Source organism: Lactuca serriola, chromosome 8 (genome assembly GCF_051521515.1).
Source record: "Lactuca serriola cultivar US96UC23 chromosome 8, Lser_US96UC23_V15, whole genome shotgun sequence".
In the NCBI taxonomy this organism is placed as follows: Eukaryota; Viridiplantae; Streptophyta; class Magnoliopsida; order Asterales; family Asteraceae; genus Lactuca; species Lactuca serriola.
Genome location: NC_136415.1, coordinates 123989381 through 124061469, shown reverse-complemented (window position 1 = coordinate 124061469; position 72089 = coordinate 123989381). Strand labels below are relative to the sequence as shown.

At 35.2% G+C, this 72089-nt stretch overlaps 1 protein-coding gene across 1 annotated transcript; it reads left to right on the top strand.

Annotated features, from left to right (window-relative positions):
- Positions 1-46564: 46564 nt before the first annotated feature.
- LOC145068393 (zeatin O-xylosyltransferase-like) lies at positions 46565-48296 on the top strand. Its single transcript, XM_079015354.1, has one exon. The coding sequence runs from the start codon at positions 46656-46658 to the stop codon at positions 48063-48065; it is 1410 nt and encodes a 469-aa protein (XP_078871480.1). The 5' UTR covers positions 46565-46655; the 3' UTR covers positions 48066-48296.
- Positions 48297-72089: the final 23793 nt, after the last annotated feature.

The window sequence follows — 72089 nt, the reverse complement described above, 5'->3', positions numbered from 1 at the left end:
AATTAGTAAGAAAAGCAGAAGAATATTTAATTTCTCTTAAATTCCACATAATATTTAAATCTAATAATAAATGTATATCAATTATATCAATGCAACTTTTTTTCTACTTCAAAATTTTCTAAATTAAACCCAAATTATTTCATTTGTGTATTTATTTAAATTAATTTAAATTTAAAAAAGAAATGAGCATTTTAATTTCAATAATTCAATATTTTTTTTATTTTTTTTATAAATTCAAACTCTTAAATGTTTAAACCTTTACATTTAACTTTATTTTATTTAATAAAACAGTATATTATACTAGTCTTACAACTAATTAGATTATATGAAAATTTAAGCGTAGGATCTAATATTTTAAAAGTGATTTTAAACATAAATTTGGTAGCTGGTTGTGACTTGTGAGTGGAAGTGTGTTTGGAAAGAAAAATGTGGGATGGAATATGTTGGCTTGATTTGCGCAAAGAGGTTCCAGCAAGCAAGCAAAAAGCAGGAACATTAATATTGAAACAATAAGATGTTCCCAGCCCTCAACCTAAGAAAAATATTCATAATATATACTTACAATTTGAAAGGAACATTACTATTGAAATGCCAATTAATATTGAATTAAAAAAAATGATATTTCAAATTTAAGAACGGTAAAATTAAATTCTTTGTTTCGTAATTCCGTAGAACGATCTTCGTTTGTAAACTATCCATTAAACAAAGAAGATCACAACTTCAAGTGCACAGAGTAGTACTTATTAACTATTATAGATTTATATTTTTTCAATTGTAATGTTTTAGAATGCTCATAGGATATGTGTCTATAACTCTATATTCTAACTAATATTTTTATTACTACGAGTTTAATAGTTTAATGGACGATTATGAATCAATGCTTATGTTTATTTGGAAACGTTTGAAGATTAATTCCTACAAAGATTAATATAGCTTCTATTTAGATAATTTTTCTTTAACATTATTTTTCAAATTACAAACTCTATTTTGTTATTTAGATATGACAAAATTGCAAAAATATATCTGTGGTATGCATTTTTTTAGGGTTTTAGTTCAAATTCTGATTTTTTTGGATTTGTGGTCCTTTTGAGCTAGTTTGCTTGCAGTTTTGGTCTCTGTCCAAACTAAAAAAACTATTATACCTTTAATAAATTTATTTTTCATTTTTCTTTCACTTATTATTATTATTATTATTATTATTATTATTATTATTAAAAATAAAAGTGGGCCTACTTATCCACCCCATCTCTCTCTCTCTCTCTCTCTCTCTCTCTCTCTCTCTCTCTCTCTCTCTCTCTCTCTCTCTCTCTCTCTCTCCCGTATACCATATACCCCCATCATTTTTCTTTTTACCAGGACCAATTCATTTTCTTTGTATCTTCCTTCTTAATTAAAATTCCACACCCACCCACTGAGTTATCACCACGACCACCACCAGATCATGTCCACAGATCTATAGTGACGCCAAGATCTCCCTGCAATCGGACTAAGATCTTTGAAAATCAAGCTTCCAACATCTCCACCATTGTTGGATTGAACACTGAGGAAGCATGTTGTTAGGCGTGTCAGACCCAACAAATAATGGGGTACGATATACTCCAAAAGAATCCCACTATATTGCATTAAAAGGTAGTACAGGGCAAGTAGGGTTGATCCACAAAGACACGAGATAATTAGTATATACCTCTTTGCACAAGGTACTATGGTCACCAACAGTAAAGAGCGGGGTTTAGGATAAAATAATTAAAACAAACACTTAAAAACACAAGTAATCAACTAAAAGAGTGAATTAAGTCCAGAAAAGGTAAGGACTCCAACCTCATGTATAACGACTTAGCAATGTGATTCCAAGATAACATGATATTTATTTAATTCTATCTAAGTTGGTACTCGAAAGTGTTAACAAGCTCTAACACTTCCCATTCACCACATTAATTAACCAAAACAAGCTCTTTGATTAACCCTAACCTTACTAACCTAATCTAAACAAGCTCTTAGAATTAGATTATAAGATTGCATGAAGCTTTATGTGAATGTTCCCAACAACACCCAATACTCCTCATAAGCTCAGGATTGTAAAAGTGTATGAATAAGATTTACACTAAATTCATTCAATAGAGATCAATTTAATGCTTGTTACTTGTTCAATTTCACAAAACAATTACAGATTTTGTAAAAGAGATAAATTGAATGACCTAACCCTAATTCAAATGGCCAATAAGAATCACAATTAGAATCAAACATTCGATTAAAGCAAAATCAAATTCATTAGATAGAAATTAAGAACAAACATCATGTCATATGATTGAAGTCACTACCAAGAAGTCAAAACATGAAATTGGAGAAACTAGGGTTCTAGCCACACATGGCTAGAACAAGATCACAAGTCTAAAAGATGAAATTAAGTGTAATTACAACTTACAAAAACAAGAATTAATGTTTCCAAATGATTGACAGACAAACCCTTGCAAAAACCTTCGAATTCTCCTCTCCAATGCTGCTCTGATATGTTGTGTGTGTGTAAAAATGACCCTCAACCCGTAATATGAAAAATAGGAAAAACTGCCAAAAGTTGGTTTTTGGGTCGAACACGACCCGTGTTAAAATAGGCTAAACTGACACGGGTCGTGTTCAACAAAACGCCCCGTGTTGATTTGCACTAAACTGACAAGGGTCGTGTTCAACAACACGCCCCGTGTCGATTTGCACTAAACTGACACGCCCCACGTTCCTCTCTGACTCCAATTCCAAACTTGATTTTTCCAACTTTTTCGTCTTCGCCCGATCATCCCGAAATCTTCACCAATGCTTCCCGGCACTTCCCAAAGCGCGTTCCAAGCTTCGGTTTACCTGAAAAAGACATAAAAGTGTGCAAATAAGGTTGTTCTAAAGACTAACATGAATATGATGAAATGCAAGAAAAAGGAAGAACAATTGTGCTAAATAGATGCATGAAATGGGACTAAAAGGTGCGCAAAAAGTTGCACAAATTGCACATAACACATGTGCAATTCAGTTAGAGGATGAAGAAGTGGAGGAGTGTCATATGTAGACAACAATTGGGGCTCTCCATTTTTCTTTTCCTCGTCACAAACCCATACACTCGATCGAACCTCCTTCCATCTTTCTTCTTCTCTTATCAAAGCTAAGCCACCCCATTATCCCTCCCTAGCTCTTTCTTCCAATCCCAACGGTATTTCCACTTCTATCGATGACCTCTGCCGCCTTTCCACCGACGACCTCCGCCTTCCTTTCACTGAATGCTTCTGATCAACATGTGTTTCTTTTTGTACTTATTTCGATTGTAAGCCTTTTTATCTTCTGTTGTTTCAAGATCTGGTGTGGTAATTGATAAGCAGATCCTAATGATCCTCTTTTTCTTATTTGATTTTGAACGAGAAGATGGGACAAAGATGGAGATTCGATGTCTCTTTCTTCTTTGTTTGTAAAATTGATAAGCAGGTCTCAAGTTGTAAGTATGAGATGATGATAGAGGTTGATTTCCTTAGGATTCGAGTTGCAATGGGTATTGATTGTGGCGTTAGGGTTTTGAGGAAAGCGGTTACCAGACCTGTTTTTTTTCTCTTTGTGTACACTTTGACGGAAAGAATAAGAAGAACCAATGTTGTTAATCGATTGAGAGCTACACTCGGTTCTTGATTTTATGGGTTTAGAAGCATAGAAGATTTGTTGATTGGATTTCTACAAAGTTGTACTTTGTGTATTAAAGATGTAGAGGTGAAGAAGACAAACATTAATCTGGGGGATACGGGGTGGGAGAGAGAGAGAGAGAGAGATAGAGAGAGAGAGAGGCCAAATTAATTATTTTTTTCATTTAAATTAAATAGAAAAAAATTAAAAAAATATATCATAAGGGTATTATAGTCATTTTAATTTTACGAGGGACCAAATTTACGTACAAACATAGCCAAAAGAACCATCAGTCCAAAAAAGTAGGGGTTTTGACTAAAACCCCAAAAAATTGCATACCATAGGAACCATTTATGCAATTTTGTCTTTAGATATAAAATTTATTTTAATGCTATTAACAATTTAAGTCCCCTTATTTTAAAATCATGGCCCCGTCCATGACTGAATTGTTTTCGATATTCACATATCGGTGATAATTTATATAAAATTCTAGATTATATGATCAAAACTTATAAACTAAAATAATAGTGTTTTTTTTTAATATCGTTTGATAGTACACAAAATAACGTCGCATCTGGACTACTAAAGCTAAAATATAAATCGATTTGTGACGACATTTTTTAACAGTCGATTTGATGCACACATCATTAACTTAATTGTGCAAGCCATACTATATTGCATTGAGGGTGAAAAAGAAACTTTCAACCAAATGTTTCATGATATTTTTAGTTCTAGTAACGCTCAATATCATAAAGCTTTTAAACAAATGGTTCGTGATAATTTTTAGTTTTAGTAACGCTCGATATCATAAATATATGAAGTTTTGTGCCAATACAAATGTTCTGTTTTTAAGTCTGGTCTGGAATCTACCTACTCGATTGAAATCCACTTGTAACACATTTGATTATGTTTTACGTCAAGTTGTTTGGTTTGAAATCAAATATTTTTAATGTGTTAAAATTAAATGAGTTTGAAATGAGGGGTGACATGTTTGAACAAATGGTGAAACAGTGAAATCGATGAAAACAAAGTATATAAAAATATGCCCATCGTTATAACTTGTGTCGCCACTTTGAACTCAGCTTTAAATGGTGGCGCGGTCGATGCTTTTCTTCATAACACTTAGTATGATTTTGGTTTATCAGAAGAAGATGATGTTTTTTCTTCTCAGAAATATCAAAATTTAAAAAAGTTTTTCAAAGTCCGTTTGAAGTTTATTTAACAAATTATGGTTTGACAAACATTCATAACATTATGTGAAGTTTGTGGCATCCTAATCGACTTCTCACGATAATAGCGAATCAATCCGACCCTACAAAATTTTAAGAAATGAAAATAGCAAACGAGCTCGGTCTACCACCCTTAGCAGCAAGCTCTGATAGAGATGACAACGATGATGAAAATACAACGGACCCCAATCCCCATCCCCATCCTTGATTTTTAATTCCAATCCACATCTACATCACAGTCCCTGTCAGAAAATATAAATGAATCCCCATTCCCACCCACAACGGGAATCGGGGATCCCCAACAAGGAATTGAAAATTTATTTTTCTCTTTTAATATGAAAAATTTTACGTAAAGAAAAATTCTAAATTTCAATTTTTCCAGCATAAGTTTAAATATTTTAATAAACATAAAAATATTCACAAATTACATAAAAACTATAAACAAATTTTCTACCAAATTTAAATACATACATGAAAAAACAAGTAAAAAAAATTTATCATAGTGATATTTGAGGTAAAATAAATAACACAAGGATAAAAAGGTTATATACAAAGTTAAATTAGATAAAAAATTACAATTTCAACCAAGTAATTACTAATAAGTTTGTTATTTGGATAAATTTTTAGGTATTGTAAATTATATATATATATATATATATATATATATATATATATATATATATATATATATATATATATATACCGGGGCCGAGGACTAAGGATATCCCCATCCCCATCCTCGCTTTTTTATTTGGGGTCCATCCCTGTCCCCATCCCCGATCAACTATGGGATTCCCTGGTCAAAACCGGGTCGAGTTTCAGGTTCCCCATTAGGTATGATGTATTTTGCCATCCCTAAACTCGAAAGGTACATTGGATCCGAGTTTTTTCTTAGCACATATAAGTATACATGAGTTTGAGAATTTGGATGTCTTGGCTAATGGAAAGAAAAAGAATTCTGAATTTTGATTTTACCCGTTATGTCCGTGATGTACTAATCGTCCAAATTTCTACAATAGCTTCATAATTTATTTATTATTATTTTTTTATTTTAATGTTAGTGGCAGTGCTAGTTATATCATATAGAAGGACAAAACTCAGTCCCTTTGATGGTGGAAGTGTAAATATGCTTCAAATACTATTTACATGAGTGGAATGAATACAAAATGTTTCACCACTTGAAATAAAATTGTTTAGTTTTGAACAAGAAATCCATGATGAAGAAATAACGATGAGAAAGCTGGTAACACTTACCATACAAGAGCTTGCTTATGAAGATGATTTAAACAACATGACAAAGAATGACTAAATCCCAACAAAGAGTTTATAAGCGACAGCTATAAATGATCTACGACAAAACCTATTTTCGATCATGTTTTTATGTTTCTATATGTATTTTTATGATGAATCATGTATATTTATGAAAAACAACTAATAAGAGAAAAAACAAGAATTGCTTCAAAAATTCAAATCATAGTGAGCATCTTAATTCTTTTAATTTCTCCTTTTTTTTTTTTTTTTTTTTTTTAAACTGGTTACGATCACCTACGATCCGGTTTCTATGGGTTCAAATATTTATAGCACATACAATAAAGCTAAAAAGGTCTTTACTCATTTATTTGTACTAAAGACCTATAAATCGGGAAGGTGTGGGTGGAGCGGTGTCTTGGAAGCCAATTTTGTAGTCCAATATCTCATTAGTCTAGAATTGGGCTAGATCCATATTTCCTAATTAGGGGCTTCCGAGAGTCTACTCCAAGTTAATGAATTTATTCTTGTATTATAGTTATGGATGTGTCTACCGACAAAATTATTCATATTTACTCTTAAGTCAGTTCTATAAGTGGATATTCATTGGTATTAATACAGTGTTTTTGACTTTTTGAAAGATCATAGAGATCTCGGAAATGGATTTTCAAGAAAAGAAACTTAAAAATATATCACCTAATAACATATAATTGGAAGAATGAAAAATCACATTCATTTTGGAATGGATACACTATGGGGTTAATCCGTTAATGTCATACATGGGTCAAAAGATTTAATCAGTTTCGTTTTCTTTTATTATTGTTTGAAATTAATATGGGTCAAAAGTTTTTCTAATACTTGGATCATATATACAAAAGAAAATGGGAACAGAGAGAACATGGGGGCTTGGGGGGGGGGGGGGGGGGGGGGGGGGAGCTCAATTTTTTTCATTATATATTTTTATTTAAAAATATAAAATTAATAAAGATAAGGACCATTTTTTCCTTGTTCGTCCTGAACCTTTAAAAATATTTCATTTTTCAGGACCGACCCTGAGAGAGAACCCCAAAAAGTCTAACATAAGAACATAACTACGCATGCAATGTACTTTTTAACCCAAAATAAACGAATCATTTTCAAAAAGGAAAAAAAAACATGTAATTGATTCTGTAACTTGAGTCCCAATTAAAGAGCCATGATTCATCTATAGATTCATGGTTTGAAAAGAAAAAAAAAAGTTACTATGGAGGCAAACTCAATACTAAAAGAATCTCCATATATTCTAATACCAGGTGTAAAACCCATGTACTATACTAGTTTATTAAAAATAAAAATTTAATATCAATGTATAAATATTAAATATTAAAAAAAATATTTTTACATAAATACGAACGATATAATGAATAACTAAATAATTCAGTCTATACTAATAAAAAACTGTTGACATATTTTAAATAATGATGTTGAAAATTAAGGTGTGTAAACATTAAATATTTTTTAAATTAACTTTCGAAATAAATACAAACGAAATGATGAATAAGCAGTTATTATACTAATTAAAAAGTTATTGACATATTGTAAAAAGTTGTTATGAATCAAAATTTTCAAATACTTCTTTGAAGATTGTGTTCTTTTTCATTTATTAGGGTAGAGATAGAGATGTATTGTACACACATATTTATTTATAAAATTTGAATAAATAATAAATTTGTTAGAATTAATTTTAAAAGTCCAAAAAATTAAAGGTATGTTTTGAATTCAAATATATCATCAAATACACGATATTAATTGTATCATTAGAGCATCCATTTGAATTCAAATATATTTGTAAATTAATAAACATTTAAATAGAATGAATACTTTATGTATGTAACATCCCAAAAATCAGGTATACCTTGTGAACCTTCATCTTGGAGCAATGTGCACTTTTGGCCCTTGTTAAGGGAATGCATGTTTGGCGAGTACGCATGGCGTACTGGGATGTACTCTCAACGTACTTGTCCGCGTCTTGAGCGGGAAGGGTCGCCAGGTACGCGGGGCGTACCCGACCCAGAAGAGAAACCCTAATATGTTGAGCCTCCCTATTTAAGCAACCTTAAGGCTCTTTTGTTGGCCACCTTATCCATAGATTTAACATTTAAAAACCCTAAATCTTGTTCTTATAGCAAGGAAGTGTCTAGGGGGGGTCTTGTATTGTGTTCTTGGCCATTTAGAGCAAACTGATAGCCTTGGAAAAGGAAGGGTTGGAGCTCAAGCTTTTGGATCCGAGTTTAGCAATGAAAGAAGCTTCATTTTGAGGTAAAAAGCTTCAAGCTTTGCATCTTTTCTGTTCATGCTTTGTAGAGAGAAGTTTTAGGGTTTTTGGTCCTCAAGTTCATAGTTTTTTGAGTAGTTGAGCTCATAGAAGCCGAGATCTGTCCCATACTAGCTCATTTGGTGTTGTTATGTGATAAAAATCCAGTCTTGGTTGTTGAAGGTTGTTCATGCATGAGATATGGACCTTTTAAGGTTAGAAATGGAGTGTTTTGGGTGTTGGTGACTTCCACAGCCATCCAAAGGCTTAAAGTCATCAATTTTATGGATTAAGTCATATTAGAGAAGTCAGATCTGGATTTTGGGCGCAAGCCTTAACCGATTTGTCACACCCCAAAATCAAGAACGGCGGAAACGTTCCGGGGTGGAGGACGTCATGTGAAGTATCATAACAGTGTAAAGTAGTAAACAAGCAACAACATCATCCATTGCATTAAAAGTAAGGTTTTAATACATGTGTGTTCTTTCATAATGTACGACAATAAAATGAATAATCAAAATAAGGCGAGTCTTGTCTGTGCTCCATCTTCTCAAAAACATGGCCATCGCACCTGTCTAACTGATGACCTGAGAATACAAGTTATTTTGAAAGCGAGTATCAACTTTAAAGCTGGTGAATTCATAAGTATTTAAGTGTTATTGTCCTGTTTTGGAATGTTGTTAAGAATGTCGTATAAATCTTTAAATAGAACAGTTGATATAAGTATGAAATGTGGTCTTCTACCAAGACCCGAATGTTTTGTTATGACAAAGTAAAATGATAGGTTTTCCTTTCTATTGACTAGTACTAAAAGTACTTAGTCTAACTCATCGTTTATGTGAATATATCACAAAATAAAGTAAATTAGGAAAATGATATGATAGTCTTCTACCAAGACCTAAATGTTTTGTAAGTAAAATGATAGTTTTTCCTTTCTATTGACTAGTACTAAAAGTACTTAGTCTAACTCATCGTTTATGTGAATATATCACAAAATAAAGTAAATTAGGAAAAATATAACCATGTAAGTGTTATCCCTGGTTACCAGGACTAACACGCCATCGCAATAAGCGACATGTATAACCTAATAAACATCCGAAGATTGTCCAATTGTCCTCTGTAGCAGCAGCAGGTTGGAGGAAGGGTTAGTCCCGTGGCCGACTCCTAATACAAGCGTTAACCTAATAATCATCCGAAGATTTTCATCTCATCCTCTGTTGCAACAGCCGGATGGAGGGATGGTTAGTCCCGTAACTGACTACCAATATAAGTAACAACCTTAGACATCCGTAGATGTTCATCACCCAGTGTTGCTAACAGTTGGGTTCCGGAATGGTTAGTCCCATCTAGACATCCCGTCAAACAGGGATAGGAAGGAAAATTTACACAGAAGGTACGAATAAATCTTCCTAATAAAGTGATAACCTTAGACATCTGTAGATGTTCATCACCCAGTGTTGCTAACAGCTGGGTTCCGGAATGGTTAGTCCCGTCTAGACATCCCGTCGAACAGGGATAGGCAGGAAAATTTACACAGAAGGTACGAATAAATCTTCCTAATAACTCTAGGTACAAGTATCCAGGTAAGTGAATACTGAATAATGTATCCAAGTAACAGTAATCATGTATGGTATTCATGTAAGCGTATTCAGATAAATGTAGCTATGTAAACGTACTCATGTATCATGTAATCCTAAGTAATTGTACTCATGTATCATGTAAGGTACTGGTATAGACTCATGAATGAACTGACTCTTGTGTGATTCCTTGTAATAGGAATAAATGTTTGTTTCTTCTAACTATCCCTATGATAATTAACTGGAAAGTAATTGGTTGTTCAAGTAGATTTATGCACCCTCGATACACCAGGGTGTGGGAAACTGAACGAAGGATGGAAACTATAACATCAATACATATATAAGAACATATGCGTATAAGTGTAGTTTTGTTCAAGAAGGTAAAAATAATGGTTTTGCAAGATATCTAGGAGTTTTGAACAATAATTAAGAGTGACTTGATGTTATTTTAATAAATATTTCAAAACTAATACTTTTGTTATCAAGGTATTTTAAGATAGAAAACCATTTCATGTGTCACCTTTTGAAATATGTGAAATCTACTGAGTGAAAACACAGTTATAAAATACATAAGATTGATTTAATAACATACGATTTTCTACTTGTACCCCCCCCCCCCCCATTAAAGCATTTAAAATCATTTAAAACATTGATTAAGGGTTATGAACTCACCTGTTGCGGGTGATACGGATGAACTGATGAGGTAGGACTGCTAGGTGTCAAGTGGAAACTTTAGACACACACAATGGTCCTAATTACATATGAAAACATATGTATAATAACAATTAGTGATTATAACACTAATTAAACATGGGAGTTTATGGTCAAATGACCACATGTTTTGGAGTTCACGGCCCTGGAGAGTAAACTCCTGGCCGTAAACTCTATCTTGGGTCACTAAATGAGGCTTAACTTTATTACAACTCAAGTGGTGAATTGCTTCAAGGCTTAAACAAGTGTTTGGGTGGGTTTAAGGCCTTAAAATGGCCTTGCTTGATGTTCACGACCTTGGGACCACTCCCCCATGAGTTTACGGCCGTAAACTCATGGTAAGGAGTACCATTTGATGTTTTGAGGTTCCTAACACTTCAAGGATATGAGCTATGTTGGGTTCTAGGCATTAGGAAGGAGTTAGGATGTCATTTGTCCCACCTATAGGGGTTTACGGCCCAAGGACTTGTCTTGGCCGTAAACTCCTTAATATTTTTGATTCCTCATGTTTTCTAGGCTATAAACACTTTAGGGTACATGCCTAAATTCAAGCCTAAGCCTTAGGAAGTGTTTGTGGCATCAAAACACCCCTAACTTATGTTTTCGGCCCATGAACCAATTGGCCATGTGTTTGCGGCCGTGAACACCCCTAGGTGTTGGTATTTTGATTGTTTTGGGTCCTAGATACATTAAGGTAATGTGCTATGCTAGTCTCTTGGCTTAATGAAGGCATTTAGGGCATTTTGGCAACCTAAAATGGAGTTCACGGCCCAAGAACTTCCTTGGCCGTGAACACCATTTCCTTGGTGATTTAGGGTTGTTTTCTATCCCTAAACTCATTAGTGTACTAGTCCAAACTAGTGTCATGGCTTAAGGAAGGACTAGGCACCATTTGGCCCTTAAAAAGGAGTTTACTCCCCAAGGTGTTCTTGGGCGGTAAACTCACAGATCTTGTTGTGTTGTTATGATTTTGTGGTCTAAACATGTAATAGAGGCTTCTAGTTTGAGTTCCAAGGCTTTGAGGGGCATTGGGACCTTTTTGGCCCTTAAAATGGAGTTTACTCCCCAAGTGTTCTTGGGAGGTAAACTCCCAAATCTTGGGGTGTTGGTCCAATTTTGATGTTTCTAAACACAATCTAAGCTATATAATATAACTAGATCGAAGTACTCACAATTTGGGATAAAAACCCGAAGATCCGTGAGAGAAAATTTGGCTTTTCTCTAATTGGAAATATAACTAATGAATTATTTGGTTCAGATTTCTATATATAGTCCTGGGATTTTTGGCAGAAAATATTTTTGTTCCCGGAATGATTTCTAATATAACAGAGTGTTGGAATAAAAGTGTTGCACAAAACCCTAGTGCATCCACTCTCCTGATATCTCCTTAAGTGTAATTTCTGAAAAACTGCTAAACTTATACCTAAAGTCTGGAATTTCACTGAAACTGTTCTAACCTCTATTGGCTTGATATGGTTTGTTCAGAATGGAAATTTCGGGTCGTCACACGATTAAGACCTGAATGAAAAGGAGGAGAAAGTTGGGAGTTACACTGGGCGTAATCCCAGTACGCGCGGCGTAAGGGGCCGCGTACCCCGATTCTGTGAAGCCTCCGGGTACGCTCAGCGTACAGATCTGGTATGCGCTGCGTACCTCAGAAGGTTGACTTTTGTTGACTTTTAGGGTTTGGTCACCTTTTGGGTATTTGAGCCATGAGAGGGGTAAAATGGTCTTTTACCCTTCTGAGAATGATAGGAAAGGAAAGAGTCTAGCCTTGGGGAAATGTATTAATGAGAAGTGTTTGTTATGATTAGGCTGAGGCTAGATCCTATCTCACAGAGTCCAAGATTTTCAAGATTCACCCGAGGTGAGTCTTCTCACTATACTGTACCTAGAAGGGTACCTATGTGTGACCGGAAGGTCTGGTATACTATGAGATATATGCATTGTATGCTATGAGTTGCATGTATTGTATGCGTTGTGTATGTGATATGTATGCTATGTTTGATATGGGCCGGAAGGCATTATGATGTGGACCGGAAGGTCAGGGAGTTATGGACCGGAAGGTCGACATGGGTAGGACCGGAAGGTTTACCGGGTTGGGACGGAAGTCCCCTGAGACACATGGATCGGAAGGTCGTGTGGAGTATGGCCTGGAAAGGCGTATGTGTGTAAGTGGTATATTTGGGGAACTCACTAAGCTTCTTGCTTATAGTGTTTATGTGTAATGTGTTTCAGGTACTAGTGAGGACCGTGGGAAGGCGTCGGCGTGACTCGTACACACACAGACAGATTTGGATATGTTTTGATCTTGGGATTTGATATTTGTTTGTATAATGACCATGTTACATTGGATTTTATGGTTTTGTCTTGAATGAAATTATGTTTTAAAAATGAAAAATTGTTTTGAAAATTTACGTCGTTACAAGTTGGTATCAGAGCCTTGGTTTGAGGGATTCGGATGCACCTTCGGGCATATCTGAACTCAAATTGAGGATTTGAGAAAATTTTCAAATGATAAAACTAATTTTTCTAAAAAGCAAGAGATTTTGAGACAACCAGAGCGGAGCAGTATGTACGGTCAGCCAGCGCCGAACGGTGAATCCCCAAAATTCCCATACGTTATATGTTATAAGATATGATATGTTATATTATGCATGCTAGAGCTGGCTAGGTATTCATATTAGGACTAGAGTGGCCTGATGTTGTGATGCCTTAGCCTAGGAAGGATTGTGCTGCTATGTGATGCTTGAGAGCGAGTAGGTAGCAATGAGGGGCTGATAAGAGGTCTACCGAAGGGTAGCCTATGCCAGTGAGATATAGAGTACTTGTGATCTGGGATCCAAGGAGGAGGACTTAGGGTGAATACTGATGCGGTGTAGGCGGTAATATAAGGGCCCGTACTACCGAAGACACCGGAGCAGTGCGCACTCTAAGTAAGAATCCTTTGGGTACTAAGGAACAAGTAGGGTCGAGTTATCGAGTGCGAGCATGCTCAAACGAGTATTTGATATTATTATGTTATATTTCAGAGACATCATGGTTGGGACACGCCACAGACCTGAGGCGAGCGGTGTGAGTGACGAGGAGCTTCGTCAGATGATCCACGATGTCACAACTAGGAATTGTGGTGCCTTGTAATCACAACACTTATAACAATTATGAATCAATAACATGAAAGCATGCATGATGCTCATTCAATAACAACAAAACTCCATCAAATACTACATTCTAGCCCTACAAGTGGTCAACAAAGAATTGGAAACCTTTGAAATTCCAATTTGAGTTCACTTTGAAGTAGGACTTCCTTATTGGACCTAATGGGCTAATGAGCTTCCAATTTAACTATCTTGAACCTAGAACTCTCAAATGGGCCCTAATTGGACCCATATACATGAAACTTAACATTTTTGTGCCTTATGAGCCCAAAATAAACTAGATTAACTTTAATGGACCTTATTGGACCAAAACAAATTTAATTTAGCCCTAATAGGTCATAAAAATCATCCTTTGATTTATTTGGGCCAAAAATCATCTAACTTAACCATAAAATGGACTTAAGCATTCAAGGCCCAAAGTTTCTTTTCCCCCCTCTCCATTCTCGGCCCAAGCCCACCAAGGAAGGAGAACTTGACTTTTCCTATGCCACCTCATTTTTACATATTGGATCTCCATGCAAAGGCCTCATATCTCCATGCAACAATCCCATGACCACTCTCTCTTCCTCTCTCTTTTGCTCTCGGCCGAACCCAAACACACACACACACACACACACACCTCACAAAAGTTCTCTCTAAACCACTCTCAAGATCATCTTCTTCTCCATTGAAGATCTCAAAATTTTGGCTTGAAATCTAACGATTTTCATCAAGTAGTTCACATCTTTGGTAAGTTATTTCTTTGATTCATAACATATCTTCTTCATCTTACCAACAAACTTCTTTAACTCATGTAAAATCATGATCACACTCTTAGAAATCATCTAAACTCGAGATCCTCCAAGAAGGCTTGTTAGGATCGAAATTTCTTCTTCTAGTCTTCTTTAAAACCGAAACTACAACTCAAGGTGAGCTTCATACCCCTCTATTTTCGATTTTCATATGTTTTATGGGGGAGAATACAATAAAATGTGTAGATCTATGTGTATGTGTATGCTATGTGTGATTTTATGCATGTATATGTGTGATGTTATGTGTTTATGTGGTAAATATGTAACAAGGGGTGATAATTCGAGATTTATGACATGAGAAAGGAAACAAACAAAAACTAAGTTCTTATACACTAAAATAGTTAAGAAAAATAACCTATAAGGTTATGAGGAACATACTTTAACATAAAACCCATTTTAGGACGTAAAATGCTAAAAATACAAAACTTGGGGTAAAAACTGCCAAGTCACGATTTCTTGAGGGTCAAAAGACCCAAAACAATTTTCATAATCATTTTTCTGAATATTATAATTTACAAAGGACTTAAAATGCAAAAATTTGAGTTATTGGGCTAAATATGGGCTTTTCGGCACAACAAGCCCAAAATTGTGAAAATCGAAGTTTTTAAGAAGCTGAATTGTAATATTTTGTAAAATATGGGACATGAAGTAAAATAAAACTATTTCTAAGGTCAAAAATGCTTTTAAACTCCAAAAAGGATCAAAATGTAAATTTTTTGTATTTTGGGCCAAAATTGTAAAAATTGCAAAATTTGGGGTTCTAACCGAGAAACACCATTGTGGAAGGGCTAAAACTGTTTACTAAATATAATTTGGGTTAAAAATGTCTTTTCAACAAGTTTATGATACAAAAGTGTCAAGAAAATGTTTTTAAGAACTAAAAATGAAAATTCTTTTATATAAAGGACTAAAAGTGTTATTTTTATAAAAGAAACGTAGTGAAAAGGGTCAAATTCATACTTCTAAACAAATTTATTTATTAAGACAAAATACAAGATATCCGGCTAGCGACAAAACGAAAAACAAATACACCTTCCATACCAAATATCATTATAAACGAATTGATTCGGTCTCGAATCAATACAAAACAACAAACATTAAATCAAAACACTTCAATAGATACGTGATGACTACAATGAGTAAATCTACAAACTTTGGGCTTATGAGTTTCAAATTATGTTTGTTGGGCCTTGCAAGCCCACCAACATGATCTTTGGGCCCATAGGGATAACGCTTATATGTTATTGGGCCTTCAATGACCCAATATTTTATAAAAGGACTTTCAATAGCTTTGTGTGCTAGTGGGCCAAAGTGTCCCGCTAGAAAAGCTAGTAAGGTCACAGTAATCAAATGCGAGTTGAACCATCATGTCTTTCGTATCCACGACAGCCTAAGGAACTTACGATAGTAATGGGACATAATACTCCCCTTTTCTTCATTTGTTAAGGCTTACGAGAAATCAAAGTAGATAAAATTAGGACGATATACAATATGGATTAATTCAATATTCATTCGTTAAGACAATACAAAAATCAGTAATCACGAATACATTTCAGTATCGGGAAACGTTGGGTTTTCCGGGGAATTTAATACTACTAGTTCGAAACTTTATAACAATATTACAAAATACCCTTAGTGTGTATATATATATATATATATATATATGTGTGTGTGTGTGTGTGTGTGTGTGTTTAAAAGCATTCATGCATCAACTTATGGATCTCACACTTTGATAAATAAAAGTCTTTTTAGAAAATATCGGATATTCTGGGTTTTACAAAATACACAAATCATTTTACCATAACATTGCTTATGAACTCACCAACATTTCATATGTTGACGTTTTTCCAAAATAACTTGTATTCTCAGGTAACAGGCAAGCGGAACAGTAGTATGAAGTAATGTTAGATGTTATGTTGTTAAAAACACTCAAACTATTTATGTTATGAATGTGTAATGTTAAAACAATGTACTTGATGTGAACAATTCCAGTTGTAATATATTGATGCATGGTGATGTTTATTTTATGATTCATGTATATTCATTGTGATGATATTCAATTAAAGTCACGCGAGCCCTCGAATGTTTCCGCCGTCTGGTTCGGGGGTGTGACACACGATGAGGTGGTGGCAGCGATCAGGGCCGAGATTCCGGAGATGTTTGGGTCTATCAAGACCACACTGATTGAGACTTTCGATGAGCGGTACGCCGCGGTGAATGAGTCTGCAACCGCTGCAGCTACAGCAACTGTGGCTACTGCCAGGCCTCAGGGAGGTGACTCGTCGTTGTTCTAGGATTTCAGCAACACGAAGCCACCTGAGTTTGATGAGACGCGGGATCCGATCGCTGCGATGAGATGGATTGCTGATATTAAGGGATGCTTCTATACGTGTTCATGTCCGAAGCATCTGAGGGTTCGGTTCGCATTGAACCAGCTTCACTTGGGAGCGAAGGACTGGTGGAAGTTCGTGACGGCAAGCTTTACAGTTGCAGAGATCTCAGAGGTGACCTGGGAGAGGTTCACCACCATGTTCAGAAATGAGTATGTTCCCCCGGTGGAGAGGGAACGGTTGGTTCAAGAGTTTTTGACCTTCAAGCAGGGTATTGATTCAGTCACTGTGATTACGAGGAAGTTTTATGAGAGGGCGATGTTCTGCCCTGAGCAGGTGTCTACTGAGCAGGCACGTATGAGCCGGTATTTGGGCGTTCTGATGAGAGACATTCGGGAGTTCGTGTCGAACTCGACGTGCCGGACATTTGCTGAGCTCCAGGAAAATGCCCAGAAGAGGGAGATTGAGTTGGAGACTCAGGCCAGGGAGGAGGTTGAGTCTCAGAGGATGGATCGGCGGCCGACTCAGTCTCAACCAGCAGCCAAGCAGACCAAGTCCGCTGATTCGAGGACTGGAGGCCAGAAGGGCCGCACTTGCAGGAAGTGCGGCAAGCAACATGAGGGGTCATGTCGATCGGGTGCCTGCTACAAATGTGGCAAGGAGGGGCATATCGCCAAGGATTGCCCCAAGGGATTTATGGTTTGCTTTCATTGCAACTAGACTGGCCATCGGAAGGCCGAGTGTCTGCAGTTGCATCAGGGGTCAGCACAGGGATATGCGCCTGCTGCTAGGGTTACCGAGGTTCGACCAGTGAAGGCCGAGGCTCCGAAGGCTCGTGGGAGAGCTTTCCAGTTGACTGTGGAGGAGGTCCGCGTAGCGCCCGATGTTGTGGCTGGTATGTATTCTGTATTTATCTTTTTTTTTGAGTTGAGATATTGTGCTTATATGATGATATGTGTAGGTACTTTTATTGTGAGTTATGTACCTCCTTTGGTGTTATTTGACTCGGGTGCGAGTCGGTCATTTGTTTCCTTGGCATTTAGTCAGCACATTAGTATCCATCGAGAGGCGTTGAGTCGACCTCTGTGAGTTTCCATAGCTGACGAGCGAGCGGTGTATGCTACGGATGTGATTCGAGGATGTATCCTTGAGATCTTCGGTGTGGAGTTCCCGATAGATTTGGTCCCGATTGCGATGGGGGACGTGTTTGTTATAGTGGGCATGGATTGGTTGAGCCGATTTGGAGCTGTCATAGACTGCGAGCGTCAGTTGGTGACGATACGAGATCCTAGTAGGGGAGTACTTACGGTGTACGGCGAGGGAACCCGATGTGGGTCAGCGTTTTGTTCGGCTGCCAGGGCGAGGCAGAGTTTGCAGTAGGGCTACAGCGGATTCGTAGCCTATGTGATGGACACGTGAGTGGCCGCTGGGAGGCCAAGTTCGATTGATGATGTTCCGATAGTGTGCGAGTTCCCAGATGTTTTTCCCGGGTAATTGTCGGGTGTGCCTCCCGAGAGGCAAGTGGAGTACCGTATCGATTTGGTTCCGGGAGCAGCACCTATCGCCAAGGCGCCTTATCGCCTCGCGCCGCCAGAGATGCAGGAGTTTTCCTCGCAGCTTCAGGAGCTGCTAGGGAAGGGGTTTATTAGACCGAGTAGCTCGCCTTGGGGAGCGCCGATCCTTTTCGTCAAGAAAAATGATGGTTCACACTGGATGTGCATTGACTACCGGGAGTTGAACAAGTTGACGGTCAAGAACCGTTATCCGTTACCGAGGATCGATGATCTGTTCGATCAGTTGCGGGGGGCGTCTTGGTTCTCCAAGATAGACTTGAGGCCGAGTTATCATCAGATGAGGGTTCAGGATGAAGATATCTAGTAGACGGCGTTCAGAACTCGTTATGGGCATTACGAGTTCGTGGTGATGCCTTTTGGGCTCACTAATGCGCCAACAGCGTTCATGGATCATGAACAGGGTGTGCAGGCCGATGCTGGATCGGTCGGTGATCGTGTTCATTGATGATATTTTGGTGTATTCGAGATCTAGAGAGCAACATGAGGAGCATTTGAGGGAGATCCTTGGCGTTCTGAGATCGGAGAGGCTTTATGCCAAATTCTCCAAGTGCGAGTTCTGGTTACGAGAGGTCCAGTTCTTGGGGCATCTCGTCAATCAGAGTGGGATTTTGGTCGATCCGGCCAAGATTGAGGCGGTCATGAGGTGGGAGGTGCCGAGATCGCCCACCGAGATCAGGATCTTCCTAGGATTGGCCGGCTATTATCGGAGATTTATCAGGGATTTCTCCAAGATCGTCGTGCCACTCACCAAGTTGAACCGAAAGGGTGTCGCTTTTTCCTGGGGTCCGAAGCAGCAGACCTCATTTGAGACACTTCGCCAGAAATTATGCGAAGCCCCGGTGCTCGCACTCCCGGAAGGGATGGAGGATTTTGTGGTGTACTGTGATGCATCAATATCTAGGTTGAGAGCAGTGCTTATGCATAGGGGGCATGTGATAGCAAATGCATCGATTCAGTTGAAGCCTCATGAGTCGAGGTATCCCACCCACGACCTGGAGCTGGGGGCTGTGGTGTTCGCCCTCAAGATCTGGCGTCACTATCTGTATGGGGTTCAGTGTACCATATACACGGACCACAAGAGTTTGAAGTACTTGATGGATCAGCCCAACCTAAATATGCGCCAGAGGAGATGGTTGGATGTGGTAAAGCATTATGATTGTGAGATCATGTACCACCCGGGCAAGGCTAATGTTGTAGCCGATACCTTGAGCCGTAGGGCGGAGAGCACCCCGATACGAGACGTTTGCATGAGATTGACAGTGATGACTCCGGTGTTGGACACCATTCGGGGGGCCAGGCGGAGGCCGTGAGACCGGAGAACTGCAAAAGGGAGCGGGTGATCGGGCAGGTATCGGAGTTCGTTACCGATAGTCGAGGACTTATGACCTTTCAGGGTCGGATTTGGGTACCATTTGTGGGCGGAACGCGTACCATCTTGATGGATGAGGCATATAGATCGAGGTTCTCGATCCACCCTGGGGCCACTAAGATGTTTTGGACCTGAAAAAGGAATATTGGTGGCCCTGTATGAAGAGAGATGTCGCATGGTTCGTGGAGAGGTGCTTGACCTGTCGCAAGGTTAAGGCCGAGCACTAGCGTCCACATGGTAAGTTGCAGCCATTAGAGATTTCCTGAGTGGAAGTGGGAACAAATTACCATGGATTTTATCACTAAATTGCCAAGGACTGCAAGAGGTGTCGATGCGATTTGGGTGATTGTGGACAGGTTGATGAAGAGCACTCACTTTCTTGCTATCAGTGAGAGTTCTTCTGCTTAGAGGCTGACAGAGTTGTACGTGAGGGAGGTGGTATCGCGGCATGGAGTACTGACCTCGATTGTTTCAGACCGAGATGTGTGTTTTATTTCTAGATTTTGGAAGAAGTTTCAGGAGGAGTTGGGTACGAGGCTGCATTTTAGTACCGCATACCACCCACAGACGGACGGACAGAGTGAGCGGACGATTCAGACGCTCGAGGACTTGCTTCGGGAATGTGTATTGGACTTCGGAGGGAGTTGGGACACATATTTGCCCTTGGTTGAGTTTTCCTATAACAATAGCCATCACTCGAGCATTGGTATGCCACCCTTTGAGCTGTTGTATGGGAGGAGGTGTCGGACTCCCATTGGTTGGGGTGAGGTAGGGCAACGTGTGATGGGGAGTATGGAGATAGTGCTTCAGACGACAGAGCAGATACAGCGGGTCAGACAACGGTTGTTGACTGCTCAGAGTCGCCAGAAGAGTTATGCGGATAGGCGACGATTCGAGCTCGAGTTCCAGGTCGGGGATTTTGTACTCCCGAAAGTGTCTCCTTGGAAAGGAGTGATTCGATTCAGGAAGAGGGGCAAGCTGGGGCCCTGGTATATTGGGCCATTTAAGGTGATCGCGAGGGTGGGCAGGGTAGCATACCGTTTGGAGCTACCTGCGGAGTTGGTCCAGATTCATGATACCTTCCACATGTCGCAGCTGAGGAAGTGTATAGCCGATGAGTCGACAGTGGTACCATTAGAGGATATCCAGGTGGATGCGAGTCTGAATTATGCTGAGAAGCCGATCCAAATCTTGGATCGGAAGATCAAGGTTCTGAGGAACAAGGAAGTGCCCCTGGTGCAGGTTCAGTAGCAACATCGGAAAGGGTCTGAGCTGACCTGGGAGCCGGAGTCGGAGATGCGCGAGCAGCATCCAGAGTTGTTCGCAGCATGAGACTTCATGGGCGAAGTCTGGTTCTAGTGGGGGAGAATTGTAACATCCCAAAAATCAGGTATACCTTGTGAACCTTCATCTTTGGCCCTTGTTAAGGGACTGCATGTTTGGCGAGTACGCGGGGCGTACTGGGGTGTACGCTCAGTGTACTCGTCCGCGTCTTGAGCGGGAAGGGTCGCCAGGTACGCGAGGCGTACCCGGCCCAAAAGAGAAACCCTAATATGTTGAGCCTCCCTATTTAAGCAACCTTAAGGCTCTTTTGTTGGCCACCTTTTCCAGAGCTTTAACATTTCAAAACCCTAAATCTCGTTCTTATAGCAAGGGAGTGTCTAGGAGGGCCTTGTATTGTGTTTTGGCCATTTGGAGCAAAGTGATAGCCTTGGAAGAGGAAGGGTTGGAGCTCAAGATTTTGGATCCTAGTTTAGCAGTGAAAGAAGCTTCATTTTGAGGTAAAAAGCTTCAAGCTTTGCATCTTTTCTGTTCATGCGTTGTAGAGAGAAGTTTTAGGGTTTTTGGTCCCCAAGTTCATAGCTTTTTGAGCAGTTGAGCTCATAGAAGCCGAGATTTGTCCCATACTAGCTCATTTAGTGTTGTTATGTGATAAAAATCCAGTCTTGGTTGTTAAAGGTTGTTCATACATGAGATATGGACCTTTTAAGGTTGGAAATGGAGTGTTTCGGGTGTTAGTGACTTCCATAGCCATGCAAAGGCTTAAAGTCATCAACTTTATGGATTAAGTCATATTAGAGAAGTCAGATCTGGAATTTGGGCGCAAGCCTTAACCGATTAAGACCTGAATGAAAAGGAGGAGAAAGCTGGGAGTTACGCTGGGCGTAATCCCAGTACGCGCGACGTAAGGGGCCGTGTACCCCGATTCTGTAAATCCTCCGGGTACGCTTAGCGTATAGATATGGTACGCGCTGCGTACCTTAGAAGGTTGACTTTTGTTGACTTTTAGGGTTTGGTCACCTTTTGGGTATTTGAGCCATGAGAGGGGTAAAATGGTCTTTTACCCTTCTGAGAATGATAGGAAAGGAAAGAGTCTATCCTTGGGGAAATGTATTAATGAGAAGTGTTTGTTATGATTAGGCGGAGGCTAGATCTTATCTCACAGAGTCCGAGATTTCGAAGATTCACCCGAGGTGAGTCTTCTCACTATACTGTACCTGGAAGGGTACCTGTGTGTGATCGGAAGGTCTGGAATGCTATGAGATATATGCATTGTATGCTATGAGTTGCATGTATTGTATGCGGTATGTATGTGATATGTATGCTATGTTTGATATGGTCCGGAAGGCATTATGATGTGGACCAGAAGGTCAGGGAGTTATGGACCGGAAGGTCGACACGGGTAGGACCGGAAGGCTTACCGGGTTAGGACGGAAGTCCCTTGAGACACATGGACCGGAAGGTCGTGTGGAGTATGGCCTGGAAAGGCGTATGTGTGTAAGTGGTATATTTGGGGAACTCACTAAGCTTCTTGCTTATAGTGTTTATGTGTAATGTGTTTCAGGTACTAGTGAGGACCGTGAGAAGGCACCGGCGTGACTCGTACACACACACAGACGGATTTGGATATGTTTTGATCTTGGGATTTGATATGTTTTGTATAAGGACCATATTACATTGGATTTTATGGTTTTGTCTTGAATGAAATTATGTTTTAAAAATGAAAAGTTGTTTTGAAAATTTACATCGTTACAATGTATATAACTAGTCGAATCCCCGCGCGTTGCGCGTGAATATAATTATTTAGTTAAAATAATAACATTTAACAAATTCTGATATAATATTTATACATATAAAACCAATGTAAATAGCAAAACAAACTCTATAGTTAATATGTTAGTTCTATTAATTTTAATAAATTTATATCATTAGTTATTTCACCTACTAATTCATTATTTTATAGACCGTTTTATGTTGTGTAAATTATATATCAAACATATATTGATTCTTATATATAAAAAAAATAAGGTAGTATGAAAAAAATACTACACCTTTTGATGATTTTATAGAACGTTTTAAGTTGTGGAAATTATATATAAAACGTACGCCGATGTGTATATAAAACAAACAACACTTAGTATGAAAAACACCATAGCTTTTAATAAAATAAAAACACTACAACATTATAACATTTACATCAAACAAAACTTATTAAACACTTATAAATCATTCAAAATAAATATTTAGAAATCAACATACATGATGTGTGTAAAACCCACTAGTTTTAAACCTACTTTTAATTATCAAATAACACACAAAAGGCAGTGAACCTATCAATTGTGGTATAGTTCAAGCAAGTAGGGTATCGAACACAGGGAACGGCAAATTAAATAGTAAAAACTAATTTATCTAATTTAACTAATAAGTAGGGGTTTTCTCTAGTTTTACAAGACTAGAAACTTACTAATGATTACTTGTTAAACCAGAAAACGAAGACTTTGACTAGATTCAATAACGGAGAAGTACTTCTATTTAGTTCAACTTAATTGATCCTATGGTTGATTTCAAGGTAAAAGTGCAATGTATTAATTCTTTTGCTAGTTACCGATTCAATTGATTAGTTCCGTATTCACTTCATTAATCCTTAGCAAATAAATCAATTTAAACAATGACCAGTTGTCTATTTCAATTAAATTTACTAGATATAATATTCGGGTTAAGTTAGACTTGCAATAGCTAATTAATTTATCGTTTAATTAACTTCTTGTTTAATGGTCATCTCACAAGCTTGCACATAAATTTACTTGATTTTCTTATTAATCCTAGTTTCATGTTCATTACACTAGACATATGACAAAAAGTGTTCACTAAGCATATGAGATTGATAACTAATAGATGTTCATGCTAATTAATTATCTCCCTATTAACAGAAAATCAATTATCATTCATACACAAGGTTCTTTAGCAAGCTAAAATAACTAAATTAACCAACATAGAATTAATCCTACCAAGAATCAAACCATATTACCAATTTCGTATCCCCAAATAGAAGTTTAAAGAATTTAGTTCATAACTAAGGTAAATAACAGCAAACAAATAAGTTCAAGTTGCTTAATCATGTTGACAAAACAAAAGAAATAAGTAGAATGGTGGAATTATGCCTTAATTACTTCCGGAATTGGATTCTAGCTTCCTTGGTCGACTTCTAGGGTTCTTCTGGTTTCTTATTCGCAGCTAAGCACTTCTGAATCGTCCCAGAACTTCTTCCTCTCGATCTGTGGAATTATCTTTAAATAAGCGGTCCGACTCGTCGAGTCAAGTGGTGACTCGTCGAGTCCCTCTCACATTCTACGTATTGCGATAACTATCTGGGATCCCGAGTCATTATCCTTCTGATTCCTCGACCGGACTCGTCGAGTAGATATATGACTCGACGAGTAAAAGCTTCTTTTTCAGTGTTTTCCTTCTTCATTCCACTCTCAATCTTCTAACCGCTTCTCTTGCTTCCTTTTACTTCCGAGCTTCATCTTTGGACTGAAAAACATAATTTAACACTTTTAAGTACCTTTCGTCCATAATATGCGATAATTTAGCTAATATATGAATAAAAACTATACTAAATACACACTAAATATGCACATATCAAAATACCCCACACTTGTCTTTTGCTTGCCCTCAAGCAAAACTGAATTTTAATCACATTAGAATTATGTATAACAATTCCAATCTAACCCAGCCATTATGCCAAGACCGCAACGCATGCATTTGTGTCTAAAATTTTTCCTAAAGAACCCCCCCATATTCCAAATACTCACAATCCTCATAAACATTCACCCACTCACCCCGAACTATGCTCATTTTATGCAATCCTCCGAATCCATCCGCAGAAAACCTCCTAACCTCAAGGTATTTTTAATCGAGCAACCCAAGCATACATATTCTAGAAAATTACAACTTTTCGATACCACTATGGAATTCTTTGAATTCTTCACTTCTTTGAACATTTCATCTTTGACATCTTTGAATTCACCAACTTGTATTGACTTTCGGTATCTTCAACTTTTTTTGGATTTTTGGAATTTTGATCTTTGAACTTCATACTTAATTGCTCCAAAACTCTTATAACTTTTCTTGTAATTCTCTCTCTCTTTTTTTTAACATGTAACTCACTTTTTTTTTTCACTCAAAACCTACATGCTTAAGCAGGGGCGCTCAATCTCAACCTTTATTGGCTAATGATAAAAACTTTCCTGGATACATTTCAGGTTTAGGCTGCTAAACATATTGCATCCCTCAGGCTGAGCAGGGTCGTGTTTTTGTCCCATGATTTCACTGGAATAAGGAAGCCACAAATGCACTAGAACGTATATAGGCTCAACTAAACATTTGGGTCTTCATAGAATCATCAAACACAATACTAGCATGAACCCTAATTGCTTTACCAAAATTTTCTAACTTAGCCCTAGCAATTTTAATGCAAAATTTTTTCAAAATTTTCAAAATTTAACTAAAATTTTGACTAATGTAAAATTTTTAACTAATGTAACCAACCCCCTACCCCACACTTAATTTTTGCAATGTCCCCATTGCATATTATGCATAAAAAACATAAAAAAAACTAAAGAGGGAATTGGAACAAACTCCCCTGGGATAGCAGTCGATAGGCTGATCACTACCATTTTAGCTCCAACTTCAATCAACTTTAGACATGGTAACATCTCATCCATGCCTTGGGTGTCAAAACTCGTGTGGGTCGCTCCAAATACGCGGAAATCAGTGTAAGATCTTCAAGAATGGAAATGGAAGAATAGGTGAGCAAGTTGGACAAGTAGCAGTATCAAATCAGCAGTCCATCGGTAAAAAAAATGATCGACTCGTCGAGTCTTATGATGGACTCGTCGAGTACCAGCGCGCCTTCTCAGAATATGTAGAAATACAAGGCGACTCGGCGAGTCTGCTTAGTGCACTCGTCGAGTAGGCCACTGAACGAAAAAACTTGGTATTTTGCAACTGTTTTAGCCTTTAAAAACTTCTTTAACCCTTCCTCACATTTGGACTCAATTGCTCATACCCCCTAGGACCGGACTCGACACTTTGACGTTAAACACTCGCTTCCTTGACTCGCTCTTACTCTAGAAAACATCCATGCTTTACATCTCTAAACCATCCTAAGCAAGCAATCATCATTCAATCCTGAAAATAACTAAAGCAAACAGCCATTAAACATAACAAAATCTCAAAGCATACACACCAAATAATAAAACAAAAAAAATTAAAATTGTTTGATTAAAAACACAAAAACATCAATCTTCATCTTCCTCATCATCATTAGCGGCTCCACTTTCCCCGGCTCCGCTTCGTCTCGCAGCAATCCTCTCATCCCAAGATGGAATGAATGGGTAATTCCCACCATCAATATGTGGGATATTGAAGTGGTCAAAAAGTCGAATGTGGGATTGGTTACTAAAGTTCAGCCCCCTCGCCAATTGATCCTGCATCCGCCTCATCTCTACATTGTACCAATCCATTGGTACATCTTCATTTTCGACCGGAATCACTGGCGGCTCGTCCTCCACATCCCGTTCTCTTCTCGATCTCACCCTCCTTCCCGGTGCATCGGGACCAACAACGGGGTCATCATTTGGAATGGCATAATGGCCACCACCATAGTCTTCAATTATCCGTGCTCGTCGGAAAAGAATGGGATTAAACGGGGGCGTCGGGATAATTGTCATGAAGTTCCAGGCTCCGCGGTTCATCAACCCGAATGAATTAGCCAATCGAGTGACAAACATTCCTCCATTGATACGGGAGGTTTTGCGATCTTTGACCGCACCCTCCGAAAGGTATGAAGCAATACACCATGGGATGTTGCAAAAGACGTCGGGTGTTATTATGCTCCATAAGTAGAAAACGTCAAGGTTGGAGACCTTGTCATCGTCTTTCCTTTGGTTGATGGTGGAGGAAATAAGGCGGTGAATGAGGCGGTGAGTCGGGGATCGGATGCTCCCTTCTTGTGCAGACTTTGGGATGTAAACTTTGTTTCCTATGGTATTCCACCAACCCGTGCTTGTGACTCCATCGGGGAATGCCATATGAGTGTTTCCCAAGAAAGCCCGAAAGATGTTTGTTGTCACCAAGGGCTGATCATAGATCCCTAGTCGGTAGGCAAGGTCCATCACCGAGCATTGACGATACTCGCCCCCAAGACAAAAAGTAAAGCTCGTCGGGTGATACACATCCACTCCCCCGGTGAAAGACACCGTGGAGAAAAACTCCAAGCAAAGCTCTAAATACACCGGCTCTTGTATGCGGAAGACCCGGCTCCACCCGTCACACACCATAGTTTCGCCTTCATGTTGGAACTCCTTCAAAAGGTAAGGAGCTAGTTCTTCTTCATATCTAACACCTTGCAGCCATTCCCAATCAATTTTGTTCGGTACATACACCTCCTTCTTCTTAATGTCGGAGAGCTTCTTCTTCCACTTCCTCATTGTTGAAGCGGATTCAATTTGCGGGAAGTTTAACCATGGAAACTCCCCTTGGCTATCAGTTGAAGATTGTCCTCTTCTGAACATGATTTCTGCAAAATAGACACACAAAACCCAGAAACACAGAATATAATTAAAAACTGAAATGTATCTGTAAATCGACTGGACTCGTCGAGTCCATGCCCGACTCGACGAGTCGCGCAACCTGCACGAGTCAGTCGACGGGTCGCATAAAATTGGACCATATAACTTGTAATTTCTGTCAAGGGTTTTTGTTCAAGGACTTCCTACTAAGTAATAAGGCCAAAATAAACGTTCAAAACAACAATATTCATGAAAAAATCGAAACCCTAGAATTTCATTACTTTTCAAAAACGGGTTTTTTTCATGCAATTGCAGGTATATATGGCCTTATAATCTCATTCTTTCTAGAAATCAAGAATAAAGTTGTTACCTTTTGAGTTTAAACCTTTAGAAATTGGAAGAAGATTTGAAGATTTCTTTGAATGCTTGAGAGAGCGTTTGCGAAAGGGGTACCCGGCAAGTGTGGTGTGGAAACAGAATTTTTAGGGTTAAAACCCTATTTACCAGATGTAAAAGTAATTTCGAAATTATTATTATTTTTTTTTTTCTGTAAATAAAACCGACTCGTCGAGTCAGGGTCAGACTCGGCGAGTCTAGTCGCGCAGTCAAAGATTTTCAGTAATCAATATATACTCGTCGAGTCAGTGTCAGACTCGGCGAGTCTTTTAAAAATTTGCATATTTTTCAAAATTTTTCTGTTTATTATGAATCATTTCACCCCACACTTAGGCTAGGCACACTCTCAAGCAGATATGTCCGATGATTTGGAAGATTAGAATTGTGAAACGAAACAAAAAACTAAAAAAAACTAAAGAGTAAAAGAAAGCAAACTCTAACGACGGGTTGCCTCCCGCCAAGCGCTTCTTTTTGAGGAGTCATGAGCTAGACTCCTTCCCATTTACGTTTTGTCATCTTCAAGCATCGGGAATGTACGCCTCTCTTTTTGTGGTTTATACTTGGTCTTGTAGGCGTGAATCTTTTTCTTGTAAGCCCTCTTCGATTCGTCTCTTCTCCTTTTCATTGCCTCATCTTCAGCTGCTTGGTCTTTCCTTTTTCTCTTTTTCTGCTTTACCCTTTTCTTTTTCACCAATTCTTGAACATCCTTCTCTTTAAATTTAATGACTTCATATTTCATGATGGTCCGTGCTCTAGGTTTAGTGGTGAATTGGTGATCAGCTTCCTCCTTCCTTTCCTTTATTCCTGCATCCTTTCCCGTGCTTATCCCTTCTTCAAATGGCATCGTATCAAGGCATGCCACATCGGCGTGTTGGACCTCCATTCCCTTTACTTCTTCTGCCAATTGTTCTTCCAAAGAATCCAAAACAGTAACTGAACCCACGGTATGTGAAGAACTATCAATAAACAGATCAGCTTTGGTCAAGTTTTTATCCATATCGACTGGACTCGTCGAGTCCATTATGACGACTCGGCGAGTCGGATCGGGTTCGATCAATCCTGGAGTGTTTTCTGAGTTGGCTCCTTCCAGTAACTTTTCTAGATCCTCCAAGTCTTTGTTAGCATCTTCAACTCCTTCAGAGTGTAGTGTGAACTTACTTGGGTCTTCTTTTAGTAAAATTTCAAGCTCTTTTTGTAATACCTCATCATCCAATTGGATAAATGAGATTTCTTCTCTCTTTTCTTCTTCTTGCTTGACTTCTGGAATAGCTTTAAACATCACCGACTCATCCCCCACTCTTAATGTCAATGTAGACTCACATATGTCAATTAGGGCACACGCGGTGTTTAAGAATGATCTTCTCAAAATAATTGGTATTTCGGGGTCTTCTTCCATTTCCACCACCACGAAGTCTACTGGAAAAATAAACTTGTCCACTTTGATAAGGAGGTTTTCACAAATGCCTTGTGGATTAATTATCGTTTTGTTTGCCAAATGGATTCTCATATTTACCGGCCTTGGTGCTGGTAAATTTAGCTTCTTAAAGAATGAATAGGGCATTAAATTAATGCTTGCACCTGAATCAGCCAATGCTCGTGTAGAAACTTCATTACCAAATTGGCATGGAATTACTATGTTACCCGGATCACCCTTCTTCTCAGGCAGCTCACTCATCAATATCTCTGCGACTTCAGCCAGATCTTTCCTAGCAGCAAAAAGGCCTTTAAGCAAGTTAAAGTATTTAGGAGTTTGGAGCATTGTTTCCACAAATGGCATATTGACTTGTAAAGCTTTAACATGCTCCATGAAGGTTCTATAGGCTTGAATTTTTTCTGCAGGCATGGCTCTGGTTGGGTATGGTAAAGGAGGGTTGTATGGCTTTAGGAAACTGACAGTATCTTCATTCCCGACTAGACTCGTCGAGTCCATGAGAGTGACTCGGCGAGTCTGGTCGGGTTTTTCTGGTTCTGGTTTTTCTTCCTTCCCTGCCTTCTTCTTGGAGACTCTTAGTGTTTCTGTAAATTCTTCTTCACTGCTGGAGGTTATTACGCTCACGTTCTCCTTTCTTGGATTGGGCTCGGTGTTGCTCGAAAGTTGACCCGGTCTTCTTTCATTCACTTGATGTGCAAGCTGTCCCAGCTGTTTCTCAATGTTGAGAATGGAAGCTTGCTGATTCCTCAACATGTTCCTGGTTTCTTGCATTGCTACATCGTGATCATTATGTCTTTTCTCGGATGCGGTTATGAACCTTGTGAGTATATCTTCTAAATTTGCTTTCTTTTCCGCCACCGGCTCTTCCTTTTGATAGAATCCCCTCTCCCTCTGTTTGTATTTCTCCTCTTTAGCCTTTTTATACTCTTCATATGGGAGCCATTCCTTCTTTGGTTTCCTCCAGTCTTCATCGTATCTATCGCTACTGGAATAAAATACTTGAGCCTTTTTATTTCCATTCTCGTCTCGATCACATTCCTTGGTAAGATGGGGGCCGCCACAATTTTCGCATCCTACTCTAATAGCATGGATCGTTTGATCCATTTTCGTCATTCTTCGGTCTAGGCTATCGAGTTTAGCTATTACCGCCGCCATGCCATCGTTCACCGAGTTTACTGCTCCACGACTCACTTCATTCCTCGGATTGTGGTATTCTCTAGAATGCTTAGACAATTCTTCAATTAATTCCTTTATTTCCGGAGGTGGCTTTCGGGTGAGCGGGCCTTGTGAATCGAGTAGTTGCCTTGTGGTGACATTAACTCCATCATAAAAGATGGAGACCTCCTGTTGGCTATTAAGATCATGGTGTGGGCAATTTCTAAGTAGGCTCTTGTACCTTTCCCAAGCTTCATAAAGAGATTCTCCGGGTTGTTGCTCGAAGTTGGCAATGGCTTTCTTTAGCTTGGCTATCTTGGAAGGCGGGCAGAAATGGTCAATGAACTCTTCTTTCATCTTGGCCCATGTGGTGACCGATCCGGGAGGAAGTGATTTTAACCAATCTTTCGCAGCGCCTTTAAACGTGACAGGGAGCATTCGAAGAAGCTGGGTCTCGCGTGGAACATTAGGCACGTTGAAGTAGTCGGCCACATCATTTACTTCGTCCAAATGCTTGTAAGCGTCTTCATGATCTCTCCCGTAAAAAGGGATCTCCTTGAGTTGAGCGAGAATATGGCCCTTTAGCTCAAACGTAGCGGTTGCGGGAATTGCGGGTTGCACAAGTCCCGGCCCGGTGTCATCACGCATCCTTTTCTTCCACTCCCCCATGGGGACTTCATCGATGTTAGCCATAGTGATAGCTAACTCTTCTTCGGAATCGGTTTCGTGCTCGGAAATATGCTCTTTTTCTTCCTCGGTCTCGTACTCGCTATCTTCGTGAATTGGTTCTTCAATTGTTAATGAGGCACTGGATACTCCTGATTTTCTGCCTTTCTTCTTGCTGAAAACGGATTTCAAGTTCTTGAGAGGTGAGTTCTTTGAAGTTGCGGTTTCTCCTACGGCTTTTCCCTTGCTTCTCTTTAGTGCGGATTCCGGGTCTTCCAAAGGTGGTACTAGAGGTGTGTCCGATCCTCGGGTCATGAAACAGCTAAAAAAACGAAACAAAAGAAACGAAACGCGTAAAAGGAATAAAAACGAAATAAAAAATAAAGACTGAAACAGCGATGGACTCGCCGAGTCTGCTCGAATGCACTCGGCGAGTTCAAGGCAAAAACAGAAAATAAATATTTCTAGTTATTCTAAAAACGAAATTTTATTAAAACTAAATCTACTTACTGATTTGCTTTATATATAACTTTGTGTAAGATAAATCCCACACAAAGGATCGATTAAACTAGATTTTTCTATTAATTTTAGAACCGTCCCCGGCAACGGCGCCAAAAACTTGATGTGTGTAAAACCCACTAGTTTTAAACCTACTTTTAATTATCAAATAACACACAAAAGGCAGTGAACCTATCAATTGTGGTATAGTTCAAGCAAGTAGGGTATCGAACACAGGGAACGGCAAATTAAATAGTAAAAACTAATTTATCTAATTTAACTAATAAGTAGGGGTTTTCTCTAGTTTTACAAGACTAGAAACTTACTAATGATTACTTGTTAAACTAGAAAACGAAGACTTTGACTAGATTCAATAACGGAGAAGTACTTCTATTTAGTTCAACTTAATTGATCCTATGGTTGATTTCAAGGTAAAAGTGCAATGGATTAATTCTTTTGCTAGTTACCGATTCAATTGATTAGTTCCGTATTCACTTCATTAATCCTTAGCAAATAAATCAATTTAAACAATGGCCAGTTGTCTATTTCAATTAAATTTACTAGATATAATATTCGGGTTAAGTTAGACTTGCAATAGCTAATTAATTTATCGTTTAATTAACTTCTTGTTTAATGGTCATCTCACAAGCTTGCACATAAATTTACTTGATTTTCTTATTAATCCTAGTTTCATGTTCATTACACTAGACATATGACAAAAAGTGTTCACTAAGCATATGAGATTGATAACTAATAGATGTTCATGCTAATTAATTATCTCCCTATTAACAGAAAATCAATTATCATTCATACACAAGGTTCTTTAGCAAGCTAAAATAACTAAATTAACCAACATAGAATTAATCCTACCAAGAATCAAACCATATTACCAATTTCGTATCCCCAAATAGAAGTTTAAAGAATTTAGTTCATAACTAAGGTAAATAACAGCAAACAAATAAGTTCAAGTTGCTTAATCATGTTGACAAAACAAAAGAAATAAGTAGAATGGTGGAATTATGCCTTAATTACTTCCGGAATTGGATTCTAGCTTCCTTGGTCGACTTCTAGGGTTCTTCTGGTTTCTTATTCGCAGCTAAGCACTTCTGAATCGTCCCAGAACTTCTTCCTCTCGATCTGTGGAATTATCTTTAAATAAGCGGTCCGACTCGTCGAGTCAAGTGGTGACTCGTCGAGTCCCTCTCACATTCTACGTATTGCGATAACTATCTGGGATCCCGAGTCATTATCCTTCTGATTCCTCGACCGGACTCGTCGAGTAGATATATGACTCGACGAGTAAAAGCTTCTTTTTCAGTGTTTTCCTTCTTCATTCCACTCTCAATCTTCTAACCGCTTCTCTTGCTTCCTTTTACTTCCGAGCTTCATCTTTGGACTGAAAAACATAATTTAACACTTTTAAGTACCTTTCGTCCATAATATGCGATAATTTAGCTAATATATGAATAAAAACTATACTAAATACACACTAAATATGCACATATCAATACATTTGATATATAGAAGCATTTTTATTAAAAATTTGTGTAAAAATAACCATTGATGCGACAAAACATATTTTAAGTCTTTCATTTTGAATCACAAATCTTTTCAAACATATGATTTTTATCAAAACTTATTTATATATTACTAATATAGCTACAATGTGTATAACGAATAAGTGGAAAATAAAAAAGCATTGCACATTAATAACCATAAGTTTAAAAAACTTTTAAATATACTGGAAAATATAAAGGCAAAATTACATTAAATTTGAAATCATAATTACATTAAATTAAAAAAAAAAAAAAAAAAACTATTGAGTTGTATTGGGAGTTTTGAACTCTTTATTTTGTGCCCAATAATGTAATATAAATATTAACAAATATATGTTATAAAAATAATATTATAAGTATTTATTATTGAAATAATAATTTATATACTAAGTTGTAACTAATATTATAATAATTTGAAGTATACGATGATATAAAAAATTATGTTTGAATCAAATTAAATTAAGTTTTTGATTTAAAATTATTTTAAACTATACTTATTTTTAACTAATTTATAAATAATTTATTCAAATATTTTTTATTTCCTATATTATTATTATTATTATTATTTCAAATAACAATAATTTATTAATATAATATAATCTATTGTTTAATTTTACGTTATTTTAAACATATATTACTTTTTACTAACTAAAAACTACTTATTTGAAATTTTTCATTATTATATTTTAAAAAAACTATCATAATTTTTTTATTGTATTTTTATTTTCTTTTTTCCTTAAAGTTATTAAATATTGAGAGAGAATGAACGATCCAAATAAAATAGTAATTTGAATTTCAAAACTATAATAATTGTTATGTACTACGACCAATTTTAAAAACAATATGTAAAAAGTGGGTTAGGGGAGAATGAATGTTACACTTGAGGTATATTTTGATTACTTATATTTTCTTATGAAAGTATTAATATTTTATTTATTTTACTTTTACTTTACGATAAAGAATTAATAGGAAAAAAAGAAATTGACAAATGTAATAGGATAATTTATTTTTATTACTATAAAAACATTTAAAATTGGGTACATCCATATAAGTTTTGGTAGAACATAAAGAATTCATTTTTATAACACACATAACTATTGGTTTTTCAACAATAAAGTCATATCATATTAAAATCATTCGTTCTAATTCGTCATTATCACCAACAATTTGGAATAATATTGTAAACTCCTTTCATCAAAATCAATTATAAAAAACTCCATCGATGTGATTTACAAAATAAGCAATAGAAACTACCATAGTATATACATAACATAAAATACATGTTGAATAATGTTCTCTTGTACATAAAATATATTTTCTTAGCATAAAAAAGAACATAAAGATACATACACGTTAACAAAGTTAATTGCTCTAACTTATAAATAGTTTGATGGTTGATTTACCAAAGGCTCATGAGAAGTAATTATCAATCTCACGTCATCATCCTGTGAATATAGAAAGATGCATAACACATAAACTTACAAATGATCTCAAGTATACCTTTACAACATACCTAAATTTGAACCTTGGTTAATATCTAAAACTTTACATGCACCCAATTTGAGTTTACATGAATTTATATTTGGAAAAGTTGCAATTGCTTTCTTACATCCATAAAACCACTCATATAACTATTCAAACCCTACAAATATAATCTATCATTTTGTGTTGACATACATGCAATATGTAATCTACAACTTTCTTATATAGGCTAAATATTTCATTTAACTCATCAATTAAATAGCATGATTTGAAGAGTTTTAAGAGGTACAAATCATAATATTTCAATTAATCATACATTAATTTGTATAAGTTGAATAGTATTGGGAGTTTCAAATGCATGAGGTTACAGAAAAAATAGTCTTGGGAGTTTCAAATGCATGAGGTTCAAGGAAAAATGCTAGCTTTATAAGATACTAGGCGTATGCCCGCGCGTTGCGCAGAAATATCTATATAGCTGAAATATTACCAATATATGTTTTTTTTTTAAATATAACAATTATGTGGTTATTAAATTTGATATAATAATTTGTATACTAAATTGATATAATATATTGATTAATTTGAATTATATGATAATATATACATCTATTAAAACCGCATAATCTCAATTTTTTGAATGACCTCTACCCGTGGATTATTCATGAATAAAATTAAATATAATATATGGTTTAATGTTATTTATAGTTGTTCTTATTGTTAATTATTATTTTTTTAATTTATTTGATTAACGTTTTAATTTCTATCATTGTAATTATTTAAAACATCAAACAATTTTTTTTTAAAGGTAACAATATAATCATTTATATAGAGTTATTTTTAACTATTGTTATTGTAAATTATTTTAAGCTACTTATTTGAAAACTTTTAACGATTATAAGAATATCTTTAGAAAATATTTTAGTTAAATTTATACTACAATTTAGTTTTTTCATTTAGCACTACACTTTTTCATGTTTTACTATTCACAAAATATTCTTTGAGTTTTTAAGTGGAACTGAAACTTATATTGAAGTTGACTTTGTAATGTTATATTTAAATTAACAATTTAAGTAATTTGTCCAAACTATTCAAAAGTTGTAGCTTTAAATTGAGAATGGTTTACATACAACAACATATTAAATCTAATAAATTAAGTATAATATGTTAAAAGTTAAAGACAAAACTTTCTAAGTAGAAGTAAAAAGATTATTTTAATATTGAAATTTAGTTTATTTATGATTACACTTTAGGATTGATACTTATTTAACTTTATTAGCCAACTTATAATCATTATTAGAAAGACACTACAATTTATCACTTTTAACTATTTACAAAATATTTTTTAGGTTGGTTAAGTTGAACTAAAATTTATATTTAAGTTGATGCTGTAAGGTTATATTTAAAATAATAATTTAAGTGTTTTATACAAATTGTTCAAAAGTTGTAGCTTTAAAATGATAATGGTTTACATACAACAACATATTAGACCTAATAAATTAAGTATAATATGTTAAATGTTAAAAAGGTAACTTTATAAGTAGAAGAAAATATATTTTATTAATATTGAAATTTAGTTTATATATGATTACACTTTAGGTTTTATATTTATTTAAGCTTATTAACCACCTTATAATCATTATTAGAAAGAAAGTGAAAAGTCATTGGAGTTTCAAATGAATGTGGTTAAAGGAAAAATGAATGGGAGTTTCAAATGTATGAGATTCAAGAAAAAATGCTAGCTTTATAAGTATATAATGATACTAGGCAAATGCCCGCGCGTTACGCAGAACTATATAGTTGAAGTCTTTACACATATATGTTTTTTTTAATATAACAATAACATTGTTGTTAAATTTGATATAATAATTCGTATACTAAATTGATATAATATATTGATTATTTTTAGTTATATGATAATATATACATCCATTATAACTTCATAATCTCAATCGTTTGAATGACTTCTACCTGCGAGTTACACTTGAATAAAATTAAATATAATATATGGTTTAATGTTATTTATAGTTGTTTTTATTGTTAATTAATTTTTTAAAATTTATTTACTTAACGTTTTAATTTCTGTCATTATAATTATTTAAAAAATCAAACATTGTTTTTTGTAAGTTATTTTAAGCTATTTATTTGAAAACTTTTAATGATTATAAAAATATCTTTAGAAATTATTTTAGTTAAATTGAGATTACAATTTAGTTTTTGTATTTATCACTACAATTTATCACTTTTAATTATTTACAAAATATTCTTTGATTTTTTAAGTGGAACTGAAATTTATATTTAAGTTGACATTGTAATATTGTGTTTAAAATAACAATTTAAGTATTTTTTGTCCAAACTGTTAAAAAGTTGTAGCTTTAAACTGATAATGGTTTACACACAACAACATATTAAATCTAATAAATTAAGTATAATAATAATATGTTAAAAGTTAAAGACATACTTTTATAAGTAGAAGTAAATATATTATTTTAAAATTGAAATTTAATATATTTATGATTACATTTTAGGTTTGATATTTATTTAACCTTATTAACCAACTTATAATCATTATTAGAAAGACAGTACAATTAATCATTTTTAACTATTTACAAAATATTATTTGGGTTGTTTAAGTTAAAGTAAAATTTATATTTAAGCTGACCATGTAATGTTATATTCAAATTAATAATTTAAATATGTTATACAAATTGTTCCAAAATTGTACCTTTAAAATGATAATGGTTTACATCCAAAAGTATATTAAAACTAATAAATTAAGTATAATATGTTAAAAGTTAACAAAACATAACTTCATAAGTAGAAGTAAATCTATTATTTTAATATTGAAATTTATTTATATATGATTACACTTTATGTTTGATATTTATTTAACTTTATTAACCAACTTATAATTATTATTAGAAAGAAATTGAAAAGTCATAGGAGTTTCAAATAAATGTGGTGAAAGAAAAAATGAATGAGAGTTTCAAATAAATGTGGTGAAAGTAAAAATGATTTCTTTATAATATAGTATGATATGATATGATAGATAGAAGTAACGATATTTTTTTAAAATTGAAATTTAGTTTATTTACGATTAGACGGTAGATTTGATATTTATTTAACCATATTAACCAACTTATAATCATTATTAGAAAGACACTACAATTTATCGTTTTTAACTAATTACAAAATGATCTTTGGGTTGTTTAAGTTAAACTAAAGTTTATATTTAAATTGACCCTGTAATATTATATTCAAATTAATAATTTAATTATTTTATACATGTTGTTCCAAAATTGTATTTTTAAAATGATAATGGTTTACATCCAACAATATATTAAAACTAATAAATTAAGTATAATATGTTAAAAGTTAAAAAACATAACTTTATAAGTAGAAGTTAAGATATTATTTTAATATTGAAATTTAGTTTATATATGATTACACTTTAGGTTTGATATTTGTTTAACCTTATTAACCAACTTATAATTATTATTAGAAATAAATTGAAAAGTCACGGGAGTTTCAAATGAATGTGGTGAAAGGAAAAATGCATGCGAGTTTCAAATGAATGTGGTGAAAGGAAAAATACATGCGAGTTTCAAATGAATGTGGTAAAAGAAAAAAAATACTTCCTTTATAATATAGTATTATAGTAGACTCATTAATTAGTGGAATTGATTATTGATTAATAAAAATAATAAAGATATCACATAATGACATGTGAAATTTAAATAATTGTAAAATTTTAATATAATGACATGTAGCAAAACTTTGAGAAAGTGACAAGTGGTAAAAAAATCTTTATTTATTAAAAAGAAAAATAATATGTTTATTCCTCTTTTGTCATGTGACACCTTATTAGGCCTCATAATTAATGTCATGCCACTTGTCAACATATTAATTCCTCATTTCAAATTTTAAATTTAAAAATTTTCACTCTAACTAAATTAAATTAATAACATTTTAATAAAAATTAAAATAAAGTTAATACAACTTATAAGATGATATAATTTCAATATTTCTTTAAATCAATGATTATAAATTTATATAACTAAAAAAATCTCTTAATTAATAATTTATTTAAAAATAATTGATTGGGTAAATAGCATAAAAGACACTCAGTTTACACCAAAATTCAAATTTGACACTGTGTTTTCAATTTGTTACAATTTTGACCACTTGACCGGTCAACCAGGTTACATGATGACGTGTCAATTTTTGATGATGTGGCATGCTGACATAATATGTTGAAGTGTCAAAATTGAAATTTTTTTCCACAAAAACACTAATTTTCATTTTTTTCGATTTTGGCACTAAGTTTAATTTTTTCTTTTAATTTTGACACTCTGTTTTTTTGTTCCAAATCGAACATCATTTATCAAATTTTGTTCAATTTTGATCATTTTTCATTTGAAACCGTATAAGCTTCTAATAAGATGTAAAAATTTCACGGGTTGCAAACTTGACATCCGGGTTTTGATCGACTACACGGCTCCAAACCTCCAAACTCATTTTAAAGTTGCGTGTTTAATATAAAATATGGTTTTTATATAACTAGTACATATTTATATATAAAATTATGGTTTGAATGTAAAAAAACATTGTATTTATACAAAACTATGGTTTTTAATTTAAAAAAATGTATTTATATGTTTTAAATGTATTAAAAAAAATTTATACGGTTTCAAATAGACAATTGTCAACATTGAACAAAATTGGAAAAAATGATAGCTCGATTTGGAATAAAAAACATAGTGTCAAAATTGAAAAAACAAATTAAACATAGTGTCAAAATCGAAAAAAAAATTGAAAACTTAGTTTTTTTGTGGAAAGAATATTCAATTTTGACACGTCAACATATCATGTGAGCATGCCATGTCATCAAAACTGGCACGTCAACATGTAACATGGTTGACCGGTCAAGTGGTCAGAATTGTAACAAATTAGAAAACACGGTGTCAAATTAGAATTTTGGTATAAACTAAGTGTCTTTTGTGCTATTTACACTAATAATTTTAAGTTTTACTATAAAAGTTTAATAAATTTTGTAACCGTGATTTCCACGAGTTATAAACTAGTTTTATATAATTAATAGTTTGGAAAATCTACAGAAAATTCCCAAACTTTTTGTAAAATATTTAGAAAAGTCCTAAGAAAAATTTAAACAAAAAAAGTCCAGTTATTTTTAGAAAATCACATAATCTGTCAATTGTTGTTCAAATATTAAAAAAATCGTTAATTTTAACAAAATATTAAATAATCGAACTTTTTTGTTTAAAAAAAAAACTTTTAGGATTTTATAAAAAAAATCCAAAATACTAGGACTTTTTTGTATTAATCACTCAATAGTTTAGTACAAAAAATAAGTATGATAAAGAAGTACCTATCATTTCACTAGTGTCATTTTCATCAATTGAGAAAACTGTAATAAAGTCCCGATATATTGACCTCATAATCGTTTTAGTCTCTCTCTCTCTCTCTCTATATATATATATATATATATATATATATATATATATATATATATATATATATATATAGTTAGGTTTAAATGTTTTTACTATCTATTGTGTGCCCGTATGATTGATTCTGGACCAATCATTTTAGTTATTTTAAGAAAGTAATTAATGCATATTAAATGCTAAAGATGTAATTAATACATATTATATCTTCAAGATGTAATATGCATTAATTACTTTCTTAAAATAACTAAAATGATTGGTCCAGAATTAATCATACGGGCACACAATAGATAGTGAAAACAAAATAACCTAACCCTATATATATATATATATATATATATATATATATATATATATATATATATATATATATATATATATTATTCAATTAAGTCTCAAATACCGGTAATCGTATTCAATTTAACACTTTGACCAGGTCAACAGGTCATCCAACTTTCAAAAATTACATTTTTGGCCCAAATTTCAAAATTTATTACAAATTTGTTCCAAAATTTACACTTTTGGCCCAAATTTTAAATTTTGTTACAAATTTGGTCCAAAATTTACCGTTTTTGCCCAAATTTTACAATTTTATTATGAATTCATCCTAACTTTATTTTTTTTTTACAACTTTTTTTCTCAAAAAATTGTTTCAAATATGTTTTTTCTTTATAAAATCATATTGATACAAAAAAACCGTATTTTCACATAAAAATCTCATAATTTCTATATAAAAACTTTTCTTAAAAAGTTTTTATATATGAAATATCTAGTTATAAAAATATATATTTATTAAGCATATAAATATATACAAATCCATTTTTATAAAAAAAATGTATACAAAAATGTTTTTTTACAAAAAAGGAAGTATACAAACGCCTATCACCTTATATATATATATATATATATATATATATATATATATATATATATATATATATATATATATAGAGAGAGAGAGAGAGAGAGAGAGAGAGAGAGAGATTTATGCACACAAATAGGTGTGTATCTATATTTTATTTATAAAATCGTGTTTGTTTATTTTTTTTTTATAAAAACGTGTCTGAATAATTTTTTATATAATACATGTTTGCATATATTTTATAAAATCGTGTTTGTATATATTTTAGAAAATGTATAAAAACACGTATTATATAAAAAATTATCCAAACATGTTTTTATAAAAAAAATATATAAACAAACACGATTTTATAAAAAAAATTATAGATAAAAGAGGTGTTTTTATACATTTTTTTGTAAATTATGTTTTTGTATACATTTTTTTATAAAAACCGATTTGTATATATTTATATACTTAATAAATATTTATTTTTATAACTAGATATTTTATATACAAAAAACTTTTTATATAGAAAATATAAGATTTATAAGTGAAAATACGTTTTTTTTGTATAAATATGATTTTATAAAGAAAAAACATATTAGAAATAATTCTTTGAGAAAAAAAAAAGTTGTAAAGAAAACTAAAGTTAGGATGAATTCATAATAAAATTCTAAAATTTGGGCAAAAAGGGTAAAGTTTTGACCAAATTTGTAACAAAATTTAAAATCTGGGCAAAAACTGTAAATTTTGGACCAAATTTGTAATAAATTTTTAAATCTAGGCCAAAAATGTAATTTTTGAAAGTTGGATGACCTGTTGACCTAGTCAAAGCGTTAAATTGAATATGATTACCGGTATTTGAGACTTAATTGAATAAAAAATATATATAGGGACTAAATCGATTATGAGGCCAATATGTAGGGACTTTATTGTAGTTTTTCCATTTTATATACCTCCTTCTGGCCTTCTCAATGTATATGCAATCGAACAATCATTCATCAATTGATCTCCGTTTTGCTATACAGTCCAGTATTCACAATCTTCATTGTTGAATTTGATCTTTTGACTTTTAAGTAAAGTCGTTGATGCGAGTAAAACGAAAAATTGGCTCATTGCTAAATGAACTAATTTTTCCTTATATAATGGCTAGGTGTGAGACCCGTATATTACACGGCTCTATAAAAAAAGTTTTGTATAAAATTATAAGCATTACATATTTTTTAAATTAATAATTCTACATAAATACAAAGAATATAATAAATTAAGTAAGTAATGAAGATTGTAGTGCATTTATTATGAAATTTAATAGAATGATCTACTTTACATATATAAATGTCATTAAAATATGGAAATTAAATTTAAGAAAAATGAAAAATTTAAGAAAATGACAAGTAGAAAAGAAATAATTCAAAAACACTAAAAAAATGATATGTGTCAAATTTAATGAGAACATAACATTTGACAAAATTGATTTTCATTTATTAGGTTAAATGAGAAAAAATCACACAGGATTAAGCAAGTCATGCAATGTAATTACCTAGTAAGTTCCCGAAGTACCCTATCTTTCATATTTTTGAATACCTTAATCTCACATTCATGGACTTTCACAACTTTCTAAGTTATATAGTGGGCCCTATCTCGAGCTACAAATGCCATCTTTGAATTTGAAATATATCAATGTTATATATATATATATATATATATATATATATATATATATATATATATATATATATATATATATATATATATTTGTTATAAAATAATTAAATTTTATTGACCAAAGATTTTCACCTTAGGTTCTTTGTATCTAACATTTATTTTTGAATGCCAACTAATTACATCGCATTCACTATAAACTTTATTACTCTACCTATTTATTTATCCTTTTTTTTTTATCAAACCTTACTCAATTTTCTTCATTTTTTACAATTTTTTTTCAAAAAAATTTAAGATGTCTTCTTCGAACAATCCAAACAACCAAAAAATACCCATTAGAAATACCACAACCTCAAGATCTTCGTACGATCAACCGATTTATTCGTCCACGTTTTATCACTATGGGGGTATGCTACCTTATTATCCACAACAATTCTCACAACCACAATAACCAATACAACCACAACACAAACACAACCACAACCGGACTCATATTATAATCTGTTTGAATTTTTGTCCCAACTTGAGTTTATTCAACAAACTTAATCACAACTACGAACATCCATTTTTTATTCTGAACCCGAAGTCGTTCGAAAAACTCAACCCACTCGAGCACCAAATAAAAGAAAATAGAAAGCAGACGTGGAGGCTAAAGGATGAGAACCCCAAAAAGTGTTAGCACAATCATGGATGAGAACTCTAAAAAGTGTTAGTATTAGCACAATCATGGATCGATATTTCAGAAGATACGGTGACATAAAAAAACAAAAAACTTGATTGTTTTTTGATGTAAGTTAGACATAGATTCCACAAATGAATGAACCGTGAAGATAACCGTTCAAAACACAAAGTGTACTCAAAATGGGGGGAGATAAACAAAGAAATCATGTTGTTTAATGATTTGTATAACAACATGAAACGTCAGTGGAGAAACGAAGAAAGTGATGATGTGATTTTGTAGAAAGCACTAAAAGTGTACAAAAGAGAAAACAAGAATGCTATCAAGTTTCTTGAAGTTTGGAATCTTGTGAAAGATAACAAAAAAATGGTAAAACAGCAAAACATCCGACAAACATATTGACAGTGGTTCAAAATGCTTAAGAACATCTGAATCCAACAGCACTACATCTGATGCTCGTGGTTTCGACCTCAACGATGATGACCCCGTTCAAGTTTCATCACCTTCCCGACCAATTGGCAGGGACAAAGCAAAAAGTAAAGGCAAATGCAAAAAGTCAGATTCGGATGAGTTGAAAGAAATGAGGGCCGATATGAAGGGTATAAAATATAGAATTGACAAAATTTTGCAACTTGTTTCTGAAAGGGAGCTTCGGAAACAAATATATAGCGACTTGGAAATACTAACGATAAACACATTGTAGATGACCGGGAAGGAGCTTGAAATTTCTTTGGCAATGAAAGACGATCTCAAAAACGTTATGCTAATAAATATGTTTAAAATTTCTAATTTTTTTTTTTAAGTTTTTAATCGTTTCATGTGTGTGTGTTTTAAGATTGTAGGTTTAAGTTTTCTAGTTTCTTTTCCTAAGTTTTTAGGGTTTTTTTTATGTGATTTTATGTTTTTTTAAAAGTAATATAATGTAATGAATTTTAATTTTTAAGTAATGAAATGTTATGTTTTTTATGAAAGTGAAAGTTTTTATTTAAATTAAACTGTTAAAAATTTTGGTCACCTCTCATTGGGTGTGTCAAGGAATCATAAGCTAAGACCATCCGTTATACCCACCACATACCACATATGTGTTGGGTGCCACATCAACACCATATTCTTTACCACTAAACACATCACTCCACCTCATTTTTTTTATTTAAATTTAATAAAAAACAATACATTAAAACACAATAAATCATATTTTTTTTAAATTAGTTTTTTTATTCAATAAAACATATATTTTTTTAAATTAGTTTTTTTTATTTAAATTTAATTCAAAAACACAATAAAACATATATTTTTTTAAAAAAATTAGTTTTTTTCAATGAAGCAAATATTACATTAATTTAAAATACACAACATAAAATAAAAATAAAAATAATAAAAAAAATGCAACCCCAAAGAACTTAAACTAGTTTTAAACCGTTATTTTTAATGACTAAATTTTGGGGACTCTCAATTTTCGCCAAACTTTGACGTGTTTAAACGGCGTGTGTTTCGTGTCTTCATATTGATGCATGGCCACAACAAACAGGTCGGCTTCGTCCACAGTGTTTATAACAAAGTTATAAATCTCATTGAATTCAAGACATTTTACCCTCATATCGTGAAACTTGGAACATATTTCATCAAGATTACGACTTTGACAACCCATTAAATCATGGAAAACATTTTCAACTTTTACCCAAAAATTAGGAGGTATTTCTGGGTCTTCTGAAACAGCTACCCTTGCTAATGCTAAGTTCTCTTCTTCATTTTCTGACAAATTCATCATTTTAGGAGCCATTGACTTTGAGTTTATGAAGCAAAAGAAGTGTGTGATTGTGAGAAGAAGAAAAAAGAATTGTGTGAGTAAAATGAATGAATAAGTATGGTATTTATAGAAGTGGTTTAATGTTGTTTGAATAGTAAAATTTAAAAAAAAAAAAAAAAATTTTAACCATAAATATGACCGTTAATGTGGCACCCAATCACAATTTCCGATTGCATTCGTTGTCCCGACCACGACTCCTCACGACAACGAACCACCACCAGCCACCGGGATGGTGTGCACGGTCGTGGTTCGTGGCCAGCTAGACCACAAACTCGTCCGTTGCAACCATACCGGACGGCCTAACATGGAAGTGAAATGAGTGTGGTTTCTGTGGCACCGCTCCCTTCACCCTTATTGGTAATGGTGATAATAACTCATTGTAATAGTAATTATATTTTTCGTGAAGATCAAAACGAAAGCAAAATTAAGATTCAAAACCAAAATCAGCGAGCCTTTTTTTTTTTTTTTTTTTAATTGTAAAGGGTCTTTCTCGTGCGATTCGAAGACCGTTTTTCTTTTACTGAATATACATTTATTTTGTGATAAAACTACAAAAATAGTCATATTTGCAAATTAGAACCGTTAATACAGTCATTTTAATGATTAGCTTTTGTAAATGGGATTTTGATAAAGTCCATACCTTATTGAAACACTAAAATCCAACTAATTTTTAAAAAATTACAAGTATTTTTCGCTAATACATGACTTAACGAACTCAACAAGTGACCACAAGTTAAGAAAAAAAATTAAAATAAGTAGCCAGCTTTCGATTTTTTTAATAACTTAAGCGACTTAATTAATAATTAGTAATGCTAAAAGAGTTTTTAGAAAGTTGTCTATCATATATATATATATATATATATATATATATATATATATATATATATATATATATATATATATATATATATATCATTTTTTTTTTATAAAAACACTTCTTATATTTCATGTAGAGTTATTTTTACTATTTTATTTAAACTTACATTAGATAGCAAGTAAAAGTACACTTTTAGCCCTAAGTATTACAGTAAAAATGAGCCGAAACAGCATAATCATAGTTACAAAAGGATAAATATAAGATACGAGAGGAATAGGCCACTACCATACACTTTCTTACATCGCTAAGGACAACAAATCGATGAATTCCATACAAATCTAATCACTTGACGTCTATTTATACCACAAACACCACGATCAATTAACAAATAACTGAAAGCAAATTAATTAAAATGGATCAAATTCATGAAGTATGTGTTGTGATGGTGCCTTTTATAGCACAAGGCCATCTCAACCAGCTCCTCCACCTCTCACGTCTCATCTCCGCCTACAACCTCCCTGTTCACTTCGTCTGCGCCACCAATCACACCCGCCAAGCCAAGCTTCGCATCCATGGCTGGGATCCACTTGCTGTTGACAACATCCACTTCCATGAATTTCCGGTGCCCTCCTACCCAAATCCTCCACCTAATCCCAACGCAACCATACGCTTCCCCAACCACCTCATGCCGTCATTCAAAGCCATCATGCACCTCCGTGAACCGTTCTCGAAACTACTCTCCGATCTGTCAGCCACCACAAAACGGGTCGTTATTGTTCATGATTACTTGATGAGCTCCGTCGTTCAAGATTTCAGTTTGGTGCCTAACGCTGAGGTTTACATGTTTCAAAGCTGTTGTGCTTTCACTGCGTTTTTGTACCATTGGGAGGAAACACAAACGTTAAAATTAGATGATGAAACCGAGTCTTTGTGGAAGAAGGTCCCGTCGCATGATGGTTGTTTCAGCCAGGAGTTCTTCGAGCTTCTTGAGTCTGAAGACTCTTCTTTCAAGAAGATCAGCTCCGGAACGCTTTACGACACTAGTAAAGTGTTCGAAGAGAAGTTTTTGTCACTACTTAAAAACGAAGGGATTGATTCAGGTACGACTAAGAATTGGGCAATCGGTCCGTTCAATCCTGTTACTATATCGGATCATAAGAACCCCACTACCGAATCAAAAAAGTTATTCAACTGGCTTGATAAACAGGAAGCAAATTCGGTGATTTATGTTTCGTTTGGGACAACAGTTTCGTTAAGTGATGAAGAAGCAAGAGAAATCGCGATCGGGTTGGAAGAAAGTGGTCAGAAGTTCATATGGGTGGTAAGGGAAGCCGATAAGGGTGACATTTTTGACGGAGAAGATGACCGGAAAGTTGAGCTGCCGGAAGGGTATGAAGAGAGGGTGGAGACGAAGGGGGTGGGAGTGGTGGTGAGGGGTTGGGCACCGCAGCTTGAGATATTGGGACACCCATCTACTGGTGGATTCATGAGTCATTGTGGTTGGAATTCTTGCATGGAGGGAATCACAATGGGGGTGCCGATTGCTGCATGGCCCATGCATTCCGACCAACCGAGGAATTCGGTGCTAATTACAGAGTTTCTTGGAGTCGGAATATACGCGAGGGAATGGTTTCGTAGAGATGAGAATGTGGTGGCGTCTATGGTTGAGGGGGCAGTCCGGCGGTTAATGTCATCAGAAGAAGGGTGTCTGGTAAGAAAGAAGGCGGCAGAACTCGGTTTTGCAGTGCGGCGATCGGTGGAAGAAGGTGGTGTTATGCGTAAGGAATTGGATGCATTTGTCACTGAAATCACAAGATCATAAGAGATACTCTTGATATTTTTTATTGTTTTTTTTGGTTGTAAAAGAGTGGTTATTTTATAAGTTGTTGCTAGAATTTTCAACATCACACATGTTGTTTCTTTGTCATCTCGTGTCCTATTGGCTCTTGTTACATGTCTCGATCTACTATTATATCTTAAACAACGTGTGATGTATAATCAAATCATTTTTTGATATAATAATATGAAAATTGGAATGAAGGACATTAATTCACGACTCTATTGCTTCCAATAAAATGTGGATATATGCAATCGATGAAAGAAAGCTGGTTTAGGAGTCATGATCGAATCGATTTTCTAGAGAAATTGATATCCTAGTTTTTGATGTTTTTTTGGATTAGTTATTAAAGTTTTTTTTTTCTTTTCTTCTTTTTGCATAAGAAATTCTTAAAATATTATTTGAACTCTGTATTAAATTTCATTACAGTTTAACCCGTTTCAACATAAAATATTAAAACTAAGAGTAAATTACACGAATGGTCCCTATGGTTTAGGTAATTTGTATGTTTGGTCTCTAACTTATTTTTTTAACTCGGAAGGTCCCTACTGTTTGATTTTGTTACGCGCTTGGTCCATGTCTTACCTAAAAATACTATTTTGTCATTGATTTTTTAATTTATTTAAATAAATACACCTCCAACCCCACCCTCTGACCTTACCTTATCTATCCCACCATTTTTTCTCTATTTAAATAATAGTTTTTTTTTTTACATAAGACAGGAACCAAGCGCATAACAAAAACAAATAATAGGGACCAAACGCGTAACAAAAACAAACAGTATGAACCTTTCGAGTTAAAAAAATAAATTATTGACCAAACGTACAAATTATCCTAAACCGTCGGGACCATTCGTGTAATGAAAGTTTTTTATGGCTTATTATTGTTTGGCTGACTAATCAAAACATTTAATACCATTACAATTGGAATATTTACTTTTTTTCTCATTTTTAATTTCTTGAACACTAACCCTTTCTTTTTAATAATATTAAATTTATCCCCTTGATTTAATTTTAAATATTTATTATTTATTTAAAGTTTACAAATGAAAAAAATATACAATATATAAATATATATACTATAATAATATATGAATCGTTTGTATGCGAGTGAATGTTTATATTAAAATACGACGTTTTTAAAAAACGATTAGTTAACGAGAGGGTTTTATAGAATATTTTAGATAGATAAGGATAAAGTAGTTAAAATTAATGAAAAAAAAAGTCATAAAAAGTTTAACAATCGGAGAAACAATTTAACTAGAGGTCAACATAATTAAATAGTGACGTGACAATTTTTTTTGGAAATGGAACTTCCTTAACGAGGGTTTTCGGGCTAGCTTTCGCGCACCGACTGTAACGCTCATTTCAGGTATCTATTTCTTTTTAGAATTTATGAGTTTTAGATTGGAACTCGACGAGTTGGAGAGCTCCAACTTGTCGAGTAGAGATCATTGTGGAATGCAGGATTTTGGACCTACTCGACGAGTTGGAAGGCCCAACTCGATGAGTAGGCGCTGTAAAGGAAAACCCTAAATTTTAGGGTGTGCACCCTATATAATCTCCTTAAAACCTTGAGGCTGACCTTCCATCAACCTCCAAACCCTAAGAACGTCAGTGCTAAACCTTAATCCCCAATTTCTCTCATATTGTGAGTTAGAGTGACTTTTGGAGCTTAAGAAGAAGAAGATAGTGAGAAGAAGGAGGAGATCCAACAAACAAAGCCTTCACTCTTGAGCTTAACCATCTTGTGGACTATTGTAAGCATTCAAGATTCGATTTTTATCTTAGAATATGACTAGATCTTGAGTTTACTCTTCATTTCACATCATTCTTGTCGATTGCATGCATGGGGTTCATAAAGTTTACAACTTTATGAATCTCCATGGCAAAATGGTCCCATGGTGGGCTATATCTAGCTTTTGGTCAAGCATGGATGCCATGCATGGATTTTAGAGTATATTTCCCTTTTTGGCCATTTTGGCTTCAAGACATGCATTGGACATGCATGTCCATAAAGCCTCCATCTTTGGAAAGTTTTGAGGATTAGAACCTCTTCTGGAAAAGAGGGATTCCAGATCCCTAGAGTCTTGAACCACATGGTTGTGACAACCGTAACTTTCTGGTCAAGCCAAAGTCAAATAAAGCCAATAATTCAAACCGGTCAACTTAATTAATCCTTGTGTATTAGGGTTTACATTATGTTTACTATTGTACAACACACTATCTTAATACAAAAGTATCACTTAGCGTTTTTATGTGTTCAGAAAATCTAAACCCTAATCAGGGTAAGTGATGGAACTATTTGATAAAACATTTTTACATACCCTCCGGGGGCATATAACATTCATAACGAGGCTTAATGGGGTTTACAAACCTTGCATTAAGAGGCTAAATGCTAACAAAAGTCACAAACAAAGTCTCTCTTAATCTCTCTCGCTATATATCTCTCTCTCCCAAATTTCTCCCAAATCTCTTTCAACGTTTCATGAACACTCAGGGCATCCTGACCCTTAACTTAGTCAAAAACCAGTCAAAATGGGAAGATTATTTGAAAAACAACCATATAGGGTCAAACCCTCTTAGAGCCGAACCTCTTAGAACCGAACCTCTTAGAGTCGAACCTCTTAGGACTGAAGCTACTTAAGAACCGAACTCCCCTTAAAGACCGAACGCACCCGTCGGTTCGAAACCTACTTCAGTTCATCCCACCTTCGGTTTGGATTAGTCACTTCGGTTCAGATCAAGCCCCTTTGGACCGAAGCTTTCCCTGCTTTTGGTTCATTTCACCTTCGCTTCCCATACACCTTCACCTGCGAGCTTCTCGGACCGAACCTACCTTCAGTCCTCAACAACATGAATCGAACCCTCGCAGATTTGCTTCTTTCTTCTCGGTTTTCGAGTACCTTCGCGTTTTAGGCCCGTTTTTCATGATTTTAACGTGGGATTTTCACCCAAATCCATATTTTATCATGTTAAACCCTCTAACATCGTGATTTATCCATATCTTGGAGATTTCCAATATATAATCCATAATATTGATTAGGACAAAGTGCAAGTACAAAAATGTACTTTTGACTTTCCCCATAAAGCTAGGACAACAAGTTATCCCCCATACTATGGATGAAAGTGGGTCCAAACCCAGACCGGATGGACCCGAACCCGAAAAACCCGGAACCGGTTAACGGGATTTTGTAGAACCGAAAACCGGACCGGTATATAGGAACCGGTTCCGGGTATGGTTCCGGGTAAAGTGGGTCTAGAACCGGAAAACCCGGAAACATCAAAGTGGGTAGGTTGGAACCGGATAAAGTGGGTTTAGAACCGGAAAACCCGGAAAAAGCGGAATTTTTTGGTCATTACTTACTACTTAGTGGGTTGAACTTTGAAAATTTTCATGTTGATATCCCGACTTTGGGTGACTGTAACTCATTGAATATGAAACCAAAATTAACAAAATTATAGTCTAAAATCATGTACAAACTCTAAAATACACTCTGGAAATAACCGCATGTCAATCCGACTTTAAACAAATGATATTTTCATGTGTTAACATTTTCACATAATACTAAGTACAAAAACAAATAGCTGAAAAGTTGAAAATTTTCAGTTTTGATATCCCGACTTCGGAGGGCTGTAGATTATTGAATGTTAAACCAAAAATGACAAAATTATAGTCTAAACTCATGTACAAACTGTAAACTCTAAGTTAGAAAAAACCACATGTCAAACTGACTTCAAACGAATTAGATATGCATGTTTTAAAACTTTCATTGAATACAAAAAAACTGAAAAAACTAAAAACTTCCAGCTTTGATATCTCAACTTTGGACGACTGTAAGTCAATGAATATAATACTAAAAATGGCAAATTTATAGTCTAAAATCATGTACAAAGTCTAAACTACATGTTTGAAAAAACCGCATGTCAATCGGAGTTGAAACGGATGAGATATGTATCTTTTAAATGTTTCATAAAAACCGATTCCGACCCTAAAAGTGGTTCCGGTTCCAAACATCGGTTCCGGTTTTTAGACCCGGTTTACCCGGACCCGATGGACCCAAACCCGGATTACCCAGAACCCGAATAAATCCAATTTTTAAACCTGGAACCGGAACCGGTTCTATATATTCCGGTTCTAACGGTTCCGGTCCGATTCCGGTTCCGGTCCGGTTTTCCAGTTCTAAATCTCATCCCTACCCCATACCAACTCTATGACAACCTCCAGTCACTATTCACACCTTACCATATCAAATCACTGTCCTTTTATGCACCTTCCAACACTCCATATGATTCTCTAACCAAATCTTAGACAAACATTACCTTTCCCTCTAAGACTTCACTCTTTCACCAAAAGCAAACATATCTCTCTCTCATTTCCTCTCTCTCAAAACTTGAGATTTCAAGGGTTGACCTCAATCTTTTCATCCACTTTTGTTAAGTATCTTCATCCTACGCTTGAACATTCTACACAACTTCACTCGAATCATGGATTTCTTACACAAATATCGACATATTTGTCCTTAGGATCTTCAAATCCATAAGCTTTCTCCAAGTGTTCTTGACTTGGAAACCTCTTCTCTACAACATCCATCTCAAGGTGAGTTCATACCCCTACGTACATTTTCATGTTTTCTTAAAGTTTTAAGGGGGGGGGGGGGGGGAATACAAGTTAAATCACCTTAACATAACTCAAACTCATACTTACGCTTTTCGTTGAGTTCTATTCACGGACTGTTTTGACCATCTTAAACTTAATATCTTTCAAAACTATTTAATATGTAAGTAATTCGGGTTTATACCTTTCTGACTACTTACACATCTCCATATGATTTTTCTACAATTGATGGCGATTTTTGCAAAACTGCCTATCATTTCATAAACGAATTCGGACCAATCTGTGAATATGAACATTTTCACAGAGGTTAGAGATCACTAAAAATCATAATAAAAATTATGAACAAACTAGACACATTTTCTAAACTCTCAGAGTTTACGGAATCAATTTTTGACTTCGCATGATTTTTCTGTGATATTTCTAAAACAATGCAGAAAAGTTAAAAACTAGTTAAACAACTTACAATATTAACAACACTTTGTAACATGTTGAGCAAAGTGTATAACAATAAGTTCTAAATGTTGAATGTATTTCTTGTTTTACAACACCATAAATAGAAATTAGTCATTCATGATGAGATTTTCCGTTTACTACCAACATATGTAATAAATTATAATAGGTATAGTTTATGGTACTTACACACCACAAAATCACTATGAGAAGTACTCTATTTACTCCACAAAAAGGGTTTTCAATTACTACAACCATGTACAACAACTATAATAGGTATAGTTTATGGCTCCTTACACTAAAAATACACTAGAAAAATAGGGTCATTTACACTAAATAAAAGGTTTTTCATTCATTATACATGTAAACTCGTTAACGTAAATTGTGAGACAATACTTCATTGTACTCTTAGTGTATGGGTTAAAATTCCTGTAAGTTATAACCAGAGTCTCTTGTAGGGAGAACATGATAATTGTATATAGATCTATATTGGGATTGACAACCCACACCCAAGCTGCTTGCAACAGCCCGACCGGCCGGTCGGGGATGACAAATGTCATAATAGTTCTGACGCCTGAAAAACGTCGCAACAAGTCTACTCTGTCATAGTATGGTTATAGCAACTCACATAGGGAGATAACGACACACATAGTTTACGGGAATTTCTACTTTAAAATGGGGTTTTATCTATTTAAAACTGCATACATCGTTACAAAGTACGAAACACACACATACATTCGGTCTTGGGATTTAAGACTACATAACATGTTATAAGGAAAATATTGGATTTTTCTTGAGTATACATTACATTTACAAACAAAGGTTTTCAAACTCTACACCCAAAAGCTTATGAACTCACCAACGTAATTGTTGACACTCTTTCAAAATTTACTTGTATTCTCAGGTAATCAATAGAAATCAGTGACTACCAGCTTTTGAGGATGGAACGCTTCGACGTTAATCAAAACATTTTGTCATTATTTTGTAATCGATTTTGAAACATGTAACTTGTGAAATCATGTAACTTTCTCGATTATATTTATAATGGTTGTATTTACTTTGAGCACTATTATACTCGTTGTTGTGATAATATACATGAAGTCCTCCACCCCCGGACGTTTCTGCCATCCTTGGTTTGGGGGTGTGACAATGGCTAAGCTTTTGAGCTTTCCAACCTTTGTTAAGGGCCTTAGAGCATTCAGAGTGGTTCTAAAGGATAAAGTTGGAAACTTTATCCTTCTAGACACCTTTAGGTTTCAGATCTAAGCCCTAGAGTCCCTGCAATCGACGTATCATCCGAATAAGCAAACAGGGGGGAAAACTCAACAAGTTGCCCTGGCAACTCGACGAGTTGGATCGGGTTTCCCCATCTACTGGATATTGAGTGAACTCGCCGAGTTAATAAGACAACTCGATGAGTTGGCTAGGGTTTGTCCTGGTTTTCTGGACTCTGAAGGAACTCGATGAGTTGCTAGATGCACTCGACGATTTGGGTTCAACATGGACTGTTGACCTTGATTGTTGACTTGGACATTGACCAAGGTTGATCCAGTTTGACTTTGAGGGTATTTATGGTATTTCAGGATTGCAACAAGTTAATCACATGATGGTTATAGGCAGTTGAGTTGGAGCTGCGTGTTAGGACTTATCTGATCCTATCTCATCAGTTCAACATTCTTGAGAGGTGAGTCTCCTCACGATACCAATAGGTGGAAGGCACCAAGGCTGACCGATTTTGTGATATGTGGTATACTAGTTGATGTAGTGATATGTGGTACGATAGTTAGTTATATGCTAAGTGGTATGCTAGTTATATGTATGATGTTTGCAAGGAAGATCATGAGGGAGCCCATGGCGCTTGGATGTAAGACCATGTGGGGGAGCCCATTGCTTTTCAAGTAAATACCATGGGGGAGCCCATGACACTTGGATGTAAGACCATGTAGGGGAGCCAATGGCTTTCCAACTAAAGACCATGGGGGAGCCCATGACACTTAGGTGTAATACCATGTAGGGGAGCCCATGACATCCTAGAGTAAGACCCTGGGAGGAGCCCACAACATCCTTATATGTTATTATGCATGGCTTATATGGTTTATGTAGCTTTTATAGCTAATATGGATTATGTGATTATGTGGATTGTGTGGGGTATGCTCTGGGGAACTCACTAAGCATTAGCTTACAATTTTTTGATTTGTTTCAGGTACTTTTGAGCCAAAGGGCAAAGGCAGGGCTTGATTGCGCGACATGCACTCTCTCAGGCGTTTTTATGGGACACTTTGATATTTGAAATAAAAATGATGATGCTATAAATTTGAAAACAATTGTTCTTGAGATTTTGTGGTTTATGTGGAAATATTTTGATTATTTAAAAATGAAAATTTTGTTTGAAGATTTGGGTCGTTACAGCGACTAATCCTCCGCTACAAACATGAGGCTTCGCCTCATGTCCTGGAGTCACTGCAGGCGAACCTCCATGTCCACAAGGGCTGAGTGGTGCCAGGATTTGAACATAGATCAATATGTTATCCACCATATTTCCACACGCCTTACCAAGTCACCATAACCCAAGTGGTTATGTGACAATTTTTTTGACCTATCATATAGGTTTAGCATTGGAGATGCTCTAAGTAACATGACTTTTTTTCATTTCATAAAAATCGAGTGATGAGAGGAAAAAATGGTACAAACCGATACGATTGGTGGTTGTCAGATGAAAAAATCTTGTGGTAATTAGTGATTTTAGTGAATCATGAGTGGACCTTGTTGATCAAACAAAAAGAAAATTAAAGTTTTTTTTGAATGAAAAAAGGGAAAGAAAATGACAGTGGTTGGTAGTGCTAAGCATCAAAGAGAATGTTCTGATGATGCTGGTATGCGACAATTTGTATTTCGACATTTGGTGTTCAGACGATGATGGTTGATTTTTCAAGAATGATGACCAGAAGCAATTATCGATGATGGTAACATACAAGAATTGGGGTTTTGTTAAAGATGAAAAAAATGTGGAAAGAATGAATATCCATTGTACCTATTGGTGATTCTCAATTGCGGAACTGAGAGTCGATGACATCAAACGATGTTTACGATGGTGGCATATGGTGGCTAGGATTCCGCTGAACCACAAACAAGCAATAATAAACTCAAGAGTCTCGGTTAACTCTTGAGTTAGAGATGGTGGTGTTGAAGATGAGTCATAGAGATCTATGGAATGTAGGAAATCAATATGATGTTAAATGTGTTGAAGATGAGCCAGAGAGAATCAATATGGTGTTAAATAATTCATCTTCCTTACCTGGTAACATCTCTCCTTCCGAACTCTTTTCTATTTTCGGAAAATAATTCCAACCAAGGTTGCTCCTCCCTCTCCGACCACAACAAAAGGCAACCCCTGTCATGCTTTCGACGGTCCTTTACTTACTATCATATTAACTTCCTTGGAAAAGGAAAAGGTTAAGTTGCCTTGTTTGAATCCCAACATGGAAACGAGTAAAATAATTATTATTTAAAGTCCCTTGGGATAACCAGAGCAAAGTCGCCGGAAACGCAACTTTTTGGAGCTGCTAAAGTGCCAATGCACAACGTACAACCTATAGAGCATGAAACATATGCTCCTATTGTTTACTCCTAAAAGGGCCACGTGGATGCCATGTCATCACTACTTAGGTGTGTTTTGTTGACCAATATTCCATGTAGCGTGCCATGTCACCCATGTTACCGACTGATCGATTAATACCCTAAGGATCTATTGCGCAAAAAAACTTTAGTGACCAATACGGAAAAAACACCAAATTTGGTTGTCCTAAAGTGTCAATTTCTCTTTTTTATACAACATTTTGAGTTATATATTTACACAGACGGTTCCTAGGTTTGGGGTTACTTTCACGCTTGGCTCATAACTTTTTTTTTTTTAATTGGATCATCCATGGCATTTAGAATTGTAACTCATATGGTCCCTAACTTAATTTTCCCTCTCTTTTGTTGTTAGAATTCCCCACGTGCCTTGCACATTGGGGGTATTTTGGCCTTTTCACTTTAAAGCATAGGAGATTTAATATGTTTCAGAATCCACGAGCATTGTCATCACCTATCGAACACAAACACACATGCTAATTATACGAAAAACCCTAATTGACGAGAAAACCTTACTGCAACAATGATGAACAACCACAACGACTTAGAGGATACATATAAACATGGAGGAAATATATGTGCATCATAGATACGATATGTTCATATAAAATTTCTTCATTTTCTAATCATTTTGATGTTTTCACAATAAATTTAATTTTAATGCTTTACATTCAATAAACAACTGTTTTCATAATAAGTTTAATTTTAATGCTTACAATTCAATCAATAGATGGAGATCCAACTTATTTTCGACCCTATTGCATTACGGTGAAAAATTTATAGATATTATGGGAAGAAAGTATCACAACGGCATTATGTTACATACTAGACATGAACACTTTCTTTGTTCATGATATAATGGATCAACTTGGTTATTTTAATGAAGAGTTGTCGAAGAAGCTCTAATATCATTTTCAAATACCATTTCGCGATTTGCATTTTGGTCTGTTTGATTTAGCTTTTGACGAAGGTTGTCGTCATTTGGCTAGATTTTTTTATTAACATAATTTAATAGAGGTGCATATAAAACATTCCAAATTACATACATACTTATTGTCCCCTACACCATCTAAGGTGCATATAGTTGACATTGATCGACATCCAACTTGCTCAAAAACGTTTTTTTGAATTGGCATGATAGTGTTGAACCCCAAGTTGATATTGACCATGATGGTGTTACACCCTTAAAAGTAAGGGTGTTAGGTATTGTTAAACCCCCACATATATTTGAGGCTGATTATGTTACACCATCAAGTGTTATTATGTTGACTTACTAGACATGAACACTTTCTTTGTTCATGATATTAACGAGATAGTGGATCAACTTGGGTATATTAATGAGGACTTGTCGGAGAAGCTCTACTATCAATTTTCAAATACCATTTGGTGATTTGGATTTTGGTCTATTTGATTTAGCTTTTGAAGACGATGCTTGCCATTTGGCTAGATTTTTTGGTCAACATAAGGTAATAGAGGTGCATACAAAGCATACCAAATTGCATACATTCTCAATTTCCCCCAACCCATCTAAGGTGCATATAGTTGACATTGATCGACATCCAACTTGCTCAAGAACATTGTTTTTGAATTGGCATGATAGTGTTGAACCCCGAGTTGAAATTGACCATGATAGTGTTACACCATTAAAGGCAAGTATGTTTGGTATTGTTAAAACCTAGAATATGTTTAAGGTTGATAATGTTACACCATCAGATGTTATTGAGAAAGAAAGTTTTATAAACCAAAACAATGCATTTGATCAAGATAGCGTAGCAAAAAATATGGACATTGAAACTATAAGTAAACATGATAGCAGCAGTGGTGATGAGGATTATCTTATGGACGAATATAATCTCATAGACGATGTTGTTGTTGACATGAAAGCTTTCCAATTGAACATTAACCATAATGTTGAAAGTGTTGGAGGAAATGACCACAAAAGTGTATGAAGGTATAGAATAAGATGAAGACCTTGAAGTAATCGGTAATGATATTTTCTTGATTGAGTTTTCAACAGATGAAGGAAATGAAGGTCAATGAATGAAAACTATTAAAGATATATGAAGGGAACATGAGAATGAGAATGAAATCGTTAGTGAGTCATTCTATTTATTTCAAGCTTTTAATACGTCAAAAGAGTTGAAGGACAAGGTGAAACTACATGCAACCAGGTAATGTGTGGAACATGTTTTTTTCATTTCTTGAACCCATTTTTTCAATAGTTGATGTTGGAAATTTGGTACTTATGTAATGGATGATAATTGGAACCAACAAACGTGTGAACCTCTTTTTGTTAGTCATTGTAAAACACAATAAAATACAAAAGAACACCATATCCAGTTATCCAAAACATGCTCAATACGAAGCATTCTAAATAAAAACAACTGATAAACCTAATGAAGATAATAGTTAAAACTTGTAAACAATTATGGTCAACAGTAAAGTCCAACTGTATTAAACATATATTGTTGAATAAGGTATCTAAGCCAGTAACTAAATTGGTATATTCTTGTAATTAGAAGAAAAAGTCTTTTTGGGTTACCCTCAAAACTAGAATGTGATTATAATGACATTTATAGAGAGATGATGATTTATTAGATTGTTATATGATTAATAAACTGATTGGAAGTTATGAGGAAATAATTTGTTAATATATTATGTGATTCATATATTAATTGGAAATAGAAATTTGATTTGTTAATTTATTATGATTAATAAATTAATATGAAATCAGTTAGAATTAATTGATTATTAATTAGAATTAATCTATAAGTAATTTGGGATTAATTGGAATTAATTAAAGGTCAAAGGGTTGAATTGTAATTGTTCATAATTGAGCAAAAAAAGAAAATTCTAGAACCCATATAGGGATGAATCAAATTAGGAGGTTTCTAAGGTTTCCAGAAGCCTCGTGGTTGTAAACAAGGAAAGGATTTGAATTGTGATTAAATCTATTATTTAATTATTCAAATCTTGCTTTGTCCCTAAGTTATCTAAACTATAAATAGGACCCCAAGGCCTTTAATTTTTGTTCATACTCTTCCTTGGAAGATACTCTGGCCGAAAATCCCTTCATTCTTTTCTCCTCTTGTCTTTTAGTTCTAGGATTTGGATGTGAGCCATTAGAGGCATTATCATTTTGGTGCTAAGCTTTCCAAGACCTACACTACAAGAAGATTGAGCTGATTTGTTTACTACAACAAATCAAAGGTATGTAACCCTAATCCCATGATTTCGATTTATACTAGGGTTATACAAGTTTAGTTGTTCATTGTATGTTGCCATCAAGGTGTATTGAATAGATCTTTTATAGGATGCATGTACTCCATTAAATGTTAATTGTTTTCCGTATTGTACAAATTTTGTTTCCTATAAAACCCATCAATATTCATATTCAAAGTTTGGTTTTAAGCTCCTTTAGTTTATAAAAAAGGTTAAAATATTTTGAAAACCTTAATACACAAACAAGAACAAAAGTATAATAGATAAGGTTATGAAAAGGATAAAAATGTTTTTGAAAACCTTAATACATAAACCATGTAAATCTTTTGAATTTAATATATACACAATGTTTCAAAAATATTTTGTAGAATTAAGAAAGACAAAAGTATTTTATGACTTTTTTTCTTAAGAATGTCAGAGAAGTTGTTATATAATTATATTGTAATGAAGATTAAGGACCATGCATAAAGTTCTTTACATATGAACGTCTGGTACCCTCCACTACTCCAGGCTAAGCTTTACATCTATGGTGAGGACCCACTTGTTGATGACAATATCCACTTTCATGAATTTCTAATACCTTCCTACCTAAATCTTCCACCTAGCCCCAACTCCATCGTACACTTCCCCAACTATATTATGTCATCATTCAAAGCCATCATCCAATTTTGTAAATCGTTTTTGGAGCTACTTTCTGATCTTTCAACCACCAAGAAATGAATCATAATACTTGATTAACTTCATTGTTCAAGAATTTAGTTTGGTGCCTAACATTGTTGTTTACATGTTTAAAAGTTGTTATGTCTTGAATTGTGTTTTGTACCAATAGAAGGAAAGAAAAACATCAAAATCAGATGATGAAAATGAATTATTGTGGAAGAAGGTGCCATCACTTGAAGGGTGTTTCACAAATGAGTTCTTTGAGTTTCTAGCGTATACGAATCTTCATTCAAGAAGATAGGCTCGGGTCTTGGACTCAAATAAACAGTTGTACGTTCAACACAGAAACTCATTAATTTGGAAGTACTTTATTGTAACGTCCGTCTCTCGAGGTATTAATTAACCAATTATGCAACTTAAAAAGATATTGGACTATGGTTGGACTTGGTATTTTGGATTGGACTTTAGGAATCTTGGGCCAAGATTTAGGCTGCCCATAAGCCGTACGCAGGGCATAACCCGCCGTACGCGGGCGTAGTGACTTTGGATGCGTGGGACATGAGAAGCGTATGCGCAGCGTACCATAAGTACGCCCAACGTACGCGAACAGACACTAAACCCTAAATTCAGGGTTTAAGAGGTATATAAACCCCATTATAGCCCCCTTGGTTTCTTATCAGCCTCCTCACCCACAAGAAAACCCTAATACGTTCTTACCCTCTTTATTGTGTGAAGTTGTTTTTGTGAGTGCATTTAGTGAAAGAAAGTTGTGAAGAAGGAAAGGAAAGGTTAGAGAAGAAGCTTGAGATCAAGGATCTGGACTAAACTCACCCTTTGTCCTAAAAAGAAGATATAAAGCACTTAACTTTCTTCCTCACATTCTAGATTTAGGGTTATGGGAGTTTTGGAGCTTGATCATGTAAAACCGTTTTTGAGCTATGGATTGCCATCCTTGAGGCTCAAAACACTTTCTTAGCAATAAAGTTTCAATCTTTGAGGCTTTCATGAAGCCATGCATGAGATCTACCATTTCCATGGACATAGATTATTGTTTTTTTAGAGTTTAAGCTTATGTGAGTCATGCAAGCCATCAAGTAAGCAACTTTATGGTTTAAGAGATGGAATTAGACTTGGATCTGAGTTTGTAGCTTCTGACTCGGAATATTAAGCACTTAATAGAAAAAGAACTTAACAGGGTATTACGCAGAGCGAACATGTAGGTACGCCCAGCGTACTCGTAATCAAGCCCTTACGCTAAGCATACTTTGGAGTACGCCCAGCGTAACGCAATCAGTTTGGACCTTGAGTATTTGGGCCTCAGTGTGGGTTGTATTTTGGACTTTAGGCCTTAGTGGGCTAGCATGAGTCAGTGAATATGGTCCAAGTATAGGTGTTGGGCTTAGGGTAAGGCCCAATAAAGGAATTTGGGCCCAATGTAGCAAATTAGGCCATTAATGGGCCAATAGTGGGCTTGGGAAGCCTATCTAGTGACTGGGCCTTCAGAAGTCAGATTATGGGCCAAGGGAATTTTTAGGCTTAAATAAGGCCAATATGAGGAGTGAGGCCCAATTTGGAAAATTAGGCCATTAGTGGGCCTTTAGTGGGCCTTTAGTGGGCCATTGGTGGACTTAGAAAGAATTAATGGGTTTAGGCCTTGGTTATGACCCACACCATAGCAGGGGTAAAATAGTCATTTTACCCATAGAAGGATCCATATTATGATTAAGTGTTTTAATTGGTCATGATAGTCGGGGAGCAGCCGACACAACAGTCAGGGATTCTTTACTCAAGCTTTCAGCAGTCAGTTCTTCGAGGTGAGTTTCCTTCCAGTAGGAACGGGTCTACGGGCACAATGTCGGCTCGTTTAGATAGCAGTAGTTTCGGATTGTGGTCCGATGCTGGGGTGGTCCCGAGAAGTAGTTCAGTATGCTTGATGTCTTTGTGATTCAGGCATGTCTATGTGTTATGTGTTCCGGACTGCGGTCCGATGCAGTATGTAGTATATGTGTTATTGTTATATGTTATGATTATGTTATGCTATGTTCAGTCAGTTTCGAACTTCGGTCCGATGTAGACTGCAAGGCCCTAGTTAGTCCCGGACTTCGGTTCGATGAGTGAGCAAGGCCCTAGTTAGTTTTGAACTTCGGTCTGATGCAGTGGGCAAGGCCCTAGTTAGTTCTGGACTTCGGTCCGATGCAGTGGGAAAGGCCCTAGTCAGTTCCGGACTTCGGTCTGATGCAGAGGGCAAGGACCTAGTCCGTTCTGGACTTTGGTCCGATGCAGAGGGCAAGGCCCTATTTAGTTCCGTACTTCGGTCTGATGCAGTGGGCAAGGCCCTAGTCAGTTCTGGACTTCGGTTTGATGCAGTGGGCAAGGCCCAGTATGTGCTTTATATGTTATTGTATGGTATGTGGTAGTTTGGGGGAGCTCACTAAGCTTCGTGCTTACAACTTCAGTTTTGGTTTCAGGTACTTCAGCTAGCAAGGGGAAGGGCTTGGGATGATGGCATGGCACACACCACAGTTTTAGCCTGGGAGTTAGACTCTGATATTTTTGACAGGATCTTGACATCAATTTTGATATGAGACACATTTTATGACATTTTGAGACACACGACTTATGGTTTTCTTATATGATATTTGGATATTATGGTTGTAGTAATGTTTTCAAAAGAAATTTTTGGCTTGTATTTTTGGGATGTTTCAAGTTGGTATCAGAGCCTTGGTTTGAGGGATTCAGACAAACTTTTGGGTGTGTCTGAACTCAAACTAAGGAAATGGTATAAGGTTTTCAAAAGAAAAAAAATTTCGAAAGAAATATTTGAAAAAGAAACTTAAAAAGAAAGGAGTTTTTGAAAAAAAAAAAGAGAAAAGGGTGTGGTGGATGCGATCAGCCAAGCTCAAGTAAGTACTCCCAAATTACCTTTACAAGTTTATGCTATATTATGATTATCAACTTTATTAGAACATCATGCTAGATTAGGACTAAGGATCTAGGAAGGATGCCTTATGTGCCTGTATTATGTGTATCAGCTTTATGAATTGCATGCTAGTACAGATCAGACGGCGTGATAGCTAGAGTAGTATGTGCTTGATTATGTGTACTCAATGCCCGAATGCTGCTTGCTTTGTGCTTTTAGGAGTTCTAGTTGTATTTCACTAACTAGTAAACGAATATGTTAAATTACATATTGCAAGGACTAAATAATTCCAGAAGGTTAGGTCTAGCTCTATTTCGCAGCTCTTGTTTAAGTCCAACCGTTGTAGGGTAAGATCTCTCATTTGAAGAATTATCTAGTTTGAGTAATATGTAATAGTATTCGCGAGCTAGTTAGGGGAAGAAAGCAGGGATTTCTTATACAGCTGATGGCGGAGAGTGAGTTGGTGATTACCCTAGGGCAAGCCTAGGATGAGAGTAGCAGAGAGCAGTAGTAGTAGAAGGGACTTAGTGGAGTCAAGGCAGTTCTTGAGGAAAGTATGGATAGATGTGTAACATCCCAAAAATACAGGCCAAAAATTTCATTTTTAAATACGTCATTATAAAACCAACAGTGTAATAAAACATCTGTAATATCATGTCATGTCAAAACCAAAGTAGAAATAATCAAACGTGTTATCAAAAAATAATATCAGAGTGTAATCTCGAAGATCTCATGTGCAGAAAACCATAGTGTGATGCGCTGCGATCAAGCCGACTCCTTTCCTTTAAACACGAAGTACCTAAAACCAAAACTGAAAACCATAAGCACGAAGCTTAGTGAGTTCCCCCATCATACCGCATACCATACAATCACATAACATACATATATTGTCAGGCATATCTGGGTGCCCGACCTACCCCTTCGGTCCTCTCGACTGGATACAGACTAGTCTATCTGGGAGCTGGCCTCCCCTTCGGTCCTCTCGATCGGATACCGACTAGCATATATGGGTGTTGGTCTCCCTTTCGGTCCTCTCGACCGAATACTGACTAGCATGTCTGGGAGCTGGCCTCCCCTTCGGTCCTCTCGACCGGATAATGGGGACTATTTCACCCCTTACTACTACCACATAACACATACATCACATAATCTATCTAGCATGGCTGGGCATGACCGCCCCTTCGGCCCTATCGACCGGTATTATGGGGGACTATTTCCCCCTACTGTCACTAGCAAATAGCATCATATCATACTAGCACAATAACATATCTCAAGTAGTAGTTATTGGGTTTTGAGCAATCTAACACTTCCTAAGTGTGCATGCAACCCTAATAAACCTTGGATCTATGTTTGTCTAAATACATGCAAAATAATAATTTTTTCCAAGGTTCATAACCTATCTAACATGGCATGGGGTACTTTTAAACATAAAAGAATTAGATGAGATTACATACATTTTGATGATGAGTTTGAATCCTAAGGAGTTTGAGGGCCAAGCACCAATAGTGTGAATGCCTCAAATGGAATCACAAATCACCACAAACTCTTGGAAAACTTTGAGAGAGTGTATACTCACTACAAAATCGGCCACACACAAGCACACACACTAGTGACACTAGTGGCTATTTCATGCAACATAAGCATGCTTATATAGTGTACATGATTAGGGTGAAACCCTAATAACCCATGACCTTTCCTTTTCCAAGGATCCATGGGTTAAAAGCTCCATGGATCATCCATGGACTTCCATATAAGCCTAGCCCATTAACTAATGAGTATTAGCCCACACCATATAAAACAATATCCCACAATTTAATTAGTCTTCCTTTTAATCTCTAAATTAATTCATAATTAATTTAAGACTAAGACTAATTAAATAACATGACTTCATATTAATATATTATAACTTATAATATATTAATAAACATATGTGTATAACTCTCATAAAATTATCCATAAATAGTTTGGATGAAATGCAACCCAAATGGACCATGCCGGGTCGGGTCAAGTATATACCAAATAAGTTATGGACTTAGACACCTTATCCAACAGACTCCCACTTGGATAAGTCTAATAATTATATTTGCGTATGTTACTTCAGGAACCAACCAGCAATTGTAGCTCTCGAAAACTCTGTTGAACTATGAAGCGCCATTTTAGATAAGTGATCATATAATCCTCTGTTCTCATGATATCGTCATACTTATTGTCCAGCAGTTTGTTTCCCGATTTTCGATTTGTTTGACAAAGAACTTAATCGAACACATCAATTCAGTTCTGACCGGCCGGTACATAGGTCACAACAAAATCATCGAGGGGCCCAGATATCGCTTCTATTTCTAGAAGGAACAGATAAACTTCGACTCATATGCTTGTTCTACTACTTGTTGAATTGTACACAAAGGCATATTTTATAACATCAAGTTACTGATGCGTTTACGTGCAATCAATGCACAACCAACTCATAGGTAACAACTCATATCTCTAGGTTTGAAGATTTACATGATATTACCGTCTCACGATCACTCGAGATAAATTCCATGAAGTGATACAAGTGAGCGTGGGTTTAATCCAATACTCATAACTTATGAGCACTCATGAATGTTGTAGCAACCATTGCTATGACTAAACCCATTTAGCCATCTACAAACTCGATTCATGACAGTCTTGATTCATACCTACTTCCAACATATGAACGACTGTGGAGTGTTTAAATAACTTAGTCATTCGGAAAGAATAACCTAGCTATTTTGGAAGTCAAAACATGCAAAGTGAAACACAATAATAATCGAATCCAATATGGTCTCAGAACCCTTTTGAATATAAATAGAACCACCTTTTATTTATCACCATATTGATTACACATTATTCATTGTATAATGTTTCAAACAATCAACTTAAGACTTGAATAAAACAACAGTTGTCCCATGCTCCTAGCATGTACACTTTGTTTTTTTCTAAACAATAGTTATGCCATACTCCAAGTATGCACACTATGTTTGTCTATGATCCTTACATTGTGATGTAGATCAATTGAACATGATTCCATTGATACTCATTTCACAATCCCAAATCCTTATTGTAAATGTGAGAATCCCCGATTCCTATCATTTACCAAAAAATCTGTTAGATTTTAAACTTTTATGCAATGTTCCTCTTGTAATGATTATGTACAAAGTCACCAAAACCTTGTCACCCGTCATTACAGAGTATTCCAAAGAAGGTCAACTTCTATGGAACGGAAGTCTCATATTCAAAGTACATTGCTTTGAACATCCTTCTTGCATAGATTGAATAACTTCCACCAATTGAGACATTTCCATAGTCCCATTTTGACTATCACTTCCGAACAAGAGTTACTTCTTTTCAGAATATGTCAATATGGTCCTTTCTGACAACTTACATCATACTTCCAACTTTCCCTGAGCAACCAATCTTTGGCGAACCTCAGATTGTCCTCGACAATTGCTTAATCACTTTAGTCATATCCAGTTCTAGACTTTTCCCTTCTCAATGCCTTAAGCATTTGGAAAATTTAGAAAAGATGAATATTATAGCACATGCAATCGATCCTATATCCGAAGCATATGGGACACGATTCATGATGTTTGACATAAAGACATGATACTAGACAAGTCTTTTGCTACAATATTTTTTATTTGCCATGTTTTCAAAATTTAACTATGAAGAGGGATGCCGTAATCATAATCGAATTTTGAAAACGCAATATATATAGACTTTCTTCAAGTTGAACCATTCCAACATAAAATTCATATATATATTCTTGACTAAAGATGATTAAAATCTCAATCTAAGCTTTAGAATTGAAATGAAGTATAATTTCCTCTCCCTTAATTATAGCAAAACAACTTTTCAACCCCTGCAACTTCACGAATTGAAACTTTGTTTTCTATAATTAACATTGCTAACTTGCAACACTAAACGTAATAATCATGCTCCCACTAACATGAGGATTATTAGCATAACACTTATGCTCCCACTAGCTCTGACATATTTCCAGAAATCTGCTGGACTTCTGAAATTTAGATTCATACACCCTTTCTTAGATAGCTCACATGTGTGTCTAAACAATTTTCAGAACTATGAAAAGGGATGCCGTAATCATAGTCTCAATTGCTTAGGCATTTGCCATTTCTAATAAGTCCATGTTAGTGTGCCGGTTAACCACACGCGCTCCACTAACGACTTTTGAAAATGCAAATAACACAGTTGCTATCTACTTAAAATCTACTTAGTGAAAGCGTTTCCTCACCATCATTTTCATGAATCGGAGAGAAACCTTATGACACTTAGATTTTATAGTGTATGAGTTCCTATCCATGTGAATTTGTCAAAACCATAATCACAAGATAAGGTTAGTGACAAATTCAGCCTTACATGGATTAAACTTGTTCAATCTTAGTTTCTTGTCACCTTCGTAGCACAAGGCCCACCAATGCTTCCAAGTTGAACTCTGATAACTCACATGCAAATTCAACTTATTTGAAGTTGGTACAGAAATAAGAATTATGTCAACACGATAGGTTGCAAACCTTAAGTCGTGTGCTAGTGATAAATTACAGGTTTTACTCTTGATTAAATCTTGAAACTATTTCAGGATCTTTAAGGCTCCCACTGTCCCCTTGACATATAAGTTTCCCCAGTCAAGAACCATTCCTTGACAAAACAAATATTCAAGGGATAGTGTGGATTCTTATCAAGACTAACACTTCACACAATTGGTCTTAGTTGGTCTTTGTCTCATCCAAGACACCACAACTTACCAATCTCAAATGTACAAGAGTAGAAAACATTTTACTCTTACATTTGACTAGTGTCAATAAATCTTCCTTTATGTCACTCAAGGTTACAATCTTGGAGTATGACTCTAAGAATTGTTTTGGAACGAAGTATGACTCATCTTCTTGATTTAACCAATCCAACAATTCATGACCTCTCTTCTTAGCCATAACAATGCACTAAGACGTCCTTAGAGTATGAATTTGTGATATGGTTTCATAATCATTAAGATGATCATGAAATACGATACTAAAGTACTCTCCCATCCTTTCAGATTTGAGAAACTTTTATCTTTCTGCCTAATTTGATTCTTCTCATTTGTTTTGTCATACATTGTAACCTTTCCAATGTTACAGAATTATACTTAACCTCATAAGTATAATCATATTTACTAATCTTTAGTAAATCATGACAAATCAATCTTTGTGGTGGACCTTGACCAGCGCACACCCAGTGTACCTAATTCCTTAGTCCTTCAATTGACTCACATATACATGTGATCAAAGAATTAGTCTTAATTTTCAAAGATGAAAAATCTCATTCATCATACAACACAACTTGTATGATTCCAAGTTTCTGTCCAATTGAAACTTGGGTGATGAAAAAACTTTCTTCATTCGGTAAATTCATACACCACCACAAATGAAAGAATCAAATCCACTTTCCAATATTGCTATTACTGGAAACATATAAGCAACAATTTTCCACAGATGCCATTGTAAGGATATTTTTAAAATAAATAAAATTAAAACCCTTTTTTCTTTTATTTTAAAACTTTGCGGAAAAACTTATCCTTACAATCCACATGAAAACCTTGTTGTTATCTATTCATAAGCAATATATTATAACTCTTAAGCAACAGCTCAAAATTCTGATTACCGAACCATGCGATCGAAACCCACCTTCGCAATCAGAATCAACATATACTTACTTTAAGCTTCCTATCTTTTCTTTGATTCTTAAAAACATCAACATGTGACCCATTCACATTATGCAATAAGAATCTCCAAATAGAAACTTAATAGAGTTAGTCAGTGGACTTTAACTGAAGTAGAGTCAAACTTTTTGACTTGATCAACCTTATGACCTTTCAGGTGAATAGGGCAGCTTCACAACCAATGCCCCTTCCTTTGGCAACAAAACACATGGACCCTTTGGTAATGGCACATGAGACTATCTCAGACTTAGCCTTTCTCTTTACCATTTGGTCAACCGAGTTGACTATGGACGATCCCTTTCCATTGGGAAGAGAAATCTTTTTCTAGATATCCAATGCTACCATTGTCAATGTCCATTTAAGACTTGGGAAGTTGTTATTTTAATCAAATTTGCTTTACTGGTGTTCCAAATCATTGCTGATTCTGCAGCACCAAGCAAATAGATACGATCATTAAGGGTCATGTCATAGTCTATCTCATAATAGTCCCAAAGGGATTCACTATGTTACCAAGAAAGTGATTTAACATCCAACTTTCACAAGACTTTGACACCCAACTCTCCCGGCTTGTCAATATGTGACTTTATCTCCAAGATGTGAGCACATATAGACTAAGCTTGCCAATAGGGATTGAGTGACTTTAAACTTTTCAAGAACTTGTGGGTGAGGGAGAATAATTGGAGGAGGTGGAGCAAGTGAAGCATGATGTTGAGGGACACCATCTTCAAGAGATTTGGGAAGATCATAGTTGTCTAAACCAGACATCTGTAATGGGAGAAAATCAAGTTAGTTGATTCAAAATCCTTAATATAACACCCAATATGAAATATTAAGGCTAGTACCCAACACAATATTTTATAATTTGGAAGAGAGATCTCGTAATCCAAGCTATAAAATATTTGAAGGTAGGCGAATGACGATTCACCAATTTCCATCATGAAAAACGAAATAATTTATTAGGTTTTAATTGGATTTGAAATTCCTAGATCTTTTGAGATTCATTGAACTTTTCAATGGCATGTTTCAATCTCGAGTGTGCCCTCTCAAATTTTTTGACTGGGATGCCGAGGATCACAAAACAAGGTGTGAATAACCATACCAATTCACTTGGTACCCTTAATATTATCACCCAATCAATGTGCCGGTTAACCACACACGCTCCATTGATCTATGACAAACATTAAGTCACCCTTCGTGATCCTTACTAGTCCAAGTTAGTGTGCCGATTAACCACACACTCTCCACCAACGACTTGGTAAGGTACAAAGTGTGAATTTCATGGGCTAGCACCAAATTCACATTTTTCCTAAAGTAACTAAGATTGGGAATTAAATAAAAAATATTTAGTTACTTTATAATATTCATTATACTTTTAATGAGAATTTAAAGTCATTGTCCTACCCGTTCGGCTAACGACCCTCCACCAGTCAAGCAAGCGGTGGGTGAGAGTGGACACCCATTAAGTCGCCAGTTTATAGGCAACAACCTTATACCCACCTTATAGACCGACTTCGTGAATGAGGCCTACTAACGGTAAAACGACTTGTTCTTATACATATATATAATAATTAACCATTAATGTTATAAATAGTATAAGGGTAGAATTTTAACTTTTAAAACTTCTAGGGTATGGAATTAAAGTTTGTGTGAGACTTTACAAATTCCAAAACTTGAGGGCAAGTTTTGTAACTATCCAAAACTTTTCATTTCATAACTTATGAATTAAAGGTTCATAAAAATGAAGACTCTTCATTTTCATGTAACTTATGTGTTTAAATGTGTGTGTTAAAGAAAGTGACCTTTGGATATCCATAACTTGAGGACAAATTATGGACTCCATTAAAACACATAAATGATCAAGAATTAATTCTAAACAATTCAGCAAATAATTCCTATCATCTTCTAAATTCATAAGAACATGAACATGATCATCAAAATTTCAAGAATTATATGAACACATAAAAATCATGGAATTTTGATATATGCTATTGTAAATGGATTAGAACAACCATTACACCAACTAAAACAAGTTTTAAAACACCAAAACAGTTTAGGGTCATGTTTCTAGTCCATTTCCAACAGCTAAAATCGAAAATCTGCACTCTGTCGCTCCTACTCGTCGAGTGCATGAACCTACTCGACGAGTAGGTTGAAGATACACATGGACTCGGCAAGTCCCCCCCATGGACTCGGCGAGTTCATCAGGCAGACAACAAGTTTTTCGACTTTTTCAACTATTTTGCATCAAGTATCAAACAAGCAAGCCTAGGCTCTGATACCACTGTTGGGTTTTGAGCAATCTAACACTTCCTAAGTGTGCATGCAACCCTAATAAACCTTGGATCTATGTTTGTCTAAATACATGCAAAATAATAATTTTTTCCAAGGTTCATAACCTATCTAACATGGCATGGGGTACTTTTAAACATAAAAGAATTAGATGAGATTACATACATTTTGATGATGAGTTTGAATCCTAAGGAGTTTGAGGGCCAAGCACCAATAGTGTGAATGCCTCAAATGGAATCACAAATCACCACAAACTCTTGGAAAACTTTGAGAGAGTGTATACTCACTACAAAATCGGCCACACACAAGCACACACACTAGTGACACTAGTGGCTATTTCATGCAACATAAGCATGCTTATATAGTGTACATGATTAGGGTGAAACCCTAATAACCCATGACCTTTCCTTTTCCAAGGATCCATGGGTTAAAAGCTCCATGGATCATCCATGGACTTCCATATAAGCCTAGCCCATTAACT

Excerpts from the sequence above, each read along its gene's own strand:
- LOC145068393 (XM_079015354.1), top strand. The coding sequence starts at position 46,656 with ATGGATCAAATTCATGAAGTATGTGTTGTGATGGTGCCTTTTATAGCA.